General features: G+C 43.2%; 1 non-coding gene across 1 annotated transcript; it reads left to right on the top strand.

Annotated features, from left to right (window-relative positions):
- Nucleotides 1-57,000: 57,000 nt before the first annotated feature.
- LOC142430115 (small nucleolar RNA SNORA48) lies at nucleotides 57,001-57,144 on the top strand. Its single transcript, XR_012780586.1, has one exon. It is a non-coding gene; the product is annotated as a small nucleolar RNA SNORA48 (small nucleolar RNA).
- The last annotated feature ends 14,945 nt before the right edge of the window (nucleotides 57,145-72,089 follow it).

Here is a 72,089-nt window from a genome sequence, read left to right as displayed (position 1 = left end):
TTTACATATAGATTTTTTTACATGTACAACACAGACATGGAAATGAACATGCTGAAGCCTCCACAGGGAGAAAGCGCTCTGGGAAGCTGCTAACTGAATGGTTGGCAGCTCAAATTCACCCAGTCGCTCTGTGGGAGAAAGACCTGGCAGGCAACCGTCGTCCAGAGCGATTAAAGCCATGGAATGTCTGTGGGGCGCTTCCATCCCGACACACGAGGTTACAGCATCCACCACCAACAATAACAACACAGAAAATGCACTCATTCACAGGACATGAAGCTATCTGAATTAAATAAATTCCTTAATCGTGCGACGTGATCCTTACTATTCTGAGGTGGATAAAGTCTTAGCATTGTTGCCGTTTCACCAGTGAGGAGCCAAAATTGCTGAACAGGTCAGAATCACACTTATGAAACTCATTTTCATCACCTGCACATCCTCTGACATTCTGCATTCCTTTAGCCGGTCTCAGTGCTTCCTCGGCATTTATTCAAATTGCTGAGAAAGAGAGAACACCGCATTCAAATGGACTTCGGTGCTGACATTTGATTGGGTGCTACTGTAGATGAGACTCTTACAGAAGAACTAAGCCTTCTACTTTACATCACAGGAAAGCCTGAAACTGGCCTGTGTGAACTCCCCACAGGAGGGTGGACACTAGGGTGACTAAAGGTGCCATCAAGCTTTCTCCGACTTCCCCACCTAGCATCAGAATAATTGAGCAACTCTCCGAGTCCCAGAAGAGTTCATCCACCCAAAGCAGCAACACCTCCACAGGAGTGATGGTTGCGCACTGCCAAAAGCTGGTCAATGTGAGTGGAATTTTTAGCCATATGACTTCCTAAAATAGTTTGTGTAAAAGTTATGATTATAACTATTTTAAATAGCTAGCCTCTCAGAAGAATGATAAACAAGAAGAAAATAAAAATGAATCTATTATTTTAACAAAAAGAAAAAAAGCCAAATGCTTCAAATTTCACTTGAAAATGACTAATAAAATCACATATCTAGACCATTTAAGGATATATATATATATATATATATATATATATATATATATATATATATATACACAGATAATTTTTAACCTAAAACAGGATTCTGAACACTGCAAATAACAGGGATAATCTATTATTTTAGAATGAAATACCAAGTTAGTAGATAAATGGAGTTTTCATATAGTACATTCTAGATCTATAACATCAGATGCTATTGTATGATACAGTCTCAAATATCTAAATTAATTAAAATATAATTTTAAAATTATACCAAATCACTTGTACTAAATTTTAAACATTGCAACAAAAAAAAAGAAAAGAAATCAACCTCAATTTTATTTTACATAGAGCATCTGTCTCACCTAATGATAATATCATGGTTGCACTGGTTAAGTCTAATGGGCTCTGGTGGTGTAGTGGGTTACACATTGAGTTGCTAACCTCACAGTCAATGGTTTGAACCCACTAGTTGCATGAAAGGAGAAAGACGAGGCTGCGTGCTTTTGTAAAGTTGTACAGTCTCATGAACGCTATGTAGGGTAACTATAAATCAGAATAGATTTAATGGGTTAGGTGGGTTAGTTAAGTTTTGTAGTAACAGGATAGTAGATGGGTTAGTTAAGTTTAATAGTAACAGAGCTGATCATAATAAAAAGCATTCCCACTACTTCACCTAACAAAGTGTTCCTGCAGTTTTATGTTTTATTTTGTGTTAATTTCACTATTGCTGCAGTTGAATGAGCCATACTTTGGAGAGGAGAGATTATTGTTGCTGGTATCATCAGCTGGATCTTGGTTAAAAGCAGGGATATTAGAAAGATCTTTCCTGGGTTTTATTGACTACGCAAAGGCATTGAACAGTGGAGATCATAACAAATAATGGATCCTACTGAGAATGGGATTCCAGAACACTTCATCGTACTCATGCAGAACTAAAAGGCAGTCATTCTAGTGCGACAAAGGAACGATGGTTTAAAATCAGAAAAGGGTGTGCAGAGTTGAAGCCTTCCAACACGCTTGCTGGATCGACATGTTGAGCAAATAAGCTATTTGACAAAGACGGCATCAGGCCTGGAGCATTCTCATTAACAACCCCCGACGTGCAGACGACACAACCTTGCCTGCAGAACGAGGACTCTCAAGGCCTTACTGATGAAGAAAAAAGGCTACAACCTTCAGTGTGGGTTACAATTCAGCATACTCAAAAACTCAAAGTCACTGGCCTCGAGCTGATGCCGACTCAAAGCAAAAAGACAACAACAATTCTTACAGCTGGACCAATAAGCAGCAACATCGTAAACGGAACAAATATCGAAGCCATCCAAGATTTCATTCTACTTGGAACCATAATCAAAATGTGTGGTCTCAGCAGTCAAAAAAATCTAAAGAAGACTGCTTTAGACAAATATGCTACCCAAAAAAGCTTTTTAAAATGTTGAAAAAGAAACAAAACAAACTATTTTGAAGACTAAGCTTAGTCTGACAAAGCCACGGCATTTCCAGTGGCCTCGCAGGCATGTGAAAGCGGGACAGTGAACAAGGAGGGGGAAATGGATGCCACTGAACTTAGTCTTGAAGAGAAACAAAGCAAATCTAACTTGGAAGACTGGTTAGAAGCAAAGATGTTTTCTTTGGAGATGCTCTTTCTGGAGAAAGGCATCAGAGGATGGGCAACAGGAGAGGAAGGCTGCCAGCCACCGGCGGACACAGAGGCTGCAAGCGTGGTCCCCAACGCTGCACTGGTTGCCAGGTCGCCCGTGACGCGGCAGTGCTTCACCCTCGCAGACATGGAGGCCACAGGAACGGCGGTTATCGGACCACTGTGGTCCATTGGCACCTTATCTCCACTTTTCACATTTCGTACTCTCCTCATTATTCCACATTCCTTCAGTGCCCACTCCCACGCAAAGCCAGCCACGCCACTATGCTTAATGTGTATCTTTACATAAGTGTTCTTACAGAAGGTGTATGTGCTATGCTCATGAATTTTTACTCACAAAAATAATTTTAAGGTTATATATATCGCATTGCTTACTTTCTTTTAACCAAGCACTAGATTCTACAGATCCATCCATGTTGTTTTTGTCCATTTAATCTCTGACTTCTAAGAACTCCATAAAGTGTGTCCACTCTTTCACCTATCCTTCTTCCGATGATGGCTACCCAGTTACCTCCCCCTCTCCTCTATCACCAATAACAACCTTGAACATGTGTTCTTAGGCATCTGTGGAACACAAACCAAGGTCTACCTGTGGCAATGGAATTAATGAGTCATCGAGTAAATGAATAATTCATTTCCTTAAGCAGTGCCTGACTGCTTGCCACAAATGCCATACAAGATTTCCCATTCATTCACTCCCTCCCTCATTCACTTCTTCCCTCATTCACTCCTTCCCTCATTCACTCCACCCCTCATTTGGAGGTACAGGAGTAAAAACACTCACCTGTGAAACAAAAGGTCAGCGGTTTGAACCCACCAGCCTTTGAGGGAAAGATGTGGCGGTCTGCTTCCTTAAAGGTTTGCAGCTGTGCTCATGTTTCAGCTAGACTGTTGGAATCACCTTTCAGGCTTGGAAATGAGCTCACTTTTTGGTTCAATTTTCAGTCAAACAAAAGACAGGTCTATAAGGTGAACAATCACATTAGGGTGGGACTCACCACTCCTTAGAGGAAACATTCTAGATCAAAAGGACAGCTTTTGTCAAAGGACAAGGTCAGAAGACAGAAAGAGCTAGGGAAAGGGAGGAGTGCACACAGGAAACACAGGGGAGAAATGGGAAGAGTGATGTTACATGGTGGGGATTGCAATTAATGACATGAAATGTGCATGAACGGTTTAATAAAAGACTGATTTTTCTCTGTAAACCTTCACCCAATTCAAAGTTTTCTTACAATTTCTTTTTTTTTTTTTTTTACAACTTTCAGTAGTTCTGTTCTATGGTGCCAGGGTGAGTCAGAATTGACTTGATAGCAATGGGTTTGATTTGATTTTTAGTTTCTCAATTGGTTTTACTACTTGTTCAATCCACAAGAACCAAGCCAAACTCACTGCCACCCAGGCGACTCCACCTCACAGTAGCACTGAGGGTCCCCGGGAGGACTCGGAACGAGGCAGCCAGGCCTTCCAACTGCTTACAATTGGTTCAGTCATAGTTGATGCAACGAAACCAGAATAGACCCAAGTGTATTCAATGTCATTGTATCCAAATGATAACCAGCAGAAAAAGTGCAGGTCTGCACACCGAGATGGGAGACTTGGAAGAGGCCGAGAGGAACTTTCAGGAAACTCAGAGAGGAAGTAGCATTATTGCCAGGCTTGTGGTGGATGGAGCACATTCAAATAGCATGGTGGGTCCCCATCTTGGAGCCAGGCACAGGGGTTTCCAACTCTGCCGATCAAGAGATTTGGTTGCTATGGAATGCTGTCCTTGTTTTCTAAGAAAGTGTCTGGCAGGGTGTCAACTTGTAAAATCCCCCACTCTGATTCTCGTTCTGGTATGCCCACATTTGACAACTATGTTTGGTTGGGTGTTCATACATCAGCCATGACTGTACTGGGAAGAACCAGCTGAAAGCTCTGAAATCAGCCTGCAAACCTTGTTTTGCTTTTCAATAAAATATCTACTCTAATAACTTGATACGGTTGCTGTAAAAACAAATGGAAAGACATAACATGACAATACTTCAAAAACTTGAAAGTGAATGGTTATTTACAAATTATTGTTGCTTTCTGTTGTTTTAGAGATCATTTCAAATATGGCATGCACACAAACACCTACCTGAAAAAATAAATTAATACACTTGAAGCTTGAAAATGAGACTTTCTGGCCATGAAAACATTTCATTAACATGAATTAAAGCTTTGATAAGTAAGCTACAGACGTGGAAAACATAGCCGCAAGTCATTTTTCTGACAAAGGGCATCCAGAATACACAAAGCGCTCTTAGCAAAACTAAACAACCGAATTTTCTAAATGGACAGAGGAAATGTGTCCGTTTTATGGGAATTTTACAAAGGAAACCATAAGGAAAAGTTCCTCTCAGCAACAAGGAAATGTATCACTTTATTATTAATTCCTATACTTGACTTTTTGCATTTAAAATTTTAAATTGGAGATTACTATAGTTGAAATAACTATTGGAAACAGTTTCCCCCCCCCCACCCCCCCAATTCTCTCCTTTTCCGAATGGAGAAACTGAAGCCCAGAAAGGCGGTCGGATCCCAAGGCTATGGAACTGGTTAGCTGGAGAATCTCCCCTTCCCCTCCCCCATCTCCACCAGTTCTCTCTTCATTAGTCAAACAGACAAGTTATAGTTGGGTTTCCAAATCCCCACCCGACCCCCTGCCAAACAAACAAAACACTGCCACTGAATCGATTCTGACTCAAAATGAGCCCATAGAACTGGGAGAGCTGCCTCTCTTGAGTTTCTGAGGCTGTAGATCTACATGAGGGCAGAGTCTCCTCCTTCTCCTCTGGAAAATGGTCTGGTGGCTCCAAGCTGCTGATCTTGCACCCAACAAATTCTACAGCCCACTTTGCCACTAGCCTGTCCAGTTTCAGCCGCACCGAATGGCAGTGTCTTCAAGCATCCAGCATGAAGGATAGGGGCAACAAATGCAAAGCACCTATCATGTAAACCACACAAAAATCAGGGCTGTTATTATTTCTAAGCATATGGCAACTATGATGTGCCTGACTTAAGGGTATTTTTAATATGCTAAGAGGTCAACAGAATCAAGTCATTACTGCGACTTCTAAACCGGCTATCAGGTTCTCCTCATCATTTGTTTGATCACTCACTCAACAAATATTCATTGAAGCCTACTGTTAACAAGGGCATGTGTTGGGTATTAAAGAGCAAAGCTGCAGACCTTACAGAGATCCACTTTCATAGATCCCATATAAAGCATCATGATATGGAAAACTGAATAAAAAAACATAATTTGTATGGAAGAGACCCAACATGAAGCCTTGGAAATCCCCAGAGAAGCAACGCGATGCACCAGCATGCAGCTTGAGACAGGAGGAACAAAATAGCTGGTAAGGAATCACTGTAATCCTCAAAACACTTTAGGAAACCAAACTTCAAACCGAACACTGCTGCCATCAAGTCCAATCCGACTCATAGCCTCCATGTAGGACAGAGCAGAACTGACCCTGTGTGTTTTAGCGACTGGACCTCTCTATGGGAGTTGAGAGCCTCATCACCCCAGAGTGAATGATACTTTCAAACTGACCTTGTGGTTCACAGAGCATCACGTAATGCATGGCACAATCATGGCTCACCTTAGAAAACAACGGTTTTTCCAAGTCTGGAACACAGTTTTCCAAGTTTCGTATTCATGCACGGTCTCAAAATCAACATGTACAAGTATGATTTTCTCCTATCCTTAATATAATCTAAAAACTACAGTAACTACTCTGAGGAAATAAATAATCACTTCCAAACATGCTGGGACAGGTATCCAAAGTACATTTCAACCACAATAGACTTTGAAGATATCACCAAGCCTTCCAGAATCCCATTAGAGTAAAGAAAGTCTCCTAGTCCGTAAACAGATACTCATTTTAACATTGACACGACTTGAAATCTACAGGGGGGCTGCAAGATGTTCATGCGAAAACCCATTATCTTTTCATTCCATTTTTTCAACAATTTTATACAGCCCCCACCTCTACCTTGAGCTTTGAGTGCTAAAACATGTGTTCTAGAAATTACAAGGGGCCCTGGTAATGCTGAAGATAAGTACTGAACTGCTAACCATAAGGTCAGCTGTTCAAACCCACCAGCTACTCTGAGGAAGAAAGATGAGGCTATCCATGCCAGTAAAGAGTTATGGTCTAGGAAACCCTACGGAGGTCGTTATGAGTCAGAATCAACTAGATGAAAGCAGACAGTATCAAGTTAACCATTATATCACAGATAGATGACAATTTCATTTTTAAGCTATTTTCCTTCACTCAGTAATACTAGATGAGACAGATAAATAAGAATCACATGGGGATCTTGTAAACTGTGGATTTTAATTCAATATGAGGCTAAGTCAAAGGCACTACAAATTTCCGCACTACACCAGACTATCAAAATGTGAAAGTACTGCTTCTCCACCTATCCTCCGTCTACAGCTGTGCATTTCTCAAGGTGACGTTTGCATCTTGCTGACCCTCGCCCAAATCATTCATTCTGTGCTCTTTGATTTGCACATCAAAACGAGAATTTAGGCATCAAATCATGTTCTTTTAAATGTTTTTTGAGTTTTGGGGAACAAAAAGAAGTCTGAAACAGCAAATTCAGGGTGGATGAGGTAAGATTTCTCAATGAAATTATCCCTACAATAGCTCTTGCTACCCTCAAAGAAGAAGGCGCATAGTCTCAATTTTTTTTAATTATTTTTAATTCCTGTTGTAAATTTCCAAGCCCTTCTCTCACAAATGCAGTTTCCATTTTATTAGAATGTCTTCACAAACCCAGGGATCATCTTGTGTCCTTTAAGAATATCTATCAAGATCGCGCTTTTGAAATCTGTGAACTCTTCAAGGTGGCCTTTCTAGACATAGTTCAGAGGAGCTCCTGGTGGCGTACTGGGTTAGGCATTGGGCTGCTAGCTGTAAGGTCAGCAGTTTCAAACCACCAGCCACTCCTCAGAAGGAAGATGAGGCTTTGTACTTCCATAAATTAAAGAGTTACAGTTGTGGAAACCCACAAGAGCAGTTCTTTCTATCCTGTCATAGGGTCACTGAGTTGGAATTCACTTGAGGGCAGTGCGTTTGAGTTTTTGTGTTTGGGGAGACATAGTTCGCTGCTATACATGAGATTTTCTGTGGCTAAATTCTGTTGACAGCCTAGTCCTCTATGGTCTTCTTGCAGTCTAGGAGCTTCAATGAAACCTGTTCACTTTGGGTGACACTGTTGGTATTTGAAATACCAGGGGACTTTCCAGCATCGCAGCAACACGCAAGCCATCACAGTATAATCAACTGACAGACAACTTCATGCAGGCCAACACCTTCTTCCGTGCAAATACATTTTCAACACCACAATGGCAACTGTACATGTGGACATTGCCTGGAGGAATACACAGGAGTCAAATTGGCAACACCTGTGAGAAACATAATGGGGAAGCTCTGTATCAGCAGCCAAAACAAGGGCTGGAAAAGATAAATCAATTGTTGGTATGTCAGTATAGGTGAAAGTGGGAGAAAATCAAAACAAGTCCAAGGCAGCCAAAATAAGACCTTAAATATATCCACCTATATTTCAAGAGCAGACTGACCCACCGAACATTAATAACAGAAAATAAGACAAGTTGTGGGATGACATCAAGAACATCATACAAGAAAGCAAAAGGCTGTTTTTAAAAGCCAGGAAAGGGCAAAGAAAACTCAAAGTGGATGCCAGAAGAAACTCTGAGACTTGCTCTTGAAAGATAAAATAGATAAAGCAAATACAAGAAATGGTTGAAGTCAAAGAGCTGAACAGAAGTTTCAAAGGCAGGTAGAGAAGAAAAAGTATTATAATAAAATGTGCAAACACCTGGAGTTAGAAAACAAAAAATGTGGAACGTGCTCAACATATCCCAAGCTGAAAGAATGAAAGAAAAAAATCATGCCTTGAGTGGCAATAGTGAAGGACTCTGCAGGGTGAAATACTGAACAGTGCACAAAGCGTCAAAAAAGCAATGGAAGGAATACACAGAGTCACTGTACCAAAACGAATGGATCAACATTCAACCATTTCAAGAGCTAGCTGTAGTTATAATTTCTTTTGTAAAAATGAATACCAAATTAGTACCAAGGTGTTGGAAATTGAGGAAGTACCAAAAGTCCAACTCTTACAAGATGCCAATCTGTTCCATTTCTGTATTCTCTAGCATTTCTGGGTTTTGTGAACCACTTCAGTGTCCCACAGAATTCATGAAAGTTTGAGGAAATGTCTCACGTAGTGGTAGGGGCTGTTCAGTACAAAATCAAAGTTCAAGAAGAAAGAAAATGTTTTGAAAATGATGGTAGCAGTAATTGTACAATTATGCTTGATCTAATTGAGTTATGGTTATAATCTCCGTAAGAGCTTCCAATAAGTGGTTTTTTTTTAAATCCAAAGGTCAGCAGGAAAAATCCAAATGCTTATCAACCAGATGCCTATCAATGAAGCACTCAACTCTTGGCTCCTACTGGCGATGAGATCACACTCCCTTCTGGGAGTTCCTATTATATGCAGGAGGATGGAAGAGCAGGAAAGCCTGTTCACAATTACTCACGCGTGAAAATATCAGTATCTTTTTCCACCTTCTTGCCAGACCCATGCAGTGAAGGGTTTTTTTATGGAAATTACATGGTACAAGCAAATTAACATATAACCATTAACCCAAATATAATCATCTATTTTCCAGCCCTGGACTGTACTTACTTATGCACACATATGACCCGGGCCCTCAGGTAGAATGTTTCCAGTAGACATTGGCTTCCTACTAATTTTAATCAGCTAGGTTTTTCCCAGGCCATTTCAGAAGCAGATGATACAACCTTGCTTGCTGAGAGTGGCAGACTTGAAGCACTTCCTAATGAAATTCAAGGACCACAGCCTTTGATATGGCTTACAACTCAATATAAAGAAAAAATATCCCCACAACTGGACCAAAAACCAACATCGTGAAAAACAGAGAAAATATAGAAGTTGTCAAGTATTTCATTTTGCTAGGGTCCCCAATCAATGCTCACACAAGTAGTAGTCAAGATATCAAGTGATGTGTTACGTTGGGCAAATCTGTTGTACAAATCTCTTTAAAGTGAAGAGCCAAGATGTCACTCTGAGAACTAAGGGGTGCCTGACCCAGCCGTAGTATTTTCAACTGCCTCAAATGCATGTCAAAGGTGGATAATGCATGAGAAGACTGAAGAATTCATGTATTTGAAGTATGAGTTGATGAAGAACATGCAAGTACTATACGCTTGCCAGAAGAACAAACAAATATGCTTTGGAAAATGTACCAGGGGGTACAACTACTCCATCTGCATAAATCTTGCAATTCTCACCCAAATGCTCACCTTAGTCTCATCACCTAGGGCAGCCCCATCTCTCCCAGTCTAACTTAGGTCCCTTCAAGATTTTATTGAAAGGTTCTGAGTCTACAGCACACTGGGCTCCTGTGTCCGGGAGCCAAGAGAAGGTCTCTTCTTCTGGTCCCCTGCTGGGGCTAGACCAGAGCACCCTGGCAACTTCATCAATATTTATCTTGATTAACTAGCTGCCCTTCTGCTTCAAATGGTCCCAGGCAGGACTTCCTCTTATTAAATTCCTTCCAGCTGTGGTGAGTGGGACAGGCTTCTTTAAGTGTCTCTAACCAAGAGGGCCCATCAGGAATTTCCATCAGATTCCTGTAGTTCTTTGTGCACTAGAATCGTTTCAATCCTATCATGTTCACTATATTCATTTGATTTCTTAGGGACCCCTCTAAACCTCTGGGGAAAGTTTGTTCTCAATTATGTCTTTCTAGTCTCCTATGAATTATCCCTCTGTTTATTGCTCCCCTAAGGGCCATGTGGAGAGGCTGTGCCAACAGATCCCACATGTCTTCTTGGATTATTGTTTTGTTTTACCAATACCAAGGTTATATGTGCAACCTATGTAGAATGGGGCCCTGATTACCATATCTGACGTCCCCATGTAAGGAGCATACTCATCGGATGAGTATCCTGGGCACCAAAAAGCCATTGTAACATTGCTCCCGCTGACAGCGCATTGGCTGCTTCCTCGGCAGTGTTTCCTTGGGTATTCAGAGGGGGAAAGGGAGTTTCCCTTCTAAGGGGAAACAAATCTTACTGTCAATTATGTCTAGACTGGGAGACTGGCTGCTGCTCTGGGTTAACCTGCTGTGTCTTGCATCTTTCTTTATGGCTGTTCCATATTCAATATGAGACATACATCAATCCAACCATGCTCTCCCATTCTACGGCATTCGAAACTACAGACTCTCCACCGCAATTTTAACTCCACGCAACTCGTAGGACAGAACTACCCCTGTGAGTTTCCAAGTCTATAAACCAGTGGTTCTCAACCTTCCTAACGCTGCCACCCTTTCATACAGTTCCTCATGTTGTGGTGAACGCCCAACCAAAACATTATTTCCGTTGCTACTTCATACCTGTAATTTTTATACTGTTATGAATCAGGCAACCCCTGTGAATGGGTCATTAGATCCCCCACCCCTACCCCCCAAAAAGTGGCCATGATCCACAGGTTGAGAACCGCTGCTATAAACCTATATGGTAGCAAAAAGCCTCATCTGTCTCCCACGGTGCAGCTGGTGCGTTTAAACCACCAATTCTGCAGTTAATACCCAATGCATAACCTCCCCCCCCCCCCCCCATTCTACCAGGGCTCCTTAAAACTAAAGGCAATGTCCCTAGGTGAGTCCCTTTCACAATCCGTTTCAGTGATGGTTCCTCGGGAAGCTGAGGATATTATGCACAAATTGAAGCAACTCTCTGCCCTCTGGTTTCAAGAGTTTCTGAGTTTTGCTCATTCCCCACCTGGTTGCTCTCTTGGTGACAAGTAGTCAAAAGGATACTTCCTGTTTCTCTGATGAATTTTTTCTCCCTGGTGAGGCCCTGAGACTATCACGGCTGGTCCTATAGCGGTGACTGGACCTGATCTGGACTTGATTCCATGCCACAATCCTTCCCCACACTATTTTTCCCTGCAGCTACTGCTACCTAGAGAAGCTAGGGATTCCCGGCCTTACTCTTTCCTTATCACTGCATTTCCATATGCATCCAACTATCCATTCCTCTCAGAGCAGATCCACCGTTAACCTATTTCCTCTGAACAGCTCTCTGAGTGATTGACTGCTACCTAGGAGCTGCTTCAATCCATGGGTGTTTTTTATCCCACCCAGAAGCCAAAGGTTGTTCATTCTCCCACGTAGCCCCCTTTTCCCAAAACCTCCTATTCCAGTCTGAGCTGGTGCAGAGAACCCCACTGGACTAACAGCAACTCCAAAAACGGGATCGAGTTTCATCTGACCTCTTCTAATAACTTCACGAGAAGGAGAGAGAATCAAAAACAGCAACTCAAGACTCCCATGGGGTAGAGACTAAATATGCCTCCACCTTCCAACCTTCTTTATCAATTCTGACACCAACCATTTCTCTCTTGCCTTCTCTACTTCCCAACAGGGTTCAACAACTCATTGTGATGGTCACACAGAACACACCCATTAGGATGGATTTATTAAATAGGTAACTGGTTACAATTCAGGATCAAGAATGCTCAGAATACAGTTCTTTGGCCAGGGTGGCCTCCTCTCAGTTACGCTCCTAGGCCCTCAGTCTTGTGGCCTACTTGGACAAGGGTGACACTGATCTTGAAGGTCTCTGCATCTCAGTCCCACAGCCTGTTGGCTTCTGCCCTTCTTAGACAAGTATAGCTCTGCCAACTAAGTGCCACTCTGCCAGTAAGCCTGGGCCCAAAGATGTTCAGCTATAGTGTGATGGATCCACAAACTTAGGTCCCTCCCCACACACCCTCAAAAGTTCCTTGGACGGTACACACCCCATGAAACAAGCCACTCTCATGAAAGCATTTTCCATGTTCTCAGTGTACAGGCTGAGAAGCCAGCCAGTCTGTCTTGTGCTTTTGATTCTGCTGCCTTCCCTCGCCATCTCTAGTGCCATGGCTCTCTGTAGAGCATGGATTTGGGGGTCCAAAGGATGTGTTCCACTCTGGCTCTTTTTTCTGGACGGTGATGAGATTTCTCTTTCTGCTTCTGAGATAGCTCGTTTTAAAACCAGCAGGATAGTGAAACTGACCAATCTCGAAGTTAGGGTTCCATTCTATTTGCATGGTCCTACCCCACAAGGGCATTATGTACCTTATTTACATTATTAGCAAGCTGTCCAACTCCCTTGGTATGCCATTTGGGCATCCTCAAGGGACTCAAAACATATATCTCATAAATGTTCTTGAATTGGGGGAACAAAAAGAAGTCTGAAGGAAGAAGACTAGGGCTATAGAGTGGGTGGGGTAAAGTTTCCCGATGAAATTCTGAGAGGACAGTGCTTGCAGCCCTCAAAGACGGAGCAGGTAAGTTGTCATATTTTGGGGGCGGGGGTGGAGGGGAATTCCAGATGGCCATTTTCCTGGCCTTTTTCTCAGCAATGCAGCTTTCCATTTTCTTATAGACGGCTTCCTAATAACACCCCATAATCATACTGTGTTTTTAGAAAGAAAAAAAGTATCAAGATTATGCCTTTTGAATTTAAAAGACAACAACCAGTTACCATAACATTCTGAACTTTGTCCTGAAGTTAAATGGTTCAGCAGATCCCGTCAAAATACATTGTCTGGATTGAACTTTTCTTTGAAGGTACCCGAATGAAGGGAAGACGAGTGCATCATGGGACGTGTCTGCAGCCATCCACTGACTGCAGAGTCTTATTTTAAACAGGTTTTGTCTGGAATAAACTTGTACGTGTTTGCAGCGGAACCCTACTTTTTAACTTAGTGTAGGGAACAGAAGGACTTGGTCGCAGTCTGCGGCAATACTGAGGTAGAAAGGCAAATGCTCTGCTAGTGGGAGGTGTGGGCAGGTTGTTGCACCAAATCAAGCAGTTTAAGGTTCTGTCCAGAAGAAGATGAACTAGGAAGAAAGGTCTGGCAAGTTACTTCTGAAAATTCAGTCAATGTAAGTGCCTGGGCTCATCGCTTGTTTGAGTTACATCTGTTTGTGGAGACTGCAAAGGACTTGGCAGACTTTCGCTTAGCTAAACACGGGCTACCATGTGTTGGGGGCTAAAGCAGCGGCAGCTGACGGTATTTTTCCAGGTACCTTATCATCAATCTAACCTCTGATTGGCACACACATCTGCAAAGCTCAAGGGGAGAGTTAGGTGCCCAGCAGCTGATAAATGCATACAAGGAAAGAGATTACTTTAGATCTGATTAGATCATGAGTAACCTTGATCTTTTCAGTAACCTTGATCTTTTAACCATGTGAATTTGGAGAAGTGGTAGCAAAGGTAAACATTCCAATTCAAATTCAGTGTTACTATTTTAACCTTAATATTTAGTTCATTCAAGAAGTAAAACTGTCACTTATGTAGCCTAGAGTCACACACAATTTCCAAATGGGGTTATGGTGGTTTACTATAATTGCAATAACACATTCTAAGAAGACAAACCAACATTAAGCATATAAACATGGTAATTTAAATAAGTGACTATTTGGAAACCAAAATGTGAAAAATCATGGAGTCCAGTCCTTTAAATGACCAAACTATTATTCTAGAATTGGGTGCATTCACTTGTTCTATAAGCCTATTAACGCTATAAAAGAGGGGAAACCGTTTTTGAGAAGTACTAAAAAAAGGAAAACCACAGTCCTAACGTGGTGACACCACAGCAAAACCATGCAAACAAATGCAAAATGCACACCAATGCTTGGATTCCCAAACACACTACTGGTCTTAACCTTGGTTTTTATCCTGGTCTAAGGGGCACTGGGCCATATTCTCTGCTTTGGATCCTGTTGTATCACAGTGTAGACTACAAACAGATATTTATCTGTGTCTTTACACACACACACAGAACCTGGAAGCCCCTATCAATAGCAGTGCAACTGTGGTCCAGGTTCACAACTCCTGTGTCCCCTGCTGTTTGAGCATGGAGAAACCAGCCCTCTAGAGATGAGTGGCTGGCCTGAGAAGTCTCTTGACTACTTGCTTTCTTTGTGTTTTAGAAATCTTCGTGATTTAAATTTTACGTTCACTTTCAGTATTGAAAATTGGCTTCCTTAAAGATATGCGAGTTTGCGCTCAGGTCAGCAGATTATAGACACCTGAACTGCAAAAACAGCAATCCGTGTTCCCTCTGAAAGTGTCTCCTTCTAGACTCCCCATTGAAGCTACCTGCTGGGGGCGACCCTCCTGAAAACACCGTCTGGAGCCCTCGTGTGACTCCCGCAACCTTTTAGAAGAAACGACCTTTTCCAAAATTGGATAAACCCGGCTTACACTCGAACAAGGAATCAAAATTCAGCACCAAGGCAGCACGAAAACCACCAAGTGTTTTTGTCAAGAGTTTCGTCCTCTTCCGAAAAATTCCTTTGGATTCCATGAGGATTTCCAGACGTGACAACCATCGCGGAGACTAGCTCGGAGCAAGGAGCTTTGTGTGCTTCAAGGGTAATTCTATGTAATTTGACACTAGGTGTACTCTATGGGGCTTCATTTCCACAAACGTAGTATTTATGGGTTTTTCCCCCTCTTCTAAAATAGATACTGGGTATACTTACCCAAAAAAGCCCCAAAGGGGAAGTGAAAGGTAAATCATACCCCTTCCCCCCCCTGCCCATCCCCCAGGTGGCCTTCCCAGAGACCACCATTGTTTCTGGAGTACCCTTCGGGGGCATTCTTTGCACGTGCAAACGTACGCCAGAGTTTTAAACCAATTATCCTATATGTACACAAAGTGGCAGTTCCGAAATTGCTATTAAAAGCCTCCGGGCTTAAAGGTAGCAATCTGCTGAAAACGGGGCGCGAGGTAGGGAACCCGAGGACGGCAGAGGGTGAGGAGTCTGATCTTGAAGCTGCGGTTTGTCCTGGGTGTGTGTGATGACTTGACGGTGATGGGGGGGGGGGAGGTAACCCCCCGTTAGCCCCCCTTGGCTAGCCCACTGTTTTCACACTGGCCTGCGCGTCTATAGAGTAACCTTTCAAGCTCCTTTAAGTTTTCACTGGATAAAGGGAAGCATCATTGAGATCCACTCCCCACCCCCCACTCCCAAAAGAAGCTGAATTCCGCAGGTAACTTTCAGAACCAGGTGATTTCCTGCCCCCGCCCCCTCCCCCAGCGCGCGGTCTACTTCTTGGGCCGTGGCCTTGGAAAGGGCTCAGCTCGGCGCGCCAAGACCCAGAAGCCCGACGGGAGGCGGAGGGGGCAACGGGAGTCCAGAGCCGCGCGGTGCCTCCTCTGGGCCACTGGTTCCGAGCGCAAAGCCCCAAAGCGCCAGGCTCCTGCCCTCCTTCCGCCCTGTCCTCCGGCGGGATGCCGGCGGAGCCGGGGCAGGTGACCGGCTCCCGCCTCGGTCCCGCGCCGCCCGGGCCACCCCGCGCACGAGCCGCGGGCACAGGGCACCTCCCGGAGGACTGGGCTCCCGCCCGCGCCTCGGCTTCCCCGGACTCCGGCCCGCCGGCCCCCGGGCGCCCTGGCCGGGCAGGACGCTACAGGTAGCGGGGGGCGGCGCGGCGCTCACCTGCGCCCGAGGGGTGCTCGCGGCTCCAGCCAGCGAGGAGCAGGAGGAAGCCATGTTGTGGGGGGGCCGCCGCGCGCTGCCCTCGCGGCCCCGCTCCCCGGTCCCCCCGCAGGGCGAGCGCAGCTGGGGAAAGTTCGGCTGCAGCCCAGAACGCCGAGCGCGCGCGCCCGTCCCGCGCGCCGTCTCCTCCCCCTGCGCGCCGGCAGCGCCCGCCAGGTGCGCGCCGGGGAGGGGTGGCGGGCCAGCCCAGGTAGAGGCGCCGCCGCTGGGCGATCCGCCGCCCGGCCCCCCAGCGCGGCCGAGCATGCCCAGTGCGGCCGGGGGGGGGGCGCCCCACGCTTGGCTGGGTCCGCTCGTACTCGGGGCGGGGGGCGGCGGAGTAGCCTGCTAGGGGTCGTGGGCCGCAGGGGTAGCTGCAGGGAAAGTGGGGGCGGGGGAGCCCTGTTCCCTGCGGGGTGCAAAAAAGTTCCCTTCCTCAACCAGACCCTGCAACCTCCCGTCGCTTTTGACTCAGAGCGACCCTCTGGGCCTCAGGAGAACCGCCCCCAAAGGGCTCCCAAGCCTGCAGTTTTCGGAGAAACGGATCATTCCATTTTTCTCCCGCGGGTGGGTTCCATCCGCCCCTTAGACTTCCATTAGCCACCCGCGATATAATAATAAAAGCTTATTCTCGGATGTGTTTGAAGAGTGCCCCAGTGGTGTCCTTGTTGCCCTTTGGACTGTGAGCCCAAGGTTGGCAGTTTGAAACCACCAGCAGCTCCGGGGGAGAAAGACTGCATTTTCTACTCCCATCAGCAGCGACGTCCTGGAAACCAGCCCGCGGTCACTGTGCGTCAGCACGACTTCAATGGCGGTGTGTCTGGCGTTTGGTTTCAAAGTGTTTCACCAACGCAGATTCAAGAATGAGTACTTAGGAGGACATGGACAAGTTGCACACACACTACGTGAAAAGCGAGGTTTGGGATGCAGACAGCTTCAAACAATGCCCTCCACCTCTCTGCCCACTCCACTGAGGCCTTGACTACTTCCAAAGAAAACCAGATTGCCTCAGCTAAATCCCGTTCATTAATAAACTCGACTCTGGAGCTGTGTGGCATGAACGAAGGGCTTAGCGTGACCCAAAGAGAAAATGGGGTCCCACACCCCTATGTGCACTGGTTTCTAGGAGTGCAAACGACCAGGGGTTGAGGCACTCCTGTCCCGGTCAAGGTCCGGGGGACGTCCGCAGGACCTCAGGCTCCTGCCCTGACCAAATTTACTATTCTGGTTGGAAGGATGTGGAGCCAGGCACACGTCCCTCTCTGTGGTCCTTAGCTGCGCTGGAGTTGTCCAGCAGAACAGTGAGTGGTCCTCACAGTGCCCTCTCACAGATGTCGCTAGAGAGCCTGGCTGAGACATAAACTCAGTGCCTTCCCGTTCCTGCCGACTCTTGGTGACGCTGTAGGTCACGGGAAGGTGGAACTGACCCTTCTGAGTTTCCAAGGCTGTGAGTCTTTCTGGAGGTTCCCCCTCCTCCGAGGGGCGGGTGGTTTTAAACCGCTGACCTCGCAGAGTGCAGCCCGGCTCAGAACCACTTTGCCACCAGACATAAAAAACAGCAAACCACATGGTGAGACATTACTGCCTTTTCAAGTGTCTTCCATTCCTGATTACAGAGAGGAAAATATTCTCTCTCAAATGGTGGTAACTTTGTTTCTTGTTTGTTTCAGAAAGAGAGCAGGCTCCAGACTTAAAGTCTTAGGTAAATTCTGGTGCCTTTAATTAGATTTTACAGCATTGTTAACTTCCATTGTTTATTGCAACTTTTAGTTTCTATTTGGGGCAAGTGAAAGTGGTGTTCCATGTATGGTAAGGACCTGATGTTTCCCTTTCAAGTTAAAGTATTTAAGGGGAAACATTGTGTAAAAAAGAAAGACAGTGCTATACTGCAATGAAACCCACACTATTCCTCTGGTTCTTTGAGGCTTCCTCACCCCCCACTAGCATGACCTCAGTCCTGCCTTTCGGTTTTGGCTAGACGGGAGCATGCACACTGGGACAGGTAAGAGCTGACTACACACACAATCCAAGTCAGATAAACCCCTCAGGAACAGAATTTGGAGGGGGAGGAAGGCAGGAAGGGGGAACTATCAGTAGTGATGGATGCATAATCTCCGAACCCCAGAGGGATGAAAACAGAAATGTGGGGGAAGGGAGGCATCTGTGTAAAATATGAAAACAATAATTTACAATTTATCAAGTGGTCAGGAGGCAGGGAGGGAGGGAAAAAGGGAGAGCTGCTACAAGGGGCTCAAATAGAAACTAAATGTCTAGAAAATAATGATGGCAACATATGTACAAATATGTTTGATATAATTGATGTATGGAATGTTTTAAGAGCCCCCAATAAAATGATTTCATTAAAAAAGACACTAAGAAAGTTTGAGTTCAGGTAACATTGGGATAAAGCAGAAACCTCGGAAGGCAGGCAGAGTCTGATGAATGTGTTCAAACTGACGATGAAAGGCCAGACTGAGCTAGTCTCCTTACCAGGGAGCAGTGAGTTAGTTCACTGTGCTTCTGAGTTAGCCCTTAGTGTAAGTCCACAACACATATAAAGCTAGAATAACATTTACTGGGCATCTGTTCTGTGTCTGCCTGAAGCTGAGCACATTATTCATAGGATGCTATTTGGACCTCACAAAACCCTTGCAAAATAGATAGCACAATCTGGCTTTTTGAGTCTCAGAAACATTTGTTAGGTGAGGTTCACTAAAGAACACCAATGGCTTCATAATTTGGGCATTCCTACTTGCATTGTATGAACCACTTCAGCATGGAGCAAGCCTCCCAGCACCCTGAAGATTTGTCAAATTCTGCGTGCCATTCCATGAGCATAAGTAGAACATACCATTTTCATCAACTTTTCAAAGCAACCCTCTCTCTGCATTCTAAAATATTGAAGAACCACTGCTAGTATTTGCAGAAGCCCTGCCCTGGTGGGACAGCGATTACAAGTTGAACTTTCTACTCTCATAAACAGTTAAAGTCTCAAAAACTCACAGGGAGGTGCTGTAAGTATTGACTCCACAGCAGCAATTTTGGGGTGTTTTGTGGTCTCTCTGTTTTGGTGGCACCATGGATTAAGCATCAGGTTGCTAACTACAGGGTTGATGATTAAAAACCCACAGGCCTGGGCAAAGGGAGAAAGATTCACAACTTTGGCAATTCTAAGGAGCAGTTCTATTCTGCCTTATAGGCTGAATGAACTCTGAGCTGGGATTGACCCCATGGAAGTGGGTTTGGTTTTGGATTTTGGGAGCTATTTTTACAGGGCAGTCCCACCGACCTTTGGTTTATAAAGTCCGTGAGGGCAAAGGCCCTATCGTAAATATTTTTGACTCCCACCCCGGTCTAGCCTAGTCTAGTTCCTCAGGCAATTTATCTCCTCAAGAATTGAGCCGGATGGAATATGTGAAGCAAACAATACAGACTAGAGGGAGAGAGTTAGAGGTGGCTTGGGAAGGGCATCACCATGGTAACCCTTGCACACACACATTCAGGTATTTTTTTTCAAGCTACTTTCCTGGCACCCATAGAACCACAAAAGCATCTCAAACAAGAGGCTCGCCGCCAACCAGGTAGACAATGGAAGGGGGAGGCGCCAACGCTCTAGAGGAAGTTAACACCAGAAGCAGCACCCTGGAGATGAGCCCGAGAAGTTCTTTGCAGCAGTTACTGCAGTCCCGGGTCTGTTTGCCCGGCCGTCTCTCCAGGCGCAGGCGTGGCGCAGGCACGGCCCCTCCTCCAGAGCAAGGCTGTAGCACAGCCCAAAAGCTGACTGCACGCAGGAACTGGAACACCAGTGTCAGGGTTCTGCTGGCTTTATGAAATGCACTCAGACGTTTGCCCTCTTTTTCTGCCTTCTGGAATAGTTTGTGTAGAATTGGTAGCAACTCTTCTCTGCATGCTTGAAACATTTCTGTGGTGAAACCAGCTGGTCTGGACTTTTTTCAGTTGTTGAGAGTTTTTTTTAATGAACTTGGTCAATTTGTTCTATAGTTGTGGGTGTCGTGAGGTGTTCTACATCAGTCTGGGCTAGTTTCAGGAGGTAATATGTTTCTAGCAATGTGTCCATATTTTCTAGGTTTGTTTTTTGTTTTGTCATTTACGGGAGCATCGTCCTTCACAGCATTGTGTTATTATCTTTTGGATGACAGATGGCTCACCATATTGTTTCTTATTTGTGACCCTTGTGTCTGCTCCTTTTCCACTGTTAAGTTTGCCCATTTTATTTAAGCCTTTTAAAAACAACTTCTTAGTGATCCTTTCTATTATTTGTCTCCTTTCAGATTCATTTATTTCTGCTTTAATCTTTATTTGTTTCTTTTCTTCTGGTGGCTGGAGGCTTACTTTACAGCTCTTGTTCTAACCGATGAGGGTGTTGGGCTAAGGTGTTGACTTATTTTTATTTTTATGTGTGTGTGTTTATTGCTACCAATTGCCCTCTGAGCACTACTTTTGTTGTTGTCCCAGAAGTACCTTGAAGACTGGGAGACTCTCTCCTACCTTTAAAAACCAAAGCAAACACCAGTTAGCCCATGTCATCCTCTGATTGGACCTCCTTCCTCTCTCTGCCCCTCTCTTCGTAGTCACATGTCTTAGAAGAAGGCACATGGCTTTGCCACATGTGTGTGACACACTCTTTTACTGATAACCATGAGTCCTCCTTCACACAACTGAAACAGCTCTTCTCAAATGAAACCTTGTGTTTCCCACATCAGTTAAGGATGTTTTCAGCTGTTATCACAGGCAGTTGATCTTTCAAGAGCATTTAACAGAGTTGGCAGCTATCTCCTCCTGAAATCTTTGCTAGGATTTTGACCTCAGTCTCCCTTACTGGGTACAAGTCCTCTGATTTCATACGCATCGAGGGTTTACCTCTCACAGGACTCTCAAACCCAATTAAATCAGTTTACTGGATCCCCAAACATACAATTCTTCACATTCAAAATGGAACCCCTTTCTCTCCTTCTCCACCCCCAAGGGCAAAAGGACCAGCCCCCTATCAGTATTTCCCACCCTTGCTAGTGGAACAAGCAACACACACCTTTAACTCAGACACCTAAATGATTTCCTCAACATTGCCCCCTACCTTTCCCATCCAAATCAGATATCAATTCCCAAATAATGATTCAAATTGTCTCCTGCAATCCAGCTACAATACATCCCTAGTTTAGTGAACAATTTTACTTTGGGCCAAGCCTGGATTTGTCCATCAAGTCTGACTTAGACAACTACAATGGACTCCAGGTTTTGTGTTGTCCATCAGTTCTGCCACCCAACATTATAATTTTCCTACAGGCTGAAAGCTGACCGTGGGATTTGCTGCTGTCTGCTCTCCAGTTGATTCTGGTCATCACGGTCCTACACAACAGAGTGGAACTGCCTGAAGAGCTGAATTCTTTGTGACTGCAGGCTTTTTTCCCACGGAGCCACAAGTGGGTTAGAACAGCTGCTTTTTGACCCGTGTGCCGTCAGGGCCTCTACTACAATCTTCTCCTTCTGTCTTTCTGGACAGAGGTTAAACTTAGCATGGGTCCCTGTAACTTCCTCTACTGGATCTCCTAACTGCTGGTCTACATGTTTATCTTCCTCCTCCTCCTCCTCCTCCTCCTTGTCTCCATGGAATTTCAGGCATACCACACATAGCACTCAGGGTTATGAGCAATCCCCCCAGACACCAAGACCAGTCTCCCTCCATGGAAGTCCCTTCTGCCTAGAGAACTTAATCCTTCCTTTGCCCTGCCTGGCTGACACCTATTCCTTGGTTAAGACTCTCTTTGGGAAACGGATTGTCAATGAAGCCCTCCCAGGTATGTTTCAGTTAGAATCGGGTTCACAACCCTTCCTTTGTACTTCAGAGCCCCCTACAGTATGTCACTAATGATTTTGACTTAGAGCACCACATGTATCTACAACTCAGAAATGTTAAAATTATAACACCAACAACTTTTCCATGAGGTTGTGACAATAAATTAAACTAAGTTGATATGAGGTTGTTAGAGTCTTTATTCTGGGTAGTGTGAATATTCATATGCTTTAATCGTGGGATGCTGCCCAGATCCTTTTATGAGTATTCTATAATATTCAGTTGATACATCATTTTACCATCCTAAAAATTCAGAATTCTGAAGCGCATCTGTTTCCCGAGGGTTCAGGTCCGGGATGTGGACCTCTCCGTGTGACCCTTGCTTTCCTTGTCTGCCGCCACTTCTCATCATAAGCGCCTTGCAGCCTCAACTGTGTATTTTTCATATGACATCCCCAGTCCCTAATGCTGTGCCCGACTCAGTAGAAGGTTGCTGAATAAATTAGGGTGGTATTTATGAACGTTGGCTGTATTCCTTAGGACTGAGTCCCAAGGTCGAAACCTGACACCTCCCCTTGCCTTCCACGTGGCTCTCCCTCTTCCAGGCTACGCTATACCTTGCACACACATCAAATTTCTCACTCTATAATAATTGTTTTCATATCTACCTCTCCGGTGAGTCTGAGCAGATTAAGGGCAAAGATGGTGATGTATTAACCTTTGTCTTTCTGGATTTGCATTCTCCATCACCATATCAGGCACATTATACACTAGCTTGATACCCTTTGCTAAATAATAGAGGGAAGAAATGAAGAGGGAAAGAAAAGTAGGGAGTGAAAGAAATTGTAAAAAGTATGGCAGCAGTCTGGGAGAAGGCGATGTCACTTCCATTTAGGGAACTGTAATGGGGTATTCCACTGCAATGACTTTGTAATGTGTGTCATACGCGTGCATCCCTTTTGATGGTTTATTTTTTAATTGAACTTTTAATCTAAATAAATGTACTTTGAAAAGAAACTATGGGAGTAGCCCAAATGGGAAAAAAAAATATCACTTGCCCTAAAAAGAAAAGAAAATCCTACAACTAAGTATCAGAAACACAATATTACTGGGAATCTCTCATTTGATCCTGTTGCTTGCTTGAGGCCAACCCATCTCAGAAAGGAAGCAGGACACATAGATGTGACAAGATTGGAAAGGCAAGCCCCACATGTAAACGTGTTTTTCATGATGTTAGCAGGAGTGAGAGAGATGGTATGTATAATCCTCTGTCCTTAAACCCCCTACCTCAAGAGCCCCCCGTAGAAGAAGGTAAACTCTATGAGCTTGTCCCTATTCTGGCTTCCTGCCCTCACTCTGTGTCTACATACATGCTGCTGCTACACCAGAATTAAACTTCAGTCTCTTCCAGACTAGTTTCTCCTGCAATAAGACTCCAACCAGTGACAGTAGGGATTTCCCTCCCTAGCCATTAGCAACAGGAAGCATAAAAAACAAGAAACGCCTATTTCTCCTACAGTGTCTAGGAAATATCAACTAACAAGGTGGCAAGAGTTATTTCAGAAAGCTTTCACCTTTGGGGAAATGTGATTCAAATCTGGGAGATGACAGTTATTGAATGTGTGTGAGATCCATAAAGAAGCATGTGATGTTTCTATAGAATGAAGTTAATTTGTGGTAACCAGTGGTGGGCATGAGGGAAAATAAAGGTTTAATATGGATGAAAAAAATTATATTGATTAAGGGTATGATTGCAGAGTAAATTACTGTAATTTCTACCCATAAGATTTCTAGCTGTAAAAAGTTAAATTAGTAAAAACTGTGTGATAAATGACAAAACTAAAAAAGCAGAGAGAGAGAGAGAAACTGCTGAGACTGCTTACATATAATCAAATACCTCTTGGAATTTGGATCTGTGATTTGGAGGCTTACGGTTTCATGAGACATCTCCTAATACGCTGAGTGTTGTTTTTTTGTTTTTTTCTCCCACCTCTTAGTTTGTTTTGTAGTGTTTGCGGTCTGGAAAGCGTGCTCACTGCCATCTGATGCACAACAATTGGTTTCTATGTACCTGGCAGAACAGGACAGGGGAGAGTCATGAAGAAGAGGAGGATATGCAGGGTGGCATAATGGGTTACTTGATGGGCTTAACTGCAACGTCAGTGGGTTGAAACCACCAGCTGCTCTTGCAGAGAAAGATGAGGCTTTCAACTCAAAGATGCACAATTTTGGAAACCCACGGGGGTAGTTCTATTTTGAGAGAGGGAGTGTGGGGCCAGTTGGCTCCATGAACAATTGCCTCCTTTATTATGAACCCAGAAAAACGTAGTGGTGTTCATTCAGCTACCATTATTAAACATTTTGATTACAGAAGAATCTTGATCCAAAGACAAGGGATGCAAGATATCATTTCAAATTCTCATGGAAATCAGACTTCCTGCAGCCATGGAGGTTAGATGAAACCTTAAAACTACTACCCTGCGATAATCTTTGCATATTAAACCAAACACATTCCTTCAAAACAGTGGTTCTCAACCTATGGGTCGTGGCCCTTTGGGGGTCGAGCAACCCTTTCACAGGGGTGGCCTAAAGACCATCAGAAAACACAGGTTTCTGATGGTCTTCGGAACTGAGCCAGCTCTCCTCTACGTCTCCAGGCGGGACCACCCACACACAGATATACCCGGTTACCAGGACCCGTGTGAAGACTGTTACCCATGCTATCCCACGCTTCAAGACAAAAGTTCATTGATTTGTTATTAGAAATAAATATTTCATATTATATAACTAATTAAATATTGTTTTGGTGATGAATCACTATGCTTTAATTATGTTCAGTTTGTAACAATGAAAATACATCCTGCATATCAGGTGTTTATATTACAATTCCTAACAATAGTAAAATGACAGTTATGAAGTAGCAATGAAAATAATTTTATGGTTGAGGGTCACCACAACATGAGGAACTGTCTTAAAGGGTCACGGCATTAGGAAGATTGAGAACCACTGCCTTAAAACCAAGCAATTGTTTTGATTAACTAGTAAAAAAAAAAAAAGGTGTACCTTGGGCATTATGCCCTTTTAAGAACTGTCTCTACGGGCAATAGTTAATAATAGCAACTGGCAGGGTAGCTAAGATCCGGAGGGGGCATTGAGCTGAGGTTGGTCCATGAGGGACGAACCCCTTGGAGACGAGGGTGGGAAGGGCTACACAGCTGGAAGACTGTAATCAGTATCACTAAGAGTTGCAGAAGCTGTCACTTGAGTATATTTTTAATACCCTCCATATCTGTGCATTCTCAATAAAAACAGTCATGTTGAAATGTTTTGAAGAAAAATTTAAAATTTTAAAGCAAGTAATGTAAGCTCACATCTATATTTGGTTGCGTGTAGAAATATGTCACTTAATTTATAAATGTTATGAGGGAACACAGCTCAACAAGCACTAAGTGGAAACAAAATATTTTTTCTCTTGTGGCTTTTTGGCCTCCTTTCCCAACTCCTGCCACCACAACGGTCTCACTGGGTAGAGGCTCGTACTCCTAAATACACAATCAAGATCATGGCTTGCAAAGTTTTGTCCTGTTCAACTGGGGTGAGGAGAAGAGAATTTACTGAATTCATTGTGCCATCCCTGTAGGCTATGGCGAAATAGCTTATTTTCATATCTGTTTCCATTTCCCAATCTTTCGCATTTCTGAAACACTTGAAATAGAGACTATCAAAGAAAAGCATTTTGTGCCTCAACCCATTTGAGATAATTACAGTTGTTAAAACCAACCACAGAGTAGTTTGGGGACGCGGGAGATGGAATAATAAGTATCAAAGTAGAATTATAGAAGAGATCAGTGAGTTAAGTCTACGCTTTCTCTACATTGGATTACAACAACTTTTCATCAACTCATTTCCCTCACTCTTGTCTGGGATGTCAATCCTCTACAATATAGGGCTCCCCAAATTCCAAACTCACCTCCATCGAGTCAGTGCCAACACATAGCGAGCCTATACGTCAGAGCAGAACCATCCCTAGGAGCTGCTGAGACGAACTCTTTCTGGGAATGGAAAGCCTCATCTTTCTACCCAATAAAGTGATAGTGATATGAATAATGTAGCATCAAGCCTCAAAAAATATTTATAGAAAGTCACCCTCAAGCAAGACCAATTAGTTACCAGTGGAATGTAAACTGCTAACAGGGAGTCACATTTTCGAAAGGAAAAGAGAATGCTCCTTATTGTTCTTGCCTCATGTGAATGAGATGAGATGAAGGGAGCGCTGGTTGAGGGCTGATCAAGGAAAAGGGGAAGGCGATGCCATTGGCCATTGTCCTACTCATCCACGGGCAGCCAGAGCACAGTGGAAGAGGAATAAAAAAAACCACCACCTTGAAAGCAAGATTTGGAAGAATAAAAGGACCAACCCTTCAATTAACACGTTTTCTTTCTCTGCAGACATCCCTCCTAGCACCCTCATTTATTCACCTCTCTTCCGCTTCTTAGCTCCTGTATGTTTTCTTTATTGTCCAGAACAAAAGAGAAGAACCGCAACAAGCACCGTGCCCTCCCCATGTGCTCTACTGCCAGCTCCAATGGGATCGCTTCAGTCTTTGTGTTTTTAAAGCTCTTTCAATGAGCCTTGTGTGAAAGTCAGTACGAGGAATTCTAATCAGAGGCCACTTACAGGATACTGGAATCGGGAATGGCAAGCCTGAGTGTTTCAATTCAAACCAGAAAGGAAAGAAACCAGATTTAGTTTAAAAGAAAAAAGGAACATCTGCAATTCCCCCAAGGACTCAAAAACGATTTTGCTGTCCTCCTCCTCTGGGGCAATTCTTCAAATGCAGTCTACAGCATTCTAAGTAATTTCACCAAAAAAAGGTTGGAGAGCCTATGCCATTATTTTCACGGACCCGCTTCAGATCCCGAGAGAGCCGGCGTTGCTGTACTACTCAGTGCTGTCGAGTCACTCCAGACCCTAGTGGCCCTGTGTCCCCTGCCTGGTGCTTCACCATCCTCATCATCGTCCTTATGTTGGGCACACTGTGTCGGTCCATCTCATGGAGGCGCTTCCTCTTTTCACTACCAAGCATGCTGCCCTTTCCCAGGCACTGGCCTCTCCCGACGACATGCCCAAAGCACGTGAAACGAAGTCTCCTCACAACGAAAGGAGCAGTCGTCACAATCTAACCTAGTGCCGCCCCACCTGTGTAAAGATCACTTTGTGGCCCGGACGCACATCGCTGAAGCTTCCGCGCACAGCTGAGGCTGTTCGTACACTGCAAAAGCTTGCCCCATCCGAAGGACATGCAGCAGAGTTAGAGTTGAAGACTTATTTCCAATGTTTGGAAAACAGTCATTAAAGCCTTATGAAATCCAATGTGTTTTGAACGTTTCCTTACAGGTGGAGAGAACATATCTTGGGAAAAGGAGGAAAGAGCCATGGTGGCGCTGGGGGATAAGCATTGGGCTCCGAACCAAAAGGTCGGAGGTTCAAACCCACGAGCCACTCCATAAACGAAAGACGTGGCGTGGCTGTCTGCTCCTGTAACGATTTTCAGGTTCAGAAAACCCAAGAAGCAGTTCTACTCCATCCGACAGGGTTGCTTTGAGTCAGAAGTCACTCAATGGCAGTGGATCCAGCTGTAGTGAGAGCGGTCAAAAATAATATGCAGCCAATAGTGATAGTTGAATTTCTATATAGTTTATTTTCAAGAAAAGGTGGTGGTCTCATGGGCCGTAGTTTACAGAACCACAGATGTAGATTGCCAGCGTGCTATTGTTTAGCTTTGTAGAAAATCACTGCATGCTTAATATGTACTCTTAATATGTGCTGGGTATTTCATAGGACACAGCTGTAGCTATTAGCTACGTATTGCTGGAGACTGGGTACTTTGTGTTAGAGGGTTACATGTTGAACTGTTAACGGTAAATTATGTAATCTTCAAGGTCTCCACCGATGCTAGTAATTTATGATTTCCAAGTGCTGAAAAGCTGAAATAGAAATTCGATGAAATAAAAACTGGTTTTATTTTCGTATAGATATTATATTAAATATTGTGAGAGCACTGAACCGTGGGGTTTTTATTAAAAATGCAGCCCATTCCGAGTTCTCCAAGGAGTGCTGTTATGATGGTGGCCACGCTGCCACCAGTAGTTCAGTACCGGCAGGGTCACCAGGGTGAAGTTGTTTTCGCGGAGATTTTAGAGTAGACAGCAGGAAGAGGCCAGTGCGTCTCAGAGAGTACTCACTGGAAACCGGAGGGACAGCAGCAGAACACTGTCCGATTTAGTGCTGGAAGATAAGACCCTTGGGTCGACAGACACTCAAAATATGACAGGGGAAGAGTTGCCTTCTCAAAGGCGAGTCAACCTGACGACGTGCCTGGAGTAAAGCTTTGGGGTTGTCATTTGCTCATGGGACAGGACTGAAAATGAGAAGATCGAGCTGCAGACATTCATTCATAATCAAAATGTAAAATTATGAAATGTATTTCTAGAAAAAGCTGAAGGTATCAAAAATGAAATGGAACACATAAAGATTCATATCATAGGCATTGCTGAGCTAAAATGGACTGTTTGGGGCCATGTTGACCCAAACAATCATAGAGTTTGGAATACAGGAATAAAACATTAAAGAGGAATGGGTCCTCTAGTTCCTGAATGCTCCCCCCCCCACCCCACTATCATGATCCCAATTTGACCTTACAAATCCGGCTGGGCCGGAGGATGTTCATTAGTACAGACAGGAACTGGAAACACAGGGAATCTAGGACAGATGAACCCCTCATGACCAGTGGTGAGAGTGGCGATATCAGGAGGGTGGAGGATGGGTGGGATGGAAAGGGGGAACAGACTACAAGGTCTATATTTAACCTCCTCTCCAGGGGACAGACAGCAGAGAAGTGGGTGAGGGAGATGTTGGATGGTATGAGATATGACAAAATAATAATTTAGAAATTATCAAGGGTTCATGGGGAGGGGGAGGGGGAGGGGGAGGGGGGGAGGGAGGAGAAAAATTCAGGAGCGAATACCAGGGGCTCAAGTAGAAAGCAAATGTTTTGAGAATGATGAGGGAAACAAATGTACAAAAGTGCTTGACACAATGGATGTATATGTGGATTGTGATAAGAATTGTATAAGCCCCCAATAAAATGATTTAATTTTTAAAAAGTTAAAGAACATTTCAGAAAATAGTGGAAAGAAATAGGAGGCAAAAGATCTTTGTAGAGGTATAGTTATAGGCACCTATATGTGTAAATATGTTAATTTATAATGAAAGGGATAGAGGCCAATGTACATATACTTATATGTTAAATATTACGATCACAGATGGACTTTGGGCCTCTACTCAAGGCCTCCCTTAACACAAGAACACTTTGATCTAATAACCTGACCCTCTTTGATACTCACCTTCCCAACACGAATGCTGAAGACAAAATGGGTGCATAAGCAAATGTGGTGAAGAAAGCAGATGGTGCCTGACTATCAAAAGATATAATGTCTGGGTTCTTAAAGGCTTGGAATTAAACAAGCAGTCATTCAACAGGGCCACAAATAAGCACACCAGCCTGTGTGATCATGAGGTGTCCACAGGATCAGTTATCAGGTACCAAAAAATCCAAAACAAACAAGTATGTTGATGCAAACTAGGGGGGTTGGAGTGGAGGCCCAAAGCCCATCTGTAGACAATTGGATATCTCCCTCAGAGAAAGGTTATAAGCAAGGGATGATTCAAGCACTGAGGAAACACATCATTCCTCCAGTTCCTGAATGCTTCCTCCCCCCGCCCCACAGCCGCCCCGTCCCCGCCACTACCATGGCCTAGTTCTGCCTTACAAATCTGGCTGGACCAAAGAATGCACATTGGATTGGTACAGATAAGAGCTCTCAATGAGTGGAATTCAGGACAGATAAACCCCTCAGGAACAGTAGTAGTAGTAGTAGCAATATCATGAGGGCAGGGGGATAGCCAGGCAGGGGGAAGGGGGAGAAATAGGGAACCCATCACAAGATTGGATATGTATCCCCCCACCCTGAAGGGGATGAATAACAGAGATGTGGGGGAGGGGAGACAGCGGACAGTATAAGATATGAAATAATAATAACAACATATAATTAATCAATGATTCACAAATGGGAGAGAGTGGTGGAAGGAGAGGAAGGGGGAGAAGCTTATACCAAGGGCTCAAGTAGAAAGAGAATGTTTGGGAAATGACGATGGCAACATATGTACAAATATACTTGATACAATTGATTTATGGAATGTTACATTGATCTTGAAGGAAAATGTCTCTGGTAGGGTAATCTCCGTGTTCCTACAAGGAATGCAAGCTAATGCAACCATCATCCAACTTTATACACCAGCCACGAAGTCCAGGGCAGTAGACAGCAGGGGAGGCCTCACTGGCCTCCTCTGGGTTCCCTATTGCTAAGAGGATGGGGTCCGACATCCTGGATATTCCACCTTCTTTACCCTCTCCTGACACCAACCATCCCCCCCCCCATGGCACTCTACTTCTCGGCTGGCTTTGATCAATCATTGCAATAGGCATACACAATTCACAGACAATACTCACAATGAACGGGGTTGACTAGGGTAGTAAATAAGTTGCTTCAGGTTAGGATCAGTCAACAGTAAGGATATAGTTTTTCATCCAAAGCAACAGCTCTCCCCAGACAGCAGCCAAGTCCCTCCCTGGTCCTTGGCGTCTCTATCACACATGGTCCCTTAGCCTCTGCCTCCATGGACCAGGAAGCCACCTGTCACTCCACAGCCAGTGATAAAGAAACTGGAGAAGTCTATCAATCCTTTCCATCTGAAAGTGATCAAACATGGTTAAAAAGAATTGATTAACATTTGCATAGTTCAATAGATAGCATCTGATCAAGAACACATGGTACTTAAGGAAGAAGTCCAGGCTGCACGGAAGGCACTGGGGAAAAGCTAGACTCCAGAAATTAACAGAACATGAACTGAAGAGTTTCCGAAAACATATGCGGTGGTGGAAACACTCACTAGTCTACAGCAATAAATCTGGAAGGCTTGTTAAGCCAACCATTGGAAGACTTTCATATTTGTGCCCATTCCAAAGAAAGGTCACCCAGCAGAATGTAGAAATTATCAGACAATGGAGATCGTTAATATCACATGCAGTAAAATTGTGCTGAAAATAACTTTAAAATGGGTCCATCAGTACATTCACAGAGAGCTGTCAGAAATTCAAGCCAGATTCAAAGGATATCATTAGCTAGCTATTGGCTGGGGAGGAAAGACGATCAGAGAAGAGGTTTGCTCGTTTTTTATTGCTGGTGCATTCCACTGTGTGGATCATAGGCTATGATACATAACATTACAAAAGAATGGGGATTAGGTTGGATAAACAATCTGGAGGAGAAAGCAACCGACTGACGGTTCTGGGGGGACATTGGAGAGAGGGAAATGGGGGAAGGAAGTGGTGTCAACAAACCTAGGGACAAGGAACAAGTGATTCAAAATTTAGTGGCGAGGAGGGTGTAAGAGGCCTGGTAGGACTTGATCATGGACAATGTAACCAAGAGGAATTACTGAAACCCAAATGAAGGCTGAGTGTGACAGTGGGACAAGAGGAAAGTAAAAGGAAATAGAGGAAAGAACTAGGAGGCAGAGGGCATTTATAGAGGTCTAAATACAGGCATGTACATATGTCAATATATTTATATATGAGGATGGGGAAATAGATCTATGTGCATATATTTATAGGTTTAATATTAAGGTAATAGATGGCCATTGGGCCTCCACTCAAGTACTCCCTCAATGCAAGAACATTTTGTTCTATTAAACTGGTATTCCATGATGTTCACTTTCTTGACACGATCACTGAAGACAAATGGGTACATAAGCAAAACTGGCAAAAGTGGTGAAGAAAGCTGATGGAGCCCGGCTATCCAAAGATATAACATCTGGGGTCTTAACAGCTTGAAGGTAAACAAGCAGCCATCTAGCTCAGAAGCAACAAAGCCCACGTAGAAGAAGCACACCAGCCTGTGTGATCATAATCAAGTATCAGGCATCAAAGAACAACAAATCTTATCATTGTGAATAGTGGGGAGTGCAGAGTGGGGACCCAAAACCCACCTGTAGGCAACTGGACATCTGTTTACAGAAGGGTCATGGGGAGGAGACGAGGCAGTAAGGGTGCAGTGTAGCAACGATGATGCATACAACTTTCTTCTAGTTCTTAAACGCTTCTCCCCACCCCCCCTCCCACCCACCCACTATCATGATCCCAATTCTGCCTTACAAATCCGGCTGGACCAGAGGATTTGGCTGGTACAGATAAGAAGTGGAAACACAGGGAATCCAGGACAGATGAACCCCTCAGGACCAGTGGGGAGAGTAGCGGTACCGGGAGGGAGGAGAGAAGGCAGGGTGGAAAGGGGGAACTGATTACAAGGATCTACATGTAACCCCCTCCCTAGGGGACAGACAACATAAAAGTGGGTGAAGGGAGACACTGGACAGTGTAAGACATGACAAAATAGTAATAACTTATAAATTATCAAGGGTTCATGTGGGAGGGACGGTGGGGGAGGGAGCGGAAAACATGAGGCGCTGATACCAAGGGATCAAGTAGAAAGAAAATGTTTTGAAAATGATGATGGCAACAAATGTACAAATGTGCTTGACACATGGATGCATGCATGTATGGATTGTGATAAGAGTTGTATGAGCCCCCAATAAAATTATTTTTTAAATTAGTATGTGGATGCCACAACCCTGAGGTCTGCACCTCTGAAAGCTCTCCTTAGACCGAGAGGCAGTCATTTCAGCAGAAGAGGTGATTCTGCGAGCTTCAAATGAGGAAAGGTGCATGGCCTGTCATCCTACTCATTCAGTGTGCACGAGCACATAATGCCAGCAACTGGACTCTCTGACCAAGCGGAGCAGCAGGATATGCAGACAGTACAACTTTGCTTGCTGAAAACCAGGAGTATTTGAAGCACTTACTGATTACAATTCAATGTAAAAAAAAAAAAACTACTCCCAACTGGGCCAGTAGACAACGTCCTGACAGATGGAGAAAAGATCAATGTTGTCAAAAATTTCATTGTACTTGGATCCACAAACCAAATCCGTTCAAATGATGTATAGCACTGGGCAAGTGTCCTGGAAAACTTCTTCTACGTGTCACTTTGAGGACTAATGTGCACCTGGCCCAAGGTTGGGATTTTCAAACATCTCTTATAAATATGAAAGCTGGGCTATGAATAAAGAAGACAAGAGAAGTCATGTATTTGAATTATGATTTTCTGCAAGGAATATTGAAAGTAGCATGGATTTTGGGGGGTAGGGGTGGGAATAAACAAAGCTAGCTTCTCAAAAGGGAGGGTGACAAAATTCATCTCTGTGCTTGGCAAACGTTGTCAGGAGGGACTGGTACTTGGAAAAGGACACCGTGCTTGGAACAATGTAGGGTCAGCAACATGGGAAGACTTGCAACGAGATAGATTGATACAGTGGCTGCAACAATGGGCTCAAACATAGCAACAAATATGAGAATGATACAGACCAAGAGAGTGCTTTGTTCTGTCCTACAAAGGATTTAAATGAGTCAGAATCATCTCCAGGACACCTAACAACAATAACCATTGGAACAAAACTCATATTACCTCAATAATTAAATCCCAGGTCCTATCTTGGCCACTTTGGGAAGCCTTCCCTAAGCATCTGTCTCCCCCAAATTCCTCTTTTGTGGTACTGAACTCTCAGTGTGAAAATTTCGCTTTTGTGGGGACTAAAATTTGATAAAAGTAGTATAATACCATTTATACAGAAAAAAGATAGTCCGGTGTTTGTTTGTTTTTTCTGTAGGTTGATCAAAAATATTTTCAAAGGTTTATCTTGGTTTCATACTCGTTATTAATAATATTTTATAAAAAATTTAGGAGCCCTGGTTGCATAATGTTTAAGTGCTGGGCTGCTACCTCCAGGTCAGCGGTTCAGAAACACCAGCCACTCCTTGGGAGAAAGACGAGACTTTCACTTCCTGCACACTGTTCCAGTCTTGGCAACCCACGAGGAAGTTCTACTTTGCCCTATAGGGAGGCCAATGACTCAGAACTGAATCTATGGCAGTGAGTGTCTATGAATTTTTAGGATGTTGTCTAATTTGGAGAAACCACTATCAAATTTTCCTTCCTTCCTACATGACAGGTAAGATTTCAGAGCTTTCAAAATTTCTGTGTAATGTTTAATCAGGACTAGTTACTTAATTGATGGCACTCATTGATGATACTTATTGTCTTCAATGTCCTCCTGTCATCAAGTTTTAATTCCAGGAATGATACAACTAAGATATTTGAAATGTGACCAACCCATCCTGTCCTATAAATGTGCGGGCTGCGTAATAAATTGAGAAGAAAGTGAGCAAATTCCTTGGAGCATCAAGTTAGGTGATACCTTCACTGTGAGCAAAGTTTTCCTTCTTCTCACAGCTGCTGTCAAGGTGGCTATAAAAATTATCTGTCTGTGGTCGTTACATAATCTGTTGTCAATTTGAGACTTAAGAGTGAGGGGGTGGAGTTTAGCCTGTCAATCCAGGTCGCAGCTTGATGACCTCATATGGAGGTACTAAGGAGATAAATAGCTCACTGGAGGCGGGACACACACTCACTCCCTGGAAGACATGACTGACAATGAGCCTGACGGAGCTACACTGATGCAGCCAGAGCCCAGAGCTGGAGGAGCCACATGGAGACCCAATTCTACCACCGCTGGATCCACAAGACTTTCCACCCACTGGCCTGTGATCTTCCTGCATTCAGCATCATTGCATGTGTTTCTTGAGTCTGAAGAGGACTTTATGGATTGGTATCAAACATATGGGCCAGTATAAGACTTGTGGACTTGATCTGGACAAGGCTGGGATGTTTTCTCAATATTCAATTGCTCTTGTCTATAAAGCTTTTCCTTATACACATATGAGTGTCTATGAATTCGTTTCTCTAGTTTACCCAGACTAACACACTGTCATATGTTTTAAATCCCTGAGACAAATTATGTATACACTGAATGATAGGTAATGTTTTCCAGTGTTATTTTGAGTATCAAGTCTTCTGAGAATCAAGCACTCATAATGTGCCAAGCAGCGGTTCTCAACCTGTGGGTCATGACCCCTTTGGGGGTTGAATGACCCTTTCACAAAGGTCACCTGATTCATAACAGTAGCAAAATTAGAGTTATGAAGTAGCAATGAAAATAATGTTGTGGTTGGGGGTCCGTGCCACGTGAGGACCTGTATTGAAGGGTTGCGGCATTGGGAAGGTGGAGAACCTCTGTGCCAATACTTATTCACCCCTAAAGCAAAGTCCTGTAAGTGCCTGGCAGCGATACTGCAATGGGATAGATAGTCTCAAAGCTCTCCAAGATCTGAAGCAGTGAAGCTCTGATGGTGAAGGAAAGGGAATTCGATACCTTGGAGGGTGGGCCTGTTTCTCAGGTCTAGAGCCCACCGTGTTGTAAGCTTCCTCTTTGGGAACAAGAACAGTGGCATGTTAGTGTAAGCTTGGAGTGATGTATTTCTAGCTCTGCGATAACAAATTGCCACAAATTTACCAGCTTAAGACGATGCAGATCATTTCTCTTACAGTTCTGAAGGTCAGAAGTGTGAATTGACTTTTTTCCCCTCACTTTTATTGGGGGCTCTAACATCTCTTATCACAATCTATACATTTGTCCAGTGTGTCAAGCACATTTGCACATATGCTGCCATCATCATTTTCAAAGCATTCTCTTCCCACTTGAGCCCCTGATATCAGCTCCCTATTTCTACCCCCTTCCTCCCCAACTGCCCTTGCTCTTGAACTCTTGATAAGTTATAGATTATTATTTTTATATATAATATCATCCCTCGTCACCCCTCACCTACTTTTCCATTATTTGCCCCCTGGGAGATGATTATAGGTTGATCCTTGTGATCTATTCTCCCTTTATCCCCACCCCCCCTCTCCTAATCCTCCTACAAACCTGAGAACCTCGGCACAGGGAACACATAGGCTATCAGAAATAGGGAAGGATACAAATACAGAGAAGTCACACATTGACAAGTGGGATATGCTGAAGATAAGACACCTGTGTACATCAAAAGAATTTACCAAGAGAGTATTAAGAGAGCCCATTGACTGGGAAAACATCTTTAGCAATGACACATCAGACAAAGGCCTTATTACTAAAATCTATAATACTTTGCAAGCCTATAATAAGAAAAAAACTAACTGCCCATTAAGGAGGTGGGCAAAGACCTGAATAGATGTTTCACAGGGGCAGAAATCCAAATGGCCAATAAATATATGAGAAAATGTTCCTGAGCATTAGCCATAATAGAAATGCAAATTAAAACAACTATGAGATACTACCTAACACCCTCAAAGATAGCACAATTCAATAATCAGAAAGTAACAATATTGGAGGGGCTGTGGGGTGATAGGAACTCTGGTCCATAGCTGGTGGACCTGTAAGTACGTACAGCCATATGGAAATCGATTTGGAAATATCTAAAACAGATGGAGATTGAGCTACCATATGATCCAGCAAACCCCTTATTGGGCATATACCCAGAAGAGTCAAGGAACAAGCCATGGCCAGACATCTGTGCTCCAATATTCATCGCGGCACAGTTCACAATTGCAAGGAGTTGAAAACAACCCAAATTTCCATCAACAGACGAATGGATCAAAAAACTGTGGTACATCCATATGATGGAGTACTATGCAGCCCTAAAAAGGATTGATAAACACATGAAGCACATTGCCACACGGGAAGAACTGGAGGAAATCATGCCAAGTGAAGTAATCCAAAAACAAAAAGATAAGTGCAACATGAGTCCACTGAGGTAAGCTTAAAAAGGGGGGTGGGCATGAGAGAAAAGCTACTATATACATACATCCCTGGGATGAGGTCCAGCAACTATGGCAGGAGCCAAACCCAATCCAGGGATAGGTACGGCAGTGAGTTGACTTTTATGAGGCTAAACAGCAAGGTGTTAGAAGGGTCAGCTCCTCTGTGGACAATCCTTTCCTTGTCTTTTTCAACGTGTAGAGGCTGTTCTCAGGATTTGGAACCCGGCTCCACATCATGGTGCCTTTCCCTCCATGTTTCTGTCACCACCTGTCACCAAATCGCCCTTGCTTCCTTTGTACGCGTATACTTGTGATTACATTTAGGGCCCACTGGCGTAATCCCAAAGAATCCCTGGTGCAGTGCGCTACACACGGAGAGGCTGACCACATCAATGGGGCGAACCCACTAGTCCCTCTAAGGGAGAACGATGAAGCTATGTGCTCCCATGAAGACTGAACGTCTTAGAAACCCAGTTTGACTCTGCAAGTTTACTCTGTCCTGCAGAGTCGCCGTTACTCCGAACAGACTTGATGGGAGGGATGTGAGGCTGAATAATCCAAAATGAAGCTGCCATCTCAAGATGCCTACCTAAATCACATCTGCCAAATCACCACTGTCAGGTTCGTTTATAGGAATTAGCGCCCGGGGGCAGCCTCAGAAGCCATTATTTTATCATACTATATTTGGTGTTATAAGCCCTGGTATTCCAGTGTTCCAGTAGTTAAGTGCTTCCCTGCTAACCATAAGGTTGCCTGTTCTAAACCACCAACCGCTCCATAGTAGAACAGTGTGGAAGTTTACTTCTGTAACGATTTCCAGCCTTGGAAAACCTAGGGGTCAATTCAACTCTGCCCTCTAGGGTCATGATGAGAAGGAACTGGCTCAACAACAGGCTTGGTTTTGGCACACTTTATATGAAAAATGCCCTGAGCATCCTCATTTCTAGGAGTGATGAAGGGAAACCAAGAAGATCCCTTGGCACATTAAGTTCATTCCAGTTGGGCACATACCAACCCAGGCACTTGGACCAGCATCTTCCCAGGGTTCCAGCTCCAGAATGTGTGCTTCGCATCAAAGCATTGCAAGGGACCTTCAGGAAGGAATTTAGCCGCTGCAGCTAACAGATAAGAGGACTGAGTATTTATAAAATGTTATCAGGTGACTTTCCCTGGTTATTCCATCAGAATAGAGCCAGGCTTTCACACTCCAAACTTCATGTTCGCTCTCCTATCTCCTAAAAATTAAATAAATTAAAAACTCCGAATGTAACGATTAAGAAACACCTCGACATTTCAAAGTTAGCTAATGTTCTCTCTTTTGTGAGCAGGGCATGAGAAAACACACCAGCACCGCACCTGGGAAGTCCCCTGTCCGAGACTGGAGCCTCTAACGTGGGTGGAAGTTATGGTGCGGGGCAGTTTGTTTCAGCCCACGGCCTTTATTCTCGGCGGTCTGGAAGCTTGCTGATCATCCTTATTGAGTTCATCTTGCAGTGCTGGGGAGCCGGAATTTATGGAGACACGTTGTGGGAGAAAGGAAGCAGTAAACCAATGCTTCACCATTAGCTGGCCATCCCACCTTAAACAGGTTCACCTTGAGGGTTGGCCCATCTGCAACCACCATACCTCAGGGCAGGGGTTCTTAAGGTGTGGCATCCAGAGCAGAAAATGAGCATGACTTGGGAACTTGTTAGAAATGCACACTGAGCTGAGAATAGGTCCACCAAGCCCTCTGGGCGATTCTCATGGGAGACTAAGTTTGACAATCAGCTCCTTGAAGTAGTGATCGGCTGCTCTGGTTGCAGAGGGTGAGTGGGCAGGAGTCAAGAAAAACACGAAACAAGACCAGGGCTTGCTTCTCAAAATGAGAATGACCCTGAAAGTGAGTAACAGTTAAGAATGTGTTTTCTTAGAAATGGGAGTAGCCATCCCAGGAGGGTAGGGAGAATACGGGAGGAGGAAGGAAGGAAGGGGAACCAATCACAATGATGGACGCATAATCCCCCACCTCAAAGGGCAATGAACAACAGAAACGTGGGTGAAGGGAAACAGCAGTCGGTGTAAGATATGAAAACAATAACAATTTATAATTTATGAAGGGGTCACAAGGGAGGGAGGGATGGAGGGAAGGACAAAAGAGGAGCTGATACAAAGGGCTCAAATAGAAAGTAAATGTTTAGAAAATGATGTTGTCAACATATGTACAAATATGTTTGATACAATTGATGTACGGAATGTTATGAGAGCGGTAAGAGTCCCTGATAAAATGATTAAAAACCACCAACAAAAGAATGTGTTTTCCTCTCAACTGTTTTGGGATGGAGTCCTCTGACCTACACCGTGCCTGACAAGCTGGAGGGAATTGGTCGACCACTCACCAGTAAAAGGACAAAGGATTTGGGGCAACGCTGGAGGAAAGTTTCCAGGAAGATTCGCAAGTGTGGTTCTGAGTTGAAGCAAGGGGAGCAGTTTCTAAGGCAAGTAAATCTGGCATACCAACACACGAGGAAAGGTCTTGATTAAAAAGAGACATATATATATCTATATATATATATATATATTTTTTTTAAGTTTTAAATCTGTCTTTGCACAAAAGATTACAGAAAGACATGTCAAGTCTCAACAGTAAAATCATTAAAAGGGAAACTGGCCAATTGTCGAGTGAGGGCAGTAGAAATGGAGTAACTTGATGAAAAAGTACCTTATGAAACTGCTGTTAGAGATGGTCTTGGGTTCAGTTTGCTCAAGGGGGAGTGCGAGGTGGTTGGAAATAATTCCTGCCTCCTTTCATGTCAAAATGTGAACTATAAAGAAGAAGAGATAAGGCAATGAATCTAAACCAAGCCCACTGCCATTGAGTCAATTCCAAGGCCTCATTCACTCGGTGCCAATGAGTGGATGCCCACTCATGGCGACCCTGGAGGGCAGAGTGGGACTGTCCCTGTGGGTTCTGAGGCTGTAATAATTAGGGAGCAGGTGGCCTCCTCTTGCACCACCAGAGCAGCTGATGTGTTTGCTCCGCTGACTGTAACCAGTCCAACCCAGTGCTTAGAGCCCAAAGCTTAGCCAATAAGGCCACCAGAATCCAGGGTGCAGAAATTCCTCTTTTCATCTTCTTGGCTATGGATCTAGGAAAATAGCCCTCAACCAGTTTCCCAAGGGACATTTGGCAATGTCGGAGACATTCTTTACTGTTCCATCCTGCAGGGCTACTACTGACATCTCATGAGTACAGGCTGGAGATAGTGTCAAAACATCTGACCATACACAGGACAGCTTCCCAAAACACAGACTCAAAGAATTTTCTGGCAAAAATATCAATAGTGCTGAGGTTTAGATGTAAGATGCTTGGGGGTAAGATGCCCTAATATTTGAATCCTTGGGGGTAAGATGCCCTACTATTTGAATCCTATGTGAGATATTAATCTTCCTGGTGAAAACCTATCTATAGACCCAAATATCAGCCGAGGCACCTAATTTTACCACAAAAACGGCATTTAAAATGAGCTGAAAAACTCGGATTATACACCAGTATATATGGTTTGTGTTCAGGCAGCAAAAACAAAAACCCCAATAACTTTGAATATTCAGACTCAAAGCAGAGGGACTGAAGAGGACAGTTACATGTGGTTGGTAACAGAGACTCAAGTAAAATAGATGGCTGGACTCAAGGGAGAATCGAGGCGTCAGGCCCAAATAGACAGCCCCAGTCTTTTCTGTCTGGAAGACACTAGTCTCCCAGTGCCAGTTACCTTAGACCAGCCTTTCCCCTTCGTGTGGGCAATGGCTGTCTTCACAGCAGCAACTCCAGCTTGGCAAAGGGTGGTACCAGAGATACGAATAGCTTTGGGATGGACAATGGACTCTTTAACCAAGACTCCAAACATCAAACCCAAATCACACCCATCTTGAATCACCATTACAATTCCGTCATTTAACGAGCAAACCTAAAACCTATTCATTATAAAAGAAACCCTGTAATGGACTTCGCCCTAACCTGGTGTGACCAGAAATTTATGAGCTCATTATTTTGTAATTAATGTTGTCAACAATGTGTGTATATTAAATTAAACATAGAGATCTATCTACAGCCCCTCAAGCTTTCCCCAAACTACCAGCTATCCAATTGAAAGAATTTTGAATATAATTTAATAAAGTCACAAAAGAAGAAAAAAAAAGCTGTCTTATTTTACCTGTCTATGGTAACTTTCTCCCCAGAGAAAATTACATTCACAACTCTTTCTCTTGCCCCGCGCTTTCCTTTATTTCTCATTCACGTAATGAGGTAGAGACTATGTAAAATTTCCTTTATGCACAAAATTTAAGTTTATTGGATTATTCTGTTGATTTTTATGACCAGCATGCTGATGCATGTTACACTATGGATGGGCCAATAAAACATTATGTTAAGTTTTAAAAAGTCAGTCACAATGATCTATGTAGTATATAATGCCAATCACATGAAAATTGGTTTAAGTCGAGTAACATCATTGTTTGTCTTGTTTTTTAACCCCTTAATTAGAAATTTCCTGTAACTTAATTAACATCCAGTTAATTCCCCCACTTATTAAAAAATATTTATTGAGTGTCTGACACATGCTAAATGGTGAAGAAATTGTTACCCTGTATTTCTTGGTGGGAATGTGAAATAATGCAGACCCTTGGGAAAACAATTTGGTAGTTCGTTGTGTGATTAAGCATTGAATTGCCATATGAGCAATTGAATATAGATATCCAGCGGTGGGATTGCTATATATATATTCAAGAGAAATGAAAATATGTTCACACAAAAACTTACACATGCACTTTTGTGGCGGCATTAGCCACAATCACCTAAAGGTGGAAGCAAACCAAATGTCCATCAGTAAATGGAAAGATCAATAAACTGTATCTCCATACAACGGAGTACTATTCAGACATAGAGTAAAATGAAGTGCTATGCATGCTACAGTATGATGAGCCTGAACAACATTCTGCTGCATCTAACAAGCCGGTCACAATAGTCTGTGCATTCTATGGGGCCATTCGTATGAAAATGCACACGCAGCTTCCAAGTGGTTGCCTCCATCTGGAGAGATGGGAAATGAGTAAGGAAAATTGTAAAGCATACAAATTATATCTCAATAAAAATATTTTTTAAAAGAAAAAAGTTTAATTGACATGGTTTTTCAATATAGGAACTGAAATTAAGCCAGGTGGAGCCATTTGTTTGCTTTTAACTGAGTGGCTGACTGCATCAGCTAAGTCTTCGGGTAAAACTTTCCCCCCAGCCGGCCCCTTTGCAGAGCATCTAGAGAAATCAGGACTTCCAACTGGTTCATTCTTGTTCAGTTTCTGAACAAGAGAATATACACTTCCACCCTAAATATACTGAACCATAACCTGCATTTTAAAAACAGAAAATAAACTTTGGAGGAGACCTGGAGGTGTCCGCTTGGGACTGTGATCCCCAAGGCCAGCAGTTTGGAATGGACCCATCGGGAGAAATGCTGGGCTTTCTGTTCCAGTAAAGAAACTCACTGAACCAGTTCTACCCTGCTCTCTATGCTTGGCCTCTATGAGTTGGCATCGACTCTATAGCAGGGAATCCAAGTAGTAGATAAGCTTTCCTTAGGGGCCTTCTTAAAACATAGATCGCTACATACGCTAGGCCTTGCTCCTGGTGGCACAGCTGTAAATCACTGGGCTGATAACCAAAAGGTCAGCAGTTACAGCCATCAGGCCACCGCTGCGAACTCAAGGATGCGGCAGCCTGCTCCCATAAAGTTGACGGCGTTGGAAACCCTAGGGACTGGTTCTAGTGTATCCTATAGATCCTGTTGGAATGGACTCCACAGTAACTCACTCCTTCTTCATGACAATTTTGAAGCAAAGTCAAGACATATAGTTTCATCTGTAAACATTAAAATGTATTCAATTACAACACAAAGATTTCAAGAACACGTAAAACAGAATTTCAGGATGGCTGGAAATCTTCAGATGGGAGGAAATCGGATCACCAGGAGTGTCGCCTCGCCTGATGTTATACTTTTGGGTCACAGGGACTTTGGAAACCTGAATATTGTCCCCAAACTGTTGCCCTAAGATTATCTTTACACTCTAAACCAAAAATAACCCCCAAAGTCTTCTTAAAACCAACCAGCAGCACAACTTAACCCTTTCATGACTCATGGGCTGTAGAGTCCTCATGCATACTGTTCACCTCAGGGGCTTCGAAGGAAGCTGCTCTCCCACGGTTAGGATGTGTTGCCATCTGGGAGGGCCCAGATGAGCTTCGAGAAACTGAAGAAATGGGCCTCATTCCACCAACCCCAACACCAGAGACAACACAGGACGTAAGGCGGGACTTCAAAAAGGCTGTGGGAAAATCCCATGATCTTAATTCCATTTTCCCACAGACTTTTTGAAGCCACCCCATATGTGCCCCCACTCCCCAATTGCCTCAATGAGATGGATTGACACATGGTTGCCAAAATGGGTTCCAACATAACACACTTGTGAAGGTGGCACCAGCCCAAATCACACTTACTGCCATTGAGTTGGTGCCAGCTGATGACCCTATAGGGCAGGGTAGTACTGCCCCCGTAGGTTGCTGAGACTGCAATTCTCTAAGGGAGCAGAAGTGCCCTCTTCCTCCAGGGGAGCTTCTGGTATTTTCAAACTGCTGACCTCTGGTCAACCGCCCGACACTTCACCACTATGCCACCAAGACTCCGGAAGCTGATGTAGGTCCAGGCAATGTTATGCTCTGTTGTACAGAGGCTCACCATTAGCTGGGACTCACTCAAGGGAACTAAAAACAACAATTGTGCCCAAATCCATATGTCCACCTCCCAAAATTTCCCCCATAACATTCAAACTGCTTTTCATTACTGAAAATACACCATTTCAACAGAAATTTAAAACAGAACATCGTTTGGTCTTGAAAAGGTCAACTAGTAAAGAATGTTTGCCTTGGGTTTTCTGCTCTTTTAAGACCTACCTGCGGGATGGCGTAGTGGTTAAGAACAGGGCAGCAATTCAAAGGGTTACAGTTTGAGCCAACCCTCGGGAGAAAGATGGGGCTTTCTACTCGTCAACAGTTACAGTCTCAGAAACCCACAGAGACAGTTCTGCCCTGTCCTTCAGGGCCGCTAGGAGTCAGTATTGATGGGATGACCATGAGTGGGATCAATTGACAGCATCAACTCAAAAGAACATAAAGGAATTGTAGGGGACAGTAAGTCTCCCTTCATGGAAAGGAACAAGTGCAGGGAGGAGGAAGAGGAGAGTGGTTGCATAACTCAAAGAATCTAATCAATGCCACAGAATTGCACATGCAGCAACTTGAATTGGTGAATGCTTTTGCTATGTACATTTTCAACAGTCATAACAAAACCAATTATTTGTTAAAATGTAGATTGTAACTCAGTATATCTGGAGTAGACATGCAATTCTCAGCAGAGATTGAACAGATACAAACAGGTTCAAAGCCCTGGGGTAAATTCATTTTTGGGCTCTGGACAGCCATGCAGGATGAGCCAAGTCATTTGTTTTCAAAGGAGTTTTTTAAAACTAGAAAAAAAGATTCCATGACTATACTTGGTCTTATAATATGGGATCTCATGTAATCACAAGGATGAAAAAAAATCTCTGGATGACAAGTAGATGTTACTTTTGAGGCTTGTTAATTTTTTCCAAGTCACTGAGTAATAAGTAATAATTAGGAAATTACCACAACTCTGCACAAGGATCCTGGAGTTAGTGAAAAGAATTCCATTGTCGTCGAAGCCTACACAGGAGGAACATCTGAACCTAGTCACAATTACCGTTGAGAAAGTCCGATTCCAAATACCCGTATAAAGAGTTCATTTTCCATTAAATGTAACTTTCTGCACGTTTAACTCTGATCTTGCTCTCTGACACAAGCGTGCCTACCATGCATACAGCTAAGAATATAGCTTCACACTCAATTTCTAAATCTTCATTCACCTGGCTATTTTAATTGACCTATCCACATGAAAATTAATAAAATTCTCATCCAAGAATTCGGTTCTCAAAAATGTAGTCGAGAAAACCAGCCTCCCTTAATGTCAAGCTCCAGTGTGTTTTTTTTAAAGTATTGCCCGGGAGTCTGAAAATCGTTACACAGAGATTCCCGGCAAGATGGTGACAAGGCAGACCCACTGACAGTCTCAAAACTCAGATCCAAACCCACTGCCATTGAGTCCATCCTGCCTCGCAAAGGTCCTACAGGACAGGGCAGAACTCTTACCCCCACTCCCCACCATTGTGGGTTTCTGAGACAAGCAATCTTTATGGGAGTAGAAAGCCTCTTCTTTCTTCTCTAGGGTGGCTGGTAGTTTCAAACTGCTGACCTTGTAGTTGGCAGCTCAATGCATAAACTACTGTGCCAAAGTGCCTCTAACAAAGACACAAAAGATCAAAGGAAACAGATATAAATGAAAACACTGAAACCCAGAGATTAAAAGGAAAGGATAGAAAATTTGACTGAATAAAGATTTAAAGAAGCTGAACAGAGGTGACTAATGATGATAAGATGGAATGAGTGAATTGTCAGCAGGCATGACACAACTGGCCACTTTGAACTTTTGGAAGGAGCATTCCATTAGGGCAGTGGCATGGCAACTGACACCACTCCCCCAGGTCCACACAAATGCTCACACTAGTGATGGGTGGCTAGAAGGATGTGATCTTCCTCTTGTTCTCCATACCCTGCTACTCCATAACCATGGGGGAAACCCCACCCTCATTCACTTGGTGGCCAGGAACAGCCCCCAGAAGCCCCAGCTCTGCCTGAGTCAGAGGATTGAGTGCCCTTGGAGATCAAGTGCCAGGTGCACAGCAGTCCTGCACTTAGAGATGCTTACTTCATACTTAGCATACAAGCTGAGAAAATAATCCAAGAAGCAGAAACTATAAGAAATGGTATCAGGATTGGAGCACGGTTCATTAACAACTTTTCATATGCGCAGTAAAGATCAAGGCCTATAACTTTTAGTATGGATTTCAGCTCAGAATACAGAAAACAAAAATCCTCACAGTTGAACTAATAGAAAATATCAGGATAAACAGAGAAAAGATGGAAGATGCTAAATATTTAGTTTTGCTTCTTTTTAATTTATTATTTATTTTATTTTGACTAGTCCAGTTACGAGATAAACAATCTCTCTCTCTCCCCCCCCTTTCTCTCTCTCTCTCCCTCTCTCCCCTTCTCTCCCCTCCAGAGCCTCCTCTTACTGTTTCTTCCCCTTCTTGACAGCTTAATGGAGATATAATTCACATATCATATCATTAGCAAATCTGAAATACACAATTCAAAGACTTTTAATATAATCACAGAGTTTTAAAGTCTAACACAATTTAGACATTCTTGTTACCCAGAAAAAGAAGCCGCATACACTTTATCCACCAGACCACAAACATTTCACCCCACTCCCCAGGCCTAGGCAACCACTAATCTACTTTCTGTCTCTATTGTCTATTACGAGAATTTTATAATAGGCAGTAGAGACATAAATTGACTTATAACATATGTGGCATTTTATGTGTGGCTTCTTTCTCTTACATAATGTTTTCATGATTCATCCATGTTATAGCATGTATCAGGGTGTGTATTTTTTGTTATTATGAATGCTATTTTGTATCACATTTCTACAATAAATATGTCAATAAATTTTTATGTCAATAAATACGTATGTTCTGTACAATTTTAACAACTACTTGTTTTCAGTGTATGATTATACACTATTTATTTAATCAGTTCCCTATTGAAGTTATATATTTTTTTCTATCCAGAACAACACTGTACTGAACCTTTCTGTCATCTATCTATCTCTATCAAATATTTCTTTAGCCCGTGCCTCATAGATTTTGATTCCCTGCTTTACTTTCCATTCTGGTTATGCTTGGACCTGTCCTTCCAGTTGACTACACTCTTCTCACCTACTAATGGCAAAACCAGAAAGAACAAGCAAAGAGTAAGTAGTCTAGATTGTTTTGGACCTTTCCTTTGCCAAGTTCAGGTTATTGATCTTGGGAGTTCCTTTCCAGAAAATAATATGTAAATAAACGAGAAGAAACCCCCCCCACACACACACAGTGGCTAAATAACTTAATGACTGACCAAAATAGTTGGGAAAACACAGGTGCATAGTTCTAGAAAGCTCTCCCAAACAGAAGATTAAGTTAATCCTGTGTATGCTTATTTTCTTTCCTCCATGACTTCATTCTTTGTTTTTAACACAAATCCCTCCCAAACCTCCCCCTGCTTTATTGGGAGGAGGTAGAGGAAGTCCGAGACTTATCATGGGGTTTTGACCAATGACTCCACCATGTATCAGTTCTGACTAAAGTAGAAATGTTTCTATTTATTATTATTTTTTAGCTTTCCCTATCATTGTTTTTAATAGCAGCATCTTTATCGGCATCTTTGTACAGCCAATCTTGGAACAGCTGAGAGTGAACATCTCAGAATGATACCATCAGTAAATTATGTGTGAGTGTTTCAGAACTTGAATATGTTGTAAGTCAGGGACTATCTGTACTAGCTAGACCAGGATCCCTAATTACTGTTTATTTCATTTGCTTGTGGGTTTTCTCATTATGATATAATTACCTTAAGATGATGATCCTATTCTCAATCCAATTAGACCCAAATAATGGGCAATGAAACTTTAACTAACAGTTCCATTTCCTCTACTTAGTTAATTTCCCACTTGAAGAAATTGTTCTTTCTCTTAGCATGGCAGACATCCAATTTTTTCTTGAAACTACTGAATTTACCCATTCTGCTTCTATCAGCTAAACTTGATACCTTTCTCATCCTCTTGGCTAGACTATTGCTGACTCCTCAGTCTACAAAGAGTAGATAATGTAGGTATATGTTTCAGGCAGCGAAAATGCAGTATGATATGTTTGAAGGATCATAAGAGAGTTGAACCTAAGGCATAAAGTAAATTATATAATGTGTCAGTAGTTTAGTGAGGGATTTTATGCCACCCTGTAAGCTATTTTTCCTTCCTATTACTGTCAATGTGCTACAGACGATGTGTTAGAAAGGGTTTTCTAGAGGAACGAAACCTGGACACATGATCAGATAGCTAGCTAGATAGCTAGCTAGCTAGCTAGCTAGATAGATGGATAGATAGATAGATAGATAGATAGATAGATAGATAGATAGATAAATAGATAGATAGATAGATAGATAGATAGATAGATAGATAGATAGATTTAACATCTAATTAGTCCACATAGCAATACAGAAGGCTCTGTTCAATTCACTTCCATGGAACAGTTACTATACTGGAAGTCCTTCAACTCAGGGGCGTTGCTGGGTCCAAGGTCAAGGAAACACACAGCTGAATCTTCCCTCAGGCAATGCAGGCAGAGTCTGCCCACAGGCAGCAAACAGCAGGGTGGATCAACAACAGTCAGGAGCTCAGGAGCAAAGCAGTCCTGGTTGAGATATCGAACTCAAGCAATGCAAGATGCCACGATCCACCAGCCTCAAGCTCAAGCGATGTACACACCAGCAGTGTGGCGAAGCAGGTCAAGTTCTAGCAATACGATCCACGGGTTGGCTGTCATATATGGAGTGTAGCTTATAAGGTGAGGCATGCTAAAGCAGCCACACAGTGGTCTGATCACCAGAGAGCAAGAGAGTGAGGAGTGGGCCTTGCCGAGCCATTTATCTCTTTGCCCTCCAATCAAACTGTGACCTGATTAGTCGCACATGTTCCTATAGGCCAGGTTAGTACAAGAAACCTACCTATCACACAGGACCTACAGGTTGGGGAGGGAAGCCAGTATGCTAGGCCCCCATCGAAGCAAACCAAGAAGGAAAAGAGAGACTGCGGGTCTCGACCCCATATCAGCACACCACACCCGGAACTGCTAAGGCACAGAGAGGACTGTAGGGCCGACAACAGCTCGAGACGTGATGTCCCCTCACTGGAGCACACCACGACAGTGGACAAAACTGGGGACGCACAGCGTGGAGATGGTCTGGTCTGAACCCCCCAACAGCAGGGCAAACCAAGAAGAAAACATAACAGATCAGCAATGGGAGCAAAGCCAAGCCACAAAGTCCCTGAGGAGACCCTAAAATATACTTCAGACTCAGAGGGGCAGTTCCAGGAATTCCCCAGGATCAGTGGAGAGATACTCATAAAGGTAAACAGACAGACCTCCTGACTTCATACTATCATGACCCCAGTCCTGACTTTCACTGTGGGCCATACCAGAGCATGGACACAGGTACAGATAAGAGAAAAGGGCTCAGGACACACGGAATTTAGGAGCCGGAATGGGAGTAGCAACACCAAGAGAGTCGGGGAAGGTGGGGAGAGGAGTGGAGGAAAGGGGAATGGATTGCAATAATCAACACATAACCACACCCCCAATGGAGACAAAAAACAGAAACTGCGAGGAATGGGAGACAGTGGTTGGTGTATCATATGAAAATAATAATAATTTATCAAGGGGTCACGAGGTGGGAGGGGGAAGAGAGGGAAAAAAGAGGCGCTGATATCAAGAGCTCAACTAGAAAGTGTTTGGAAAATAGTGACGGCAACATATTTACAAATATGCTTGATACAACTGATGTATGGATTGTTATAAGAGCTGTAAAAGCCCCCCCCCATGATCTTTTAATATACATATAGATAGATAGATATACAATTGTTCAGTATTTTAGTGAGGGATTTTGTGGCCTTCTGAATGCTGTTTATTCTTAGTATTGCTGTCAGTAAATAGCTATGATTGCAAGATTATTTAACCATTGCATGCTTTCATTGCACAGTTATAATATTGTGTTTAATCACTTCTGTACAATAGCTTGGACTATATTATGAAGAAAGCCATGCTAACAGGTTTACATATTCTTATCTCTGTGATGGAAAGCTATGTGGGCCCAGGTCTGACCCTCAGGGGAGCGAGGGAGGCGGAGTCACCGACCAACAAGTGTGCACACAGCGCCAGAGACCGGGCTCTGATGGCGCAGATCTACTTTATTGTTGTCTGTACACAGTTTATATAGGGCGCATAAGCTAATCAAATGTTACCACGCTTACGTCCTTGTAAAACTTATCCTTATAAGGTTATGAAATTGCGCTAAGAGGAAGAGGCAGGCTCTGGCCGGGGCTAGCGCACGCAGAGGAATGGGGACGGTGACAGAGCCGCTAGTTCTCAGAGCCATCGAGTCTCACCCATGTCCTGGGAGCCATTGGCCAGAGACGGTGTGCCGCCCCTCAGGCCCGCTCGAGAAGGCTGAGCAGCATTTTGCGCGTTCTGTGCTGTTCTTCCTGCATACATTCTAACTCCACAGCCACCAACCCCCCAAAGCTAATGAATAATTTTAAGGATAAAAAAATGGTATGCCTTGGGAGAAGGTTTATTACAGAAAGTCTATGAAGAAGATAAGCGGTTAATCAAATGGTAGTAATAATGAGCCCACATGAAGGCAATACCAGTGAAGGTGAAGACAAAGGAAATGGAATGTGCTTGTCAAATGAGATGTGAGTGGATGTCAAATCATCAGCCATGGTGAAAGAACACAAATTTCTGGGATGGACAAACATGGTAACAATTACCGAGACAGAAAGACGGCTATTGGTGGTGGAGATATTCCCGGTGGATATGTCCAATGAGCAGGAAGTGAGGCCTAGGAATGGGCTTATGGACATCACCATTATACAGGCGGTTGTAACCTCAAGTTCAATTACACCAAGAAGAGAAACGGAGCAGAGTGAGAAAAGAAATGCTGGGGGGAAATGAGAGGATTAAAAGTAGAATCAAAAGAGGGTATTAACTCACCCACAGGGAGGGTACTGTTTACATATCCACAGGAAAGAGAGAGAGGGACCAGAACTCAACCTCTCAACCTGGTGTGCCAAGCCTTGAGGGCAACATCCCGGCATGAAGAGGCAAGTTAACAGTGAATTGGCCAGCTCCAAACCATGCGGACACCTTCCCCAGAAGATTGTACTACAGAGACAGCACTGAAGCTACCAGCCAGGCCAGGGAGAGTCAAGGGAGAGGGAGAGGGAGAGGGAGAGGGAGAGGGAGAGGGAGAGGGAGAGGGAGAGGGAGAGGGAGAGGGAGAGGGAGAGGGAGAGGGAGAGGGAGAGGGAGAGGGAGAGGGAGAGGGAGAGGGAGAGGGAGAGAGAGAGAGAGAGAGAGAGAGAGAGAGAGAGAGAGAGCTGCCACCTGGTCCACCAAGACCTGAGGAGATGCCACTCCTGTCAGAGCAGCCAATGCACAGAGAGGACCATAAGGCTAGCCCCCATAACAGACACGTCAACGTCCCCTTACTGAATTACAGAGCTACAGGGGACAGCACTGGAGACAGAAAGCGGGAATTGTGCCCAGTCTGACACCCCGCACCAGGGCAAGCACTAAGGGAGCACAACAGAGCAGCAAGGGGAACAAAGCAATGAAGTTTCCAAGGAAGCCCGAAAATGGATTTCTGACTCAGAGGGCAGGGCTTGGCACTTCATCAGACCCGATCAGAAAGCATTCATGAGAGTCAGCAGACAAGCTGGGACACCACATATGCTTTTCCCCACTTTCTTTGTCTTATCTTTTTGTGATACACACACACACACACACACACACACACACATACATGACAAGCAGGGTAAACAATCTGGAGGAGAAAAAAAATGGGATCATGGTTTCAGGGGGATAGGGGAGAGGAAGAGGCAAGAGACAGGAAGTGGGGAGCCAACAAGCTCAGGTACAAGAGAACAACAGGAGATCTAAAATCAATGGTGAGGATGGTGTAGAATGCCTGGTAGGGTTTGATCAAGTGCAATGTAGTGGAGAGGAATTGTGGTGAGCAAAATGCAGGTCAAACATAATAGTGTGATAGGAGGAAAGTAAAAGGAAACAGGAAAGAACTAGGAGGCAAAAGACATTTATAGAGGTATAAATATAGGCATGTATATATATAAATATATTAATATATAATAATAATAGGGATATAGGTCTATGCACATATTTATAAGTTAAGTATTAAGGTAGCAGATGGACTCTGGGTCTCTACTCAAGTCGTCCTTCAGCCCAAGAACTCTTTGTTCTAATAACCTGGCATTCTGTGATGCTCACCTTTCTGACACAATCGCTGAAGACAAAATGTGTGCATAAGCAAATGTGGTGAAGAAAGCTGATGGTGCCCGGCTATTACAAGATATAGCATCTGGGGTCCCAAAGGCTTGAAATAAACAAGCAGCCATCAATCAGGGCAGCAACAAAGCCTACACGGTAGAATCACACCAGTCTGTGTGATCACAAGGTGTCAAAGAGGTGAGGTATCAGGCACCAGAAGACCAAAACAATCATATCGATGCAGTCAAGGAGGGTTGGAGTAGAGACCTAGGGTCCATCTACAGAGAACTGGACATCCATCACAGAATGGTCCCAAGGAAGGGACAAGCCAACCAGAGTACAATATAACCCCTACACAACACATGATATTCATCTAGTCCTTTAATGCCTTTTCCCCTCCACTTTCATGAACCCAATTCTACCTTACAAATCTGGCTAGACCAGAGTGTGTACAGTGGTACAAATAAGAGCTCTCTCAGCACATGGAACCCAGGGCAGATAAGCCCCACAGGAAGAGTAATAGGAATGGTGATACCACGAGTGTAGGGGGAAGTTGGGGGGAGAAAGGGGAAACTGATCCAATGATCGACATATAACATACCCCCCCTTGAGGGGCATGAACAACAGAAACATGGGTGAAGGGAGACAGCAGATAGTGTAGGATATGAAAATAACAAAAATTTATAGTTTATCAAGGGGTCCCAAGGGCGGGAGGGTGAAGGAAGGATAGAAAAAAGAGGAGCTGATACCAAGGACTCAAGTAGAAAGAAAATGCTTTGAAAATGATGATGGCAACATATGCATAAATGTGATAGATACAATTGATGTGTGGATTGTTATAAGAGCTGTAAGAGCTCCCAAGAAAATGATTTATTAATTTTAAAAAGATAAAAATATTTCCAAAACCCTATCTTTTTTTCTTCAAATTTTCTTTTTGGTGAAAACATATACAGCAAAACTTGCTCCCATTGTATCAACTTTCTCCTCTTACTTCATTTCCTTAATTGGCTTGCCTCCCCTAGACTGTTGTTGACCCTTTGGTCTTATGTAGATTTTTTTTAAAAAGAAAGATTGTCAACCTTTGAGCTAAACTGCTACTTAATTTTAAAATGACTTCAAGGAATAGAGTCAACTCAAAATAGTCTTGGGGATTCCTTCAGACTCAGTAAATTCACTAAGTATGGATTCTTTAAGAATTTGAAGTTGGGTTTCGCATTTCTCTCCCCTTGTCAGGATTTCACTATAGCCTTCCCGATGAGAACATTCAATGGTGGAGGCTGGGCACCATCTAGTTCTGTTCTCATCGTGGAGGAGGCAGTGGTTCCTGTAGACAGTTAGTCCTTTGAATGCTTGAGTTTCCTTCTTCTTTGCTCTATCCAAGACAAATAAAGACCAATGATGGTAGCTTAAAGACTTATCTTTTATTTTGTAATTTTATTTTCACAGTTTTATTGGCATATAATTCATGTATCATACAATTCACTGGTTTAAATATATTTAAAAGAGTGTGGGGTCTTCACCATAATCAGTATTGGTACATTTCTTCATTCTTATCCCCAACCTCCCTAGTCATAACCCTAAGAAACTATTCATCCAGTTAGTGTCTCTCTAGATTTATCTGTCCTAGATTTCATATGCAGAAAAAATATTTGTAAAAAATAACAAAATAAAACAGAAATTTTTCAATTGAATAGAGAACAGAAAAGACTAAAAACTAGAACAAATTGAAAATAAGTCAAAAGAGAGAACAAATGGTAAGGTGTAGAAATTCATGATCATTATATCAAACCATATAGATAGACATGAAAAAGAAGAAAGAAGCAGAAAAGGGGCCTCTAAATAGTTCCAGGGCTGTCTGCTGACCCTTATGTATGCTTTCGGATTGAGTGTGATGAGGTGCCAACCCCTGCCCTCCAAGTCTGAAGTCTATTTTGGGGATTCCTCAGGGATTTCCTTGCTGCTCTTTTGAACTCCCTTTGTGTCTGGCCCAGTGGGGGGGGGCAGGGTAGGGGGACAGTCAGAGGGATCACAATTCCCGCACAGTGTCTCCAGTGCTGTTCCCTGCAGTGCTGTGGGTCAGTGAGGGGACCTTGTATCCCATGGTAGAGCCGCCCTACGGTCCTCTCTGTGCCTTGGCTGTTCTGTACAGGAGTGTCGTCCTTGGGGCTTGGTGGGCCAGGATTCAATCCACATTCTTTCTTTTCCTCTTAGTCTGCTCCTGTGTGGTCTGAACAGACCTGCCACTCTCCCTGGGCTGTCTCTTCAATGCCATCCTCTGTAAGCAGTCTTCTGGGGAGGGGGCTGATGTAGCTGGAAATGGGGCCGGCCAGTCCCGCAAACCTCTCTGTTAGTTTGTTGCTTCATGTGGATATGTCGCCCTCAAGGCTTGACATACCAGGTTGAGGTCTGGTTCCTTTCTCCCTTTCTTGTGGAGACGTAAACAATACCCTCCCCATGGGTGGGTTAGTGCCCTGTTCCCCACCACCCACGTCCTCTTTTTAAATTTTTTTCTTTCCCCTTCTTTTTAGTTGGCTGCCATATGCATCCCTTAGTTGGGTCTGATCCTACCAGAGTGCCTGGACCTCCCCCCGGGAATTTATGCATTTAGTGACATTTCCCCTCTCCCCCTTGTGCGTTGTAAGCTTTCCTCAGTGGACCCATGTTGTACTTGTCTTTTTGTGCTTGGCATACTTCTCTCAGCATAATTTCCTCCAACTCTTCCCATGTGACGATGTGCTTCCTGCATTTATTACTGCTTGTTTGGTATGCCTAGTACTCCATTGTATGTCTGTATCAGAGTTTTTTAATCCATTTGTCCGTTGGTGGAAATTTAGGTCGTTTCTAACTCTTTGCAGTTGTGAACTGCATTGCAATGAACATTGGAGCACAGATGTCTAGCCGTGGTCTGTTTCTTACCTCTTCTGGGTATATGCTTTGTAGGGGGATTGCTGGGTCATATGGTAGCTCAATTTCCATTTGCTTTAGGTATCACCAAATTGATTTCCATAACAGCTGCACATACCTACAGGACCACCAGCAGAGAATGAGAGTTCTGAGCTCACCGCACCCCTTCCAACACTTGTTGCTTTCTGATTTTATTAATTGGACTATTTTTGAGGATGCTAGGTGGCATCTCATAGTTGTTTTAATTTGCATTTCCCTTATGGCTAATGATCAGGGACATTTTCTCATATGATTACTGGTCATTTGGATTTCTGCCTTTGTGAAACTACTGTTCAGGTTCTTAGTCCACCTCCTAAATGGGCTATTTGTTTTTTTTCTTATTGTAGGCTAGCAGAGTATTGTAGAGTTTAATAATAAGGCCTTTGTATGATGTGTCGTTGCTAAAGAGGTTTTCCCAGTCATGGACTCTTTTATTACTCTCTTGGCAAAATCTTTCGATGTACACAGGTGTTTGATCTTCAGGATAGCCCACTTGCCAATTTGTGCTTCTTCTGTGTTGGCATCCTTCCTTGTTTCCCATGGCCTATGTATTCCCTGCTCCAAAGTTCTCACAGTGTCCCAATTCCCTCACTGATAGCCCTAATAATTTGGGGTTTTACCTTGTGGTCTGTCATCCACCTTGAGTTTATTCTTGTGCATGGAGTGAGATAAGGGTCTTGCTCCATTTTTCTGCAGGCAGCTATACATTTTTTCCAGCACCACTTGTTGAAGAGGGCATTTGATAATTTTGGGGCCCTTATCAAAGATCAGCTGTCTGCATGCTGATGATTTCATTTCTGTGGTTTCAAAACTTTTCCATAGGTCTGAATATCTATCATTATATCATGTATTATGCTGTTGTGATCACCGTGGCTGTATAATAGGTGCTGAAGTCAGGTAAAGTAAGCCCCCTTTGTCCTTCTCTTAAAGAGTTCTCTGCTAATTCTGGGCTTCTTCCCTCTCTATATGAAGTTGGTAGTCAGCTTTTCCAATTCTTTGAGGAAAGATGTTGGTATTTATATCGGGATAGCATTAAACTCATAGTGCCTTGGGCAGGACTGACATTTTTACTATATTAAGTCTTCTGATCCACGAGCATGGGATTTTCTTCCATATTTTGAGGTCACTGTTGGTTTCTTCTAATAGTATTTTGTAGTTTTCCTTGTACAAGTCTTTTGTTTGTTTTGTTTTGGTTGGGTATATCCCTAGATATTTCTATTTGTGCTTGGCTATTTTGAAGGGTACTACCTTTTTGATCTCCCCATCTGTGAAATACATCCCTGATGTATAAAACACTGATAGACTTCTGTTTGTTGGTCTTGTATGCTGCCACCCTGCCATATTCCTCTATCACTTCCACAACCCCTCTTGTGGAGCTTTTGGGGTTTTCCATATATAAAATTATATCATCAGCGAATGATAGTTTCACCTCTTCTTTCCCCAGATGAAGACCTTTGATGTCTTTCCTTTGCCTTATGTTGTTGGCTAGGACCTCCATTAAGATGTAAAATAAAAGTGGGAACAAGGAGTATCCTTGTCTGGTCCCCTTTTCAGTGGGATTGTTTTGGTCTTTTCTCCATTGACTATCATGTTGGCTGTTGCTTTTTAAAATATACCTTGTATTAGACTGAGGAATTTTCTATCCATTCCTATCTTTTTGATTGTCTTATACAGGAATGGGTGTTAGATATTGTGGAAAGCTTTTTCTGTGTCTCTTGATATTATCATGTGGTTTTATCATTTTTCATGTTAATGTGGTGAATAATGCTAATGGACTTTTGGATGTTGAACCATGCCTGCAATGAATCCCACTTGGTCATGGTTGACTATTCGTGTGATATATTTTTGTATTCTATTGGCCAGTGTTTTAAGGACGTTTTACACCAATGTTCATTAGAGATATCTCAACTCTTTTGTGATCCTTGCCCACTTTAGGTATCAGTGTTATGCTAGCTTCATAGAAAGAGCTCGGATCCCCTGGCTATGGGCAAAGAGACACCTGATTGGTGGTGGTGCTCTTACATCAGTCAGGGGCAGAGCAGACTGGCAGCCCTTTGTTCATCCTAGCTTGATGCCTAGATTGTGGCCAGAGCTGTTTCATGCCTAAGGCACATTAAAAAAAAAGAAGAAGAAAGAGTTCAGGAGTTTGCCATCTTTTTCTATGCTCTGGAAGAGTTTGTGCAGGATTCACATCAGTTCTGTCCTGAATGCTTGGTAAAATTCTTCTGTGAAGCCATCTGTCTCTGGGAATTTTTTGCAGTTAATCCCTTGATAACCTTGTCTATTTCTTCTATTGCTATGAGTCTGTTGAGGTTCTTGACACCCATCTGGGCTAATCTAGGGAGGGATTGTTTTTACCAAGTATTTATCCATGTCTTCCAAGTTGTTGAATTCATTGAAGTTCAGGCCTTCATAGTACTGTTTAATTAATCTTTTAATTTCATTAGTGTCCATTGTAATGTCCCCTATTTCATCCCTCATCCTAGCTGTTGAAATTTGTTCCTTCCTTTCTTTGGTTAGGTTTGCAAATGGTTTATCAATTCTGTTAATCCTTTCAAAGAATCAGCTTTTAGCTGCATTGAATTTTTTGAATTGTTTTCCTTCTATATTTCAACCCTGATTTTTATTATTTATTTTCTTTTGCTATTAGTAGGATTGTCCTGTTGACTCTGCTCTAATTGCTGGAAGTTTTGTGCCAGCAGTTCAATTGTAAGTCTCTCTTCCTTTTTCATGTGTGCATTTATTGCTAACAAACTTCCTCTGATAACTGCCAAGCAGATCATTTTAAATGATGCATTTTTAAAAAGTCTAAAACACACACTAAAGAACAAAAATATTAATACTAAGTGCTCAAAATGATAAACAGTATGAGAAAAAATATATTAAAAAGAGAAATTAAAGTGTTTTAAAAACATAGTGCTAAAATAAACACCCTAGCAAATTAGCACACTAATAGCTTGAGGAATTTTCAAGGAAAGAAAAAACCACAAAAGGAGATATAAATGTATAAGTTGGAGACAAGACAAAGAGCATACGATGCTCTTGGATCAGCACTGGGCTACAACTCACAAGGTCCGCACCCACCGCTCTGTGGGAGGAAGTTGAGGCTACCTGCTCCCATAAAGATTTCCAACCTTGGAAAGTTTAAATAGAGCCACTAGAGGTCAGAATCAATCCGATGGAATGGGTTTTGTGGGATAAAAGTAATCTCAAAATTGGAAACAGAGAGGAGGTAATAGCTGAAGAAACAGTAGAAATCAATTCTAATGCTAATGGCTGGTTACCCGGTGTAGAACTGCCTCAGAGGATTTTCTTGGTGGTAAGTATTGGGTTACTAACCACAGGTGAGCAGTCTAAGCACACCAGCTACTCTGTGGGAGAAAGCAGAGGACTGTCTGCTCCAGGAGAGACGGACAGTGTCAGAAACCCTAAGGACAGTCCTACTTTATCCTGTGCCATTAGCTTGAGTCAGAAGGAACTCGATGGCAGTGACTCTGCGGTTTTTATTGGAATCTTCATGGAAGCAGAATGCCAGGTTTTCTTTCTCCTGCTGTATTACTGGATGGGTTGAAATTGCCGGTCTTCAGGGACCTTTGTAAATGCTTGTGAAGTTCATAACTCATGCAGTGCAATGAGTCAATTTGGATGCACAGTGCCCATTTATAAAGTTTCTAAGGCTGTAAACCTTCACAGGAACCTCATCAGAAGAGCCACTGGAGTGGCTGGTGGATTTGAACAACCGACTTTCCAATTAGCAGTATAATACTTACACTAGGAAAAATTTGCTCTCTAAAAACTAGGTATGATTTCTAAAATAGAAGGAAAAGTGTACTCTGGATCTAAAATTTTACATACAGCCAAAATATAAAGGTCATGGTAAAACTCTTTTTTAGGTGCGTAGGCCTCAGAAGAGTTGCCACACACAATCCATACTGAGAAATTCAGAAGGTCTTGCCTTAGTAGTGGGGAATAATTAGCCCCAAACTAAACACTGCTCTGATGTGGCCTGACAATTCATAAAAGCAGGACTGTGTTAGTCTCGGTACTTTAGAGAAGTAAATCCACAGAAGCTCATGCATAAGAGAGAGTTTTATATAAAGATTAAGTACACATCAAGAAAACATCCCAACCCAGTGCTGCCCAAGCCCACAAATTCAACATTAACCCATATGCCCAACACCAATCCACAAAGTCCTCCTCTATCTCACGAAACACACACTATGATGCCGACTGCAGGAGGAAAGCCGAGTCAGTGAGTGTGTAAGCATCTCAGCACTGGCAGGGGTCTCCACATGGCTGCTCCAGCACCAAGGGCTGCATTGGGGTAGGTCCATGCGGCTTCTTCTCAGGGATGTCCTGCAGGAAGTGAGCCTTGCCAGCTGAAGCAGGGAACTGGCTAAGGCAGCTGCACCCTGGTCCGACCATCAAAAAGCAAGAGACCTGAGAACTAGAAAGGCAAAGCTCACCGAGTCATTTATCTCTTTGTCCTTCAATTAATCCCACATGTGTTTATCGGCCAGGTTGGCACAGTAAACTTTAACTAACTCAAGGACTGTTAAAGATCAAACTCTTCTAAGACACTTATTTACACTTCAGAACAGAGCTCAGAACTATTTACAGTAATATAAATGTATCCACCAAGGTAAAATTCATAATGCCTGATATAAAAAAAACAAAACCCAAAATTAAGCATGCAAACAAGCAGGAAAATGTAACTTGTACTGAAGAAGAAAATCAACCAGTTGAACTTAAATAATCAAACAGTTATTGTTGGTGGATCCCACATGTTCAAAACGTTAAAACACTGCAAATCAATGCTTTTAGGGTGTAGCAGCAATGATGTTGTGAGAGAAACTTTTTAGGTATAAGTTTATCAGAAGAAACAGAAAAGTCACAAGTAACTACTATATCTAATTCCCACTTAGCAATTAGCTTATTGTGCAATTAAACAATTCATTTATAACCCTAGTAGAAATCCTATCTAACTATTTGTTCCCTAAGGACATGTCTGGCAGTAAGAAATATTAATGTGTGAGGGAACAGTAATGTTGGCCCAGATGGCTCAGGTTATGTGTCAACTAGTTTAAGTCATGATTTTCAGTGATCTGTGATCATGTAATTTGGAAGTTATGATCATCAGTCACGTTTGATTTTGTGATCTAATGTGGCCACCCTTCATTTTCACATCACACTGATTTTCTCTAATGACCTAGTCTTTGGACTCCAGTCATGTTGATAAGTAAACTAAACCACTCTAGAGATGTCCTATGAAGTCTCTGGATGGGGGAGATGGTAATGCATTAAGCAACAATGAAAAAGACTGGAGATCCATGTCAACTTTGGGCCCCCTAGGCCACCAACCCGGTGATCTACTTCTAACAATATCAGCCACTGAACACCCTATGGATCACAGTTCTACTCTGACACACATGACTCACCAGAGTTGGAATCTTGCACTTTTGTGTGCCAACATAAAGAAACAAAACCCCCCAAATCCAACAGGGCTAGAGTCCAAAGACTAGGAGCTGACACTAAGGGCTCAAGTAAAAAGGAAATGTTTCGAAAATGATGAGGGCAGCATACGTACAAGTGTGCTTGATATGATTGATTTATGAATTGTTGTAAGATCTATAAGAACCCCCAATAAGTGAAGGGAGACGTCGGATAGGACAAGATATGACAAAATAATAATTTATAAATTATCAAGGGTTCATGAGGGAGGGGTGAGCGGGGAGGGAGGGGAAAAATGAGGAGCTGATGCCAGGGGCTTACGTGGAGAGCAAATGTTTTGAGAATGATGAGGGCAATGAATGTGCAAATGTGCTTGACACAATTGATGTATGTATGGATTGTCATAAAAGTTGTTGAGCCCCTAATAAAACGATTAAAAAAAGAAAAAAAAGAACCCCCAATAAAATGATTAATAAATAAAATAAATAATTAATAACCCTGTAAGGAAAAACAAACAAAAAAGAAACAAAAATCCTCACAAATGGGCCAACACTCAACATGATAGTAAAAAATGGAGAAGAGCTTGAGGTTGTCCAGGATTTCGATGAAGTTGGATCCACATTTAATGCCTGGGGAAGCGGCAATCAAGAAATCAAATGACCCACGGCATTTGGCAAATCGGAGGCAAAAGATCTCTTTAAAGTGTTAAAAATCAGCGAGGTCCTTTTGAAAATCAGCATAGGCTTGACCCCAATGATGGGATTTTACTTCAACGCATGTGAAAGGTTGAATTGCGGTGTCGGTGTCGGCAGAGACTGCTCCATCTACCATGGAGCGCCAGAGAGCAACCAAGTCTGCCTTGGAGGAAGCGCAACTGGAGCACTTCTTAGCAGCAAGGGTGACAAGACTTGGTCTAATGTATGATTGGGAGCGATCAGTGTCTGCTAAAGTATAAGGTCAACCAAAAAGAGGAAGACCTGCACTACGACACATTGACATGTGACCCCAACATAGAATCAACTATAGCAACAATCGTGAGGATGGCACAGGCAGAAGCAGGGCTTTGTTCTGCTAAACAGACTCAATGGCACCTAACAACAACAATGCGCAATTTGAAAACTTGGACCCAATGAACAAATTCCTTTAAAAATATACGTCATTTTCCAAAAGTTTCCATTGTGAATTAGGTGAAGGTTTCCTGAGTTTCACATTCAGCAATACATATGCATTTTGTTTAATTAATCCATTGTAATCCCCTCAATATGTTATTGCTTATCCCACTTCCTCCCTGGCTTTCCTGTTTCCATTCCCCTCCTTTCCGAATCCCCTGACCATTGTCTGGGGGGGGGGGGGTAAATCCTGCCCTTTTCATCTCGAATGTTTGATTGTTCTAACACTGGGCAAGTTCAGTTCCAACCATGAAGGGTTTGGAGACCCTGCCAGTCTCTATCTGAGCAGTAAGCTGGTTTCTTTTATGAATTTGAGTTCAGTTCCACATTTCCGCCCACTCTATTTAGGACCCTCTGAAGTGATCCTTTTCAGAGCAGCTAGTAGGGATAGCCAGGCACGCTGGTGTCAGCATTGTGGAGACTGTCGTTTGCGTGGTCCGTTGGTTTAGCGGGATTCTTGCTTCCATATGCCTTTCTTTTTTCCTCACACGTACTTTCCCCCAGACAGGGAATGGCCTACAGAGGCCCCTTACATGGCTGCCCACGAGCTCCTTAAGGGCCATAGTAACAACCCAGCAAAGCGGGCTGTACAGCTTTCTTTGTGAACTATTATGTCAACTGACCTCAGTGTTCCCACCCTTTTCCTAGCAATTCATTCCCTCAAGGTAATTGGCTGCGTCTAAGACGTGATCATAAGTTTGTTTCCTGCATGTTCCACTGCACACGGACTTACTTTCCGTAAAGGGAAATACCCGTATGCAAATATCCTGTCAAATCTATATAGACTCCTGGGCATTCTCCCCCTCTCCCTCCCACACCTTTTCACCTTCTATGTCTCTCCAAGCATCTTCTCATGGATCACCAGTACTGCAGCTTGTGTATATAACAGTATTTGTCTCTGTTTCCCATCACACTGGAAAAGCTACCAGGTCTTCCCCTGCCTCAATCATTTTTTATGAATTCTCTCTTTTTTTATTTATTTTTTATTTTTTTTTAATTTATTTTTTTATTTTAACAATTTATTGGGGCTCATACAATTCTTTTCACAGTTCATACATATACATACATCAATTGTATAAAGCACATCTGTACAGTCTTTGCCCTAATCATTTTTTTCTCTTTTCTTCTTTTACATTTTATTAGGGACTCATACAACTCGTACCACAATCCATACATATACATACATCAATTGTATAAAGCACATCCATACATTCCCTGCCCCAATCATTCTCAAGGCATTTGCTCTCCACTTAAGCCCCTTGCATCAGGTCCTCTTTTTTTCCCCCCTCCCTCCCCATTCCCCCCTCCCTCATATGCCCTTGGTAATTTATACATCGTTATTTTGTCATATCTTGCCCTATCCGGAGTCTCCCTTCCCCCCTTCTCTGCTGTCCCTCTCCCAAGGAAGAGGTCACATGTGGATCGAATTCTGTCTTTTTAAAAAAAATAATAAATGACACTTTATTGAACACCAGCACAATATGTATTCTTTTCCAGCACACATGGAATATCTTTCAGAATGGAGCACATGGTAAGCCACAAACTTCAATATTTTACCAGTGTTTTATTTATTTACTATTAAAATATCATTTTAGTTGGGGCTCTTATAGCTCTTAGACCAATCCATACATAACTGTATCAAGCATATCCATCCATGGGTTGCCATCATTATTTTCTAAAAATTTACTTTCTACAAGTTTTTTAAATCATTGTATTAGGGGCTCATACAACTCTTAACACAATCCATACATACACCAATTGTGCCCAGCACATTCGTATATATGTTGCCATGATCATTCTCAAAACATCTGCTTTCTGCTTAGCCCTTGGCATCAGCTCCTCATTCCCCCCTCCCCTCTCCTCCCTTCCCTGAACCCTTGATAATTTACAAATTATTATTATTTTGTCATAACTTACACCACCTGACAACTCCTCCACCCACTTCTCCACTGTCCATCCCCCGGGGAGGAGGTTATATGTAGACCTTGTAATCTGTTCCCCCTTTCTCCCTCACCTTCCCTCCATCCTCCCAATATCGCCACTCTCACCACTGGTCCTGAGGGGTTCATCTGTCCTGGATTCCCTGTATTTCCAGTTCCTATCTGTACCAGTGAACATCCTCCAGTCCAGCCAGATATGTAAGGTAGATGTGGGATCATAATAGTAGGGTGGGGAGTGGGGAGGAAGCATTCAAGAACTAGAGGGAAATTGCATATTTCATCATTGCTACGCTGCACCCTGACTGACTCGTCCCCTTCCTGCAGTCCTTCTGCAAGGGGATGTCCAATTTCCCACAGATGGACCCTGGGTCCCCACTCCATACTCCCCCTCATTCACAATGCTATGATTTTTTTTTTTTTTTGGTCTTTGATGCCTGATACCTGATCCTTCAATGCCTTGTATCTCACAGACTGGTGTGCTTCTTCTACGTGGGCTTTGTTGTTTCTCAGTTAGATGGCCCCTTGTTCATCTTCCAGCTTATAGGTCCCCAGATTCTACATATTTTGACAGCTGGGCACCATCAGCTTTCTTCACTGCATTTGCCTATGCACCCGCTTCGTCTTTAGCTGCAGCAGTGCATTGACGGAATTGCCCAAGGATCGGGCTGGGTTCAAAAGATAATGTGGAATAAAAGATAGCATTGCTTATGTCAGATGGATCTGAGCTGAAAGCAGCGAATACCTGAGAGATGTTTATATGTGTTACGTTGACTGTGTAAAGACACTTGACTGTGTGGGTCAGAACGAACTTCGGATAGTCTTGAGAGAATGGGAAGTCCAGGACACCTCAGGTTACCCAGGCAAAATTTGTCCATGGATCAAGAGGCAGTTGTGCAAGCAGAACCAGGGCATACTGCATGGTTTAAAATCAGGAAAGGTGTGTGTCAGGATTAAAGCCTCTCACCATGCATGTTCAACCTGTATGCTGAGAAAATCATCAGAGAAGCTGGATTATATGAAGAAGAATGCAGTATCAGGAGGGAAACAACCTGGGACATGCAGCTATGCCAGCTGAAAGTGAAGAGAACTCGAAGCACTTGCTGATAAAGATCAAGGATTGCTGTCTTCATTATTGAGCACAATTCAGTGTCAAAAAAAAAATCCTCACAACTGGGCCAAGAGGTTAGCATTCTGATAATGCAAAAAAGACAAGTTGTCAAAGATTTCATCTTTCTTGGATCCACAATCATTGTTCATGGACGCATCAGTCAAAAAATCAAAAGACACTGCATTTCATTGTTCTATAATTCTATGATTATTGCCTTGACAAGTATTCAAAAGTCAGTAAAGGAAGATAAAAGAGTCCTGGCCATGTAGTGGTTATGTTGGGCTGTGCTACTGATGGTCAGTAGTTCAAAATCAGCAGCAGCTCTTTGGGAGAAAAACTGGGTTTTCTACTCCTGCAAACAGAGTTCTGAAAACTCACAAAGTCGCTATGAGTCAGCATTGACTTGATGGCTGTGAATTTGGTTTGGCTTTTTTGAAGATGAAGATTATTTATTTTTTGTTTGGGAGTTCTGCTATGTTTTTAAAGGTAGAAGCAGAGATCTTTGCATGACTGAACAAGTTGGCAAATCTTCTACCTACTTCATTAATAGTTTGTCCATTTGACCTTTAGTTACACCGTCCTGCTGGACTATGGATGAATTCATTTTAGATTTGTATTTACTCTGCTTCTCTCTTTGTGTTTCTTTTCCTAAGCTATGAAGGATGCTATTTAGAAATCTTGTTTTAAACCATGGTTTACTCCAGAGTTGTTTTGGTTTGGTTGTAGCTATGACAACAGATGCACCCTATTGTGTTGGGTGCCGTCACATTGGCTTTGGCTCACAGGGACCGCATGTGACCATGGATATGTCCTTGATGGGGTTTTCCTGGTTGTAATCTTTTTTTGTAGCACTAGTTTTCCTTTACCTGGTCAGAATCTTGACAGCAGCAGGTTTCCAGGTCTTTCTCCCATGGAACTGCTGGGTCGGTTCCACCTGCCAACTTTGGGGTTTGCAGAGAGTCAAGCACTTAACCATTAGGATGCCAGAGTTCTGCTTGGATGTATTGCACGTGAATTTCTTTAGTCCTTTCTCTCTGTCCCTCCTTCCCTTTCGTCCTTTCCTCTTCTATTTGAACAAGACCAGGGCAATGACGACAGCTGAATATAGAATATATAGTGACCTTTGCACTTGTGGGGTTTTGAAAGTGTTCATTAAGATGATAATGTCTTGCAATTATAAGTCAAATGTAACTGCCAACATGTCACCATTTGTGTGTGTGTCATTAGGGAAATAATATAACATATATACTCAAGCATAAACTGACCTGAATATCAGCCAAGGCACCTAATTTTAACATAAAACTGCATTAAAAGTGCTGAAAAACTCGGCTCATACATGAGAATATATAGTAAATCTATTTAAAAGAAAATTTCTGAATGGTCATGCATTCTATCACACTCAGAGAACATTTTTTTTGGGGGGGTGTCAATTTCTTTCCAGTATAAATTTATGTTTTTATGAACTTGCAACCAGCAAGTTTTGGGTGGTTGTGTAATATTTGTCTAAAACGGATACTGAAACTTACCTATTTACCAATTTCCATATTAGTTTCTACATTGTCCGTAAGGTGTCATTATTCCAAAAAATTAGCCTTTCAAATATTTAAAATTTGCGTGTGCATCAACTAAATATGATTGTGATAAAAATTTATTACAAGCAGAGGCTGGTTCCATCTTTTCAAAGTGTAGGCAAGTTTACAAAGTGTGAAGCTGTTGTTTCTTGACATCTCTTCCAGCGAGGTCGACACGCTTTCAAAAGCATTGTTCCAACTGCAACCCTTCCCGGAAAATTCTACGCTCGTTGATTTGCACCACATGAAAACAGCAGTTTTGATATCCTCTAAGGCAGTGGTTCTCAACCTTCCTAATGCCCCGACCCCTAATACAGTTCCTCACGTTGTGGTGACCTCCCAACCATACAATCATTTTCATCGCTACTTCATCATTGTCATTTTCCTACTGTCATGAATCGGGTGACCCCAGTGAAAGGGCCGTTGGACCCCAAGGGGGTCACGACCCACAGGTTGAGAAGCACTGCTCTAAGGACTGAAAACATGTTCCTTTTAAATGTTCTTTGAGTTTGGGGGACAGAAAGCTGTCTGAAGGGGGAAAATGAAGACTTTAGGGTAGATGGGGTAAATTTCTCTAATGAACATCTCACAGACAGTCCCTGGTGTCCTCAAAGCATGAGCAGGCACAATTTTTCTCATCGATTAAGTTTTTAATTTTCTTAAAACCTCTTCCTAATTTGCACACCCTCGATTGTCCTAGGTCCTTCCAGAAAACCTGTTGTGATTCCTTTGGGATTCCAAAAACAGTCACCACAACCTTCTGAGAAGACGGATCACTCTATTCTGAATTTAACTGGCTTGGCAGATCCCCTCAGAAGTCCCTGTTCTGCTTGAATGGAGGCAAAGACAAGTGTATAACCGAGAGGATGTGTCGGCAGCCATTCACTGATCACAGAGACGTGTTGAAACACATTTGGGGTGAATCATGCATGTGTGAGCTGAAACCCTGTAGCCATACATTTTCACTTACTCTCATGCATTCACACATACCCTATGGCAATTTTTATTTTACGATATTATCAGTAAATGACTATACCCCAAAATGAGGTTTTAGTTTAAATTATCTAAGAACATATATAGCAACATTTAGTTTTCTTTTCTTCCTGCTTTTTACTACAATAAATAAGTGGGTTAGATGCAATGTTTGGGGTTCACTTTAAACAGAGTTCCATTTCAAACCTTAACTACACGGTGGCTATTTTGAGAGGAGAAAGGCCCATCCAGTTTCTCAGAGGCTTGCCAGCTGGGCTTTATGAACTAACTGCCTTTTTAAAATGGGCTCCTGGAATTTATGAAATCATCAGTAGCTCTAACCCACTAAATATACTTGTCATAATTTATTAGCCACGGAATAACTGAATTAAACCTTCACGCACTGCAAAATACTGACGAGAAGAGAGTTGGCTGTAGCCGAGTGGGACGCTAATGGCCGCTGGATCGCAGTATTTTACCAGTTTGCCTCTACCGCCCTCTAGTGGAAGCACAGACACGCTCTCCCAACAGCACGCCTCCAGCTGCAGACCACCTAGAGGCGCTTAGAGACGTAGCTGCCCCCTCTCGCCTTCAGCTGGAGGGCACTGCATTCGCGCTGGCCTTCCGGCTTCCCTCTCTCCACACACCAAGCCTTTCTGAAATGTGCCATCAGATTCATCCGTTTTAAAGGGAAAATCTGGCACCACCCCCAACCCCTCCTGCTCAAACAAACAACAAGAACGCTTGCGTGGCTCTCCCCACCGCCCTGCTTTAAGTAGAACCGCAAACTACCCAGTGGTTTACAAACCTCTTCGCCATAGAAACCCAGCCCTTCCCCCTTCCATCCCTTCCCTCTCTCCACCTCCCCTCTCCTCCAGCCCAATCCCACTGCTGGATGTTGTCCCGGCCTGCCCATTATTTCCCTGTGTCAGCCTACCATGCCACCCACCGAGGCACCTCCACCCTCTGCCAGCCTCCTCCGTCCATACCTACTTGCCAACGTCGTGTTCACGTTTCCGGGATGATCTGAGTGCACTCCGGTCAGCTGCACCCCAGAGCCTCCTCTGTCACTCACAAACAAGCCCGGCACCCTCCTCACGCTCGCTTTCAGGGCACTTTGGGGCACGGGCTGTTCTTGGCCAGCTTCTGCCCATTCCCCTGATAGCGACCCTTCCAGCTAAATCCATCACAGAGCTCACTGCAGCATGAAGCCTCGCCTGTCGCGTTCAAACGTTTTTTCGCCCTATCTCCCGTGACCCTGAAACAATTTATTTTTTGTTCTGGTCCCCGCCACCACCAGAGCTATTTTTGTGAGCGATAAATAATCATCAGTGATATCAAGAAGATGAAGGATTGTATGTGAAGTCCTGGCTGTGAGCTAGGGGAGCATGGAGGCAAATAAATATTACCCGGATGAGCCCACTTTACACTCCAAACAGCCTAGCAGGGTACTCCTAGTATTTTCATCTTATCAGGGAGGACAACGAGGCACAGAGAAACTGAGTGACGTACCTCACAAATGAAATAAGGGTAGGGACTGGATTTAAAAGCATGCGAGGCCCTGGTCCTGAAACTTTGAACTCCAGAGACCATAATGGCCGTTCCTGAAGGGCTCTTTTCAGGCGAGGGCAGCTGGGATGGTTTCCCCTGATCTGTTTTGCTTCTACGCCTGAGAATTGGCAGTGCAAGGATTCGGATAGGATTCCGAGGGCAGGAAGCGGCTTTGTCTCGTCCTGTTTGATGAACTAGATCTGCTTTCCTCTTTGATCCGCCCTCCACTTGTCAGGCCTGGTCCTCCAGACTCGGAGCTCTGGAGGGTCTACATCAGAGGTTACATCAGAGGTTTTCAACCTTCCTAACAGCTCCTCATGTTGCGGTCACAGGGACGCCCAACCATCAAATTATTTTCGTTGCTACTTCATAACTGTAATTTTGCTATGGTTAGGAACCGTAATGTAAATATCTGATATGCAGGATGCATTTTCATTGTTACAAATTGAACATCATTAAAGCATAGTGATGAATCCCAAAACAATATGTAAATATATATTGTGAAATATTTATGTGTTTTCTGATGGTCTTAGGCGACCCTTATGAAAGGGTCGTTCGACCCCCAAAGGGGTCGCGACCCACACGTTGAGAATCACTGGTCTACACACATCTTGTTCTTGCTTGTGTACCTGCCATAGAAGCTATGGATGATGGTAAGTGCATTATCATGTTATTAAGTGCAACTGAAACAGCAGATAAAACCCTCGTTCTCCCCAGGAGAGAGCATCCTTGTACTTTTCTATCCCAGGTTCCAAATACCAAAAGAAGCGAGTCATTAGCATAAGAGCAGCTTACTAATTTTTGGTGTGTTTTCTTCTTTTTGTCTGCTCCTTCCAACTCACTGAGGACACTTCGTTTAATTCATCTTCTGTACCCTTGTGGATTTGTCGGCTCATAGTGCCAGGCAGGCAGGAGGCACGCCCACAGTTCATGTGTGGGACGGACACTGTGCTTTTCAGGCTCCTCTGGCTTTCCCGGCGCGGTGCATCACGCCAGCAGCCACCACTGGTAGGAAATGTTACAGCGCTGAGCGGGTGATTGATGTTCAGAAGGGGGCCCTCGGGTACTGCAAGACTCTGAAGGGCATTCGTAGTTTTGAGGAAAGAATAAATTATGCTCCACATAATTTGAACAGTAAGAGACTGTAACTGTAGTTTTGCTCTTGGAAATGTGTCAACTAGAGCAAATATTTTAAATGAACCAGGTTAGTTCACAGTCGGTCCCCAGTCCTGTACCATTCCAGAAAATCATGTATTGGTTTACATTAGAACTTCATGTATTCACCACCACTAGAAATGAGGTGTTTTTTTAAGTCATTTTATTGGGGATTCTTGCACCTCTTATAACATTCCATACATCAATTGTTTCAAGCATATTTGTACATATGCTGCCATCATCATTTTCTGAACATTTACTTTCTATTTGAGTTCTCGGGATCAGCTCCAGAAATGAAGTTTGTATGTTCCATTTTTAACTTGCTGATTAGAGACCTGGTGACAACTTCACTGCTCTGGTTCTCTGGGCTGACTTTACCAAGCCAAAGGCTTAAGGACTCACTTTTCCCTATAACATTTTTAGCTCTGAAAGAGAGCTGGTCTTTGGTATAAGTGGTTGGGACTGTGATAAACTTTAAGGAAGATCAGGAATCAAAGAAAAAATGAAAAATATCTTCGAGTTTCTGTGGCCAACTGTCTGCCACGGTAGTTTCTTCTGACTTGAAATATATACAATCTGCTCTGGCGGTTTCAGTGTAATCGCCCTGTTCACAACCATGAGAAAGAAAAGTGGTGGTAATGAAATGAAGGGTCACGATGCTGCTTTTGCACTGGTCTCCGCCTGGGCCCCCAAATTGTTGATTGGTGCCATCATTCCCTTAGCGTTGACTCTTAGGGACCCTTTGCATGGCAAAACACTGCCAGGTCCTGTGCCCGGTTTAAGCCCATTGTCACGGCCATCCTGAGAGTCTTTCTCTGTTGCACTGACTCTGTTCTTTACATGGGACAATGCCCTTCTCTAGGGATGGGTCTCTTTTAATAACATATCCAAAGTATATGAGATGAAAATTTTCCCATCCTCACTTCTCTTAAGAAGCATTAATTCTGGCTGTATTTGTGTATTCTTCCAGAAGTCCATGTTATATGCAATATTCTTTACCAACACTGTAATTCAAATGCCAACAATTCTTGGTCTTCCTTACTAATTGCCTAGTTCTTACATGCGCATGAGGTGATTGGAAATACTATGCACGGCTTGGGGCTGGCCTACCTTAGTCCTCAAAAGGACCTTTTTACTTCTTAACACCTTATAGAGACCTTTTGCAGCAGATTTTTCCAATTCAATAAGTCATTTCATTTCTTGACTGTGTCTTCCATGTGAATTGATTGTGGATCCAGGAGAAAATGAAATATATGACTACTTTCATATTTTTCTGGTTACCATGATGTTACTTATGTCGCTAATTGAAGGAATTTTTTAAATGTTTGAGTTATACTGAAGGCTGTAGTCTTTGATCTTGATCAGTAAGTGCTTCAAGTCCTTTTCACTGTCAGCAAGCTCGGTTATATTATCTACAGAGTGCAGGTTGTTAGTGAGTCTTTTTCCATTCTGATACTGTGCCCTACTTTATAGAGCACAGCTTCTATGATTATTTGTCCAGCATATAATCATAGAATGATGTATGATGACAAGATACAACCCTACCAAACAACTTTCCTGATTTTGAACGATGTAGCATCCCCCTGGTTCAGGTCAAACCTCTGCCTGTTTGTCTATATATCAGTTCTACCAGCAAAATAACACTCTCATCTGTCAGGACATTTCAAGGGTTCAGAACTTCTCTATGAAGCCCTGCAGGTGCAGTGGGTTAAGAGTTGGGCTGCTAATCCCAAGTCAAAAAGGCAGTTCAAACCGGCTAGCTCTACTTTTGGGAGAAAGAGGAGGCTTTCTTCTTATGTAAATATTTACAGCCTGGGAAACTAAAGGAGCAGTTTTGTTCTGTCCAATGGGGCCATGAGGTATAATCAATGTTATGGCAGTAGGCTTAGGTTTGGGTTTTGGAGAAATTACCTCCTAGGAGGCAACGGCAAATCGAAGACCTCTCTTATCCCTTATAACTTAACTGTCGGTTTGTCATCGTGCAGCGGCTTCTGCGTTGCTGTGATGCTGGGAGCCCTTTCACGGGCATTTGAAATATCGGCAGGGTTATCCCAAATGAGCATGTTTCGGCAAAGCTTGCGGCCTAAGCGCGCATGGCAAAGAAGGACTAGCCTGTCCACTTCCAAGGACTTGGTCACAGAAAC

Source organism: Tenrec ecaudatus, chromosome 16 (assembly GCF_050624435.1).
Source record: "Tenrec ecaudatus isolate mTenEca1 chromosome 16, mTenEca1.hap1, whole genome shotgun sequence".
Lineage (NCBI taxonomy): Eukaryota > Metazoa > Chordata > Mammalia > Afrosoricida > Tenrecidae > Tenrec > Tenrec ecaudatus.
The sequence above is the reverse complement of the archived record's forward strand: the minus strand, read 5'-3'. Positions and strand labels throughout refer to the sequence as shown.